Genomic DNA, 62,405 nt, shown 5'->3' with positions numbered 1-62,405 from the left:
TAAGGCAGCGCTACAAAGTGAAATCTAGTTTAAAAATCAACAACACAAAAAAAAAACTACCTAGGTGGAGCCACGGGACTGTGTTTAAGGTAAAAGTCCGAGCTCACTTCCAGCTTTTGAAAACCCGCCAATCCCTAACTTCAAAAATCTACCAATCCCTGGGCTCACACCAAGCTCTGGACTTGAAATTCCACTAATATCCACCCTGAAAACCTCCGCCCTGAAAAACACCACTCCCAAGAAACCCTATACAGGCCTGCTTCCAGCTCAGTCTCCTGATGCTTCTCACTGAGCAGAGCCAACCAGCCAGCCTTTGTGTCTTTCCCAGTAAATCCCTTGAGTGAGGTTTGTGGTGCAGCGTGACTGTGTCTTCCTCGGCTTCTGACTGCCAGGATACCTTTCCCCTCAGAGCTGTGGCACTTACACCGGGACCACATTTGATGAAGGGTAACTAACCTAAAAGCCTTAGGTGGACTGAGAAGCTCCAGACAGGAAATTTGGCTTGATTGATAAGACCTGCGGGAGCTTCTGATAAGGAGATTCACATATCAAAACCCACTGAGATCTACCATGTTGAGACTGCAGGGGAACTGACCTACGGCTGGAATCTGCCATCTACCCTATAAATTGCCCACGCCCCCTGTGCCGCGTGTGCACACAATCTCTGCATGAGGGTCCTTCACTGTCCTGATTAAAGAGCTATCCATTTCTGGAGCTGCCTATTGCTTTATTTTATTTTCAGATCACTCTGTCAATCCCACCTAACATTTGGGAACTGCTGGTTTATATACAAAAATGTTTTCTCTTTTCCTATCTTCTTTTAAAAATACATTTACTTATTTATTATGTATAGTGTTCTGCCTGTATGTCTGCCTGCAGGCCAGAAGAGGGCACCAGATCTCACTACAGATGGTTGTGAGCCACCATGTGGGTGCTGGGAATTGAACTCAGGACCTCTGGAAGAGCAGCCAGTGCTCTCAACCTCTGAGCCCATCTCTCTGGCCCCCAAGCCATCTCTCCAGCCTCCCTCTTTTCCTATCTTTATTCCACAATTTCATACATGTCTATAACGACCTTTAGTCGTTTTCACCCTCTGTTCCTCTCTCATCCTGTTGGGAACTATTCCTTTACACTGTGAAGATGTCTCACTGTGATTGGTTTAATAAAGAGCTGAATAGCTAGACAGGAAGAAGTTAGGCAGGACTTCTGGAGACGATGAGGTCCAGGGGAAGAAGAAAGGAGGAGTCACTAGCTGAACACAGAGCAATCATGTAGGAGGAGAGGTAAAAGCCACGAGCCATGCAACGGCACATAGATTAATAGAAATGGGTTAATTTAAATTTTAGGAGTTAGTCAGAAACAAGCCTAAGCTAAGGCTGAGCTTTCAAGATTAATAAGAAGTCTCAATATCATTATTTGGGAGCTGGCAATACAGAGAGAAAGACTCGCTACATCATCCCCCTACTCTAATGAAAACTTTTTTCTTGCCTGGGAGTCCTGCTCCATTCCCCATGTCTTCTCTCTGTGTGACCCATTGAGTTTAATTAGAGTTGCCTGCAATGTGTTCACAGGAGGTTATTTGCCAGCATATGGGCACTATATCAATACCTACATCATGGAATAGAATAGAAAATGCCTTTGTGCCTAGCTTCTAGCTAGCATGAATTTTCAAGATTCATCTATGTTGTAGCTTTTGTCCAAACTCCACTCCATCTTGGGGTGGCCTTGGCAGTCCCCATCACATTGTTCTGAGCCTCTGCCATCTCTGTGCAACCTGTTGTCTTCATTGCTTCTCTCTTCACGTTACCAGCTCACCCATGTTAACAGAAGCAGGCAAGAAAATCTGTAATATGGGAAAGTTACAAGACAACTCCATCTCTTCAACAAATTGCAATATGGGATTTTTTTTTCTATCTAAAGTAGTTAGCTCAACAAGGGCACCTATTGCCTGGACCCCCCTTTCCCCTTTGCTCTGATTAGCCAGCTGTGTCAGATTGTGAAATCGAGTTCTCGCCAGTGGTATGAGACATAGTCACTACCTGTGGTAGAGATAAAAGACAGATGCCATCTTGGCCAGCATGTTTCCTAGTCCTGTTTGGGTTCTGGTGCACCTTTCTTTGCAAAAAGAAATTGGCAAGTTACATTTGTTTTGTTTGAGTATTCCTTTGTGGGACACTCAGATTATTCTTTCCCCACAAAACAAAAATCAAAAGATAAGGGGGTGGAATAGTGGCTGGAGAGAGGCCTCAGCAGTTGAGAGCACTGACTGCTCTTGCCGAGGACCCGCATTCAATTCCCAGAACTCACACGGTGGCTAACAACCTTCAAAACTCCAGTTCTCGGGGATCCGATGCCCTCTTCCGGCCACTGTGGATGCCAAGCACATATGTGGTACACAGACACACACGCACGCAAAACATCCATACACATAAAGATAATTAAAGACTAAAGATGAGTGTAAAGAGGGAAGGGGAGAGAGTACAGCAGAGGGAGGGAGGATAGAGAAGACTTGCATATCAGACAAGACTGCGGAAAGATGTTGTCTAATTAACAAATATGAGCTCCGCTCAGATTCCGAGGTATAAAATACAAATTTATACCTCAAGAGAGAGTTTTAAACATGAATGACATTTAAAGGTCTTAGGGAATAGTTGCTCGTTTTTGTAGTTATGCCTTGGTAATGAGTTCTGCATTATGTTTTGAGACAGGAGCTCACTATGTAGCTCAGGATAGCCTAAAACTCATAACATCCCTGCCTCAGTCTCCTGAATGCTGGGACTATATGCATGCCTGCCATGTTCACCTTCTGAGAGACTTTCATTTTGGATTCTATATAATATTTTATGGAAATAAACAAGGTTGTTTTGAGCCTACCATCTTTTTAACTTTTATTTTTTTATCCACTCATTCCTTCATTCATTCATGTGTGTGTGTGTGTGTGTGTGTGTGTGTGTGTGTGTGTGTGTGTGGTGTCTGTGGAAGCTGAGGAGGTGTCTCACCAAATCTGGAACAAGAAGGTAGTCAGCAAGCCCCAGGGAACCTCCCGTCTCCACTCCCCCGTGTTGGGGTAGAGGGTGTGTGTGTGTGTGTGTGTGGCCACACCCAGGTTTTATGAGTGCTGGGATCAGAACCCCGGTCCTCATGCTTCTGCAGCCAAGTGTTCTCACCCACTGAGCCATCTCTTCAACCCCAAGTCTACCATTTTGCAAGCTATATTTGTTGCAGTTGAGTGAAAAGCACACGAGGGATCGCCATTTTTTTCTGTTTTTCCTAAAGTAAAAATTTCCCTCTAGCAGAAGACCCTCCCTGACCGCCCTCCCTGACCGCCCTCCCTGACCGCCCTCCCTGACCACCCTCCCTGACCACCCTCCCTGACCGCCCTCCCTGACCGCCCTCCCTGACCACCCTCCCTGACCGCCCTCCCTGACCACCCTCCCTGACCGCCCTCCCTGACTGCCCTCTCTCAGGCCACCCTTCCTGACCACCCTCCCAGATCACCCTTCCTAAAGGTTGCTTGGTTCTCCCCATTACCAACAATGTCCTCTATCCTTTCACCTTCCTTCCTTTCCTTCTCTTCTTGCCGCGGGTGTCGAAGTGTGTTCCTCCAGAGCCTGGCAGCAGGTGTCCTCAACTGTGAGAACCTCACTTTTTGAGACAGGATCTCTCGCTGAACCTGAATCTCACCAATTCAGCAAGACTGGCTGACTGCTGAGGTCGGGGATCCACCTGCCTCTCCTCTCATCCCCCCAACCCCAGTACTCTGATTACAGAAACTCCTGGGCCTGGTCTTCCTGATCTGAACTCATTACCAACCCAACTGCCTCCAGCATCCACTCCCACTCTGATCCTCACAGAACTCAGGCTACTGTCACTTCATGCACTCATTAGTGTGTTTTTCTCTACCAGAATCTGTTCCAACGATAACAAAACTTGTTTTCCTTGTTTGCTGCTACTCTTTGGGGTTATGGCTGGCACCCAAAGGTGCAATTTAATAAACCTCTATTGCCTGGAAGGACACATGGATAGAGGGGACAGCTAAAAGGTCAAAGCACACACTGGGAAAGCCAACCAAGAAATACCGGCATCGTCACCTTCCCCAGAGGTGCCAGAAAAGGAAGAGAGACTCAACTTTTCGCTCTGGGGGCTGTGGAACCGGCCACCTTGGCGTTTAGCTGTTTATTCCAACTGGCTGAAAAAAATAAACTAGATTCATGATCGTTTAAAACAATTCCTTTGATTGGAATCTCATCAAGAGCCCAGTATGTAAAACCTGATAGCCAAAAGCAGATTTATTATTATAGCTTAGTCTCAAAAAAATAAAAGTTAAAAACTTATCCAGTGGTTATGAGGAGTCTAGGAAAACCTGGCCTAGCAATGCTAGTTTAGAGGTGAAGGGCTGGCTGGGGCAGCTGAGAAGTGGGGTTCTCTGCTTAGCAGGCTGCTTCCCTCTGGGCTGGTCATGGTTTTCAGGTGAGGAGAGCGTGCCTGGCTCTGCTGGGGGCTCCCAGGGTCCTGAGCGCATTGTCTTTCTCCGAGCTCTCGACCGGCTCTCTTTGAGAGAGTAGAACTCCCTCATCAAGTCCTCCACTTCCCACTGCTCCTCCTTCAGCCGCCGGCAACAGTGCAAGGCGGCAGGGTCAATGGGGTGAGCTTCGGTGTTGAAGATGTAGCCCCCAGCCCCCAGGATGCATTCCCCATGGGGGGTCATCACAGAGTCAAAGGTGGAGCCGTTGTTATGGATGAAATTGTTTGGGTGGAACAGAAGGTAGAGGTATTTCACAGTCTCGGCCAGGAAGAATGACTCCATGCGGTTGTCCAGCTTGTGGTCCCGGAGGTCCTTGATCTGCCACAGGAGAGGAAAGAAGCAAGTCTGAACAGACCATGGTTTGGGAGTCAGGGTCAGGCAGCCCCCTTCAGAAACTGCTCAGCCACTAAATAGCTGAGGGCCTTTGGGTGAATCACGTCTTTGAGCTTCACCCTTCCCAAGCCACCACCACCTCTCACCTGAATAATGACACACTGCTTCTGCGTCTGTCCTTCCCCTATGGCACACTTAGACTGCAGGTCTTATGTGTCACTTCTCTTAACTCTGGGACACCTCATTGCACACAGGCTGAGATCTGAGTCTGTCGGATCCTCCAGGACCTAGTCCCTGCTCCCTCTCTGCCCTCGTTTCTTCCTACCTGGATCCTTTACTTGCAGCTCCAGGCTCAAATCACTCTCACCTGAGGGTCTTTGTGAAGGTTTTTAAACACGTATCTAAGGAAGTAAGGGAGCAGCTATGAGGCTGATAGGGGAACAAAAAAAGACGTGCCTCTGCCTCCGTCCCTGCCTCTGCCTCCGTCCCTGCCTCTCTGCTCCTCACATCCTCTTTGAACTCTCTGAACTCTTGTGTGGTCTCTTTAGCCCTTTGTAGCCATTCTACCACCGATTCACATTTATACAGACACATGGATGATAGACAGAGATAGATGTAAGTCCTGCATGATGTATAATGCATAATCCGAGGATTAATATCATTGTTAAAGACTGGAATGGAGTCTGGAAAGACTGGAAAGACAAAGAACTTGTGTTTGCCAATGGACAGCTATCAGGGGAAACTGGGACTACTTGGCAAACCGCAACAACAAACCAATGTAGCTTATGAATTTATTATTAGATAAATCCTGATGCTGTGGAAAGGTATCAGTGTGCCCATCTGTTTCCAACACAGTCCTTACGACAAAAGTGACACACCCTCCTGACCTGACCCTTCCTCACGAGTGTCAGGTTTGGACTACTGTGCATAGCTAAGGGTTGGCTGTAGAAACAGAAGCTCCCAGGCCGAGAGGAGTGGGATAATCCACTACAGATGCTTACTTTTAGCTTCTTAGATTTTCCAGTACATTTAACCAAAAGGAATTCTCAGTGGACATTTGGATTACACAACACTATGACTCAAGTATGGACTCAATCAAAGACCAAGTCAGGTTTTCTTCCCTGTTTGACACAGATTGAAGGGCTGTTCCCATCATGCACCTTGAGAGACTTCCCAGTGGCCTCCTTTTCATGGAAATGAGCTTAGCTTTCTCAGTGGACTTATTGCTTTGGTTTTTCAGAGAACTGAACACACTGGAAGCCAAAACAAACCACCGCTTTACTACCCCGTTCACTACAGGTCTTCTCCAGCACAGCTGTGTGAGTGTCCAGGGCACATCAGGCCCTACGCTCAATCTTCAGCACAAGAAAGGAAAAGGGTCTATCCATACCTTACTTATAAAGTACCAACACATCCCAAAATTGTGCAGAACTTTTGCTTTGAATTCCACATCCCAATACAAACTCTGTAACTCTTAGGAAACACACAGCTCATTCTCTTAGCCGTCTGCCTCTGTGTTGAAGGGGCTGTCTGCACCTTGCCTGTTGGGTCTATGAGGATGTCGGCTTCTGTCATGGAGCAGTTAGTATGCTATTTCTACTGTACCAATCAGATCATGGCATCGCTCTGCTGCAGACCCCACCCCAAATCCCACTCTCTCCTGAGCCTACAAAGGCCCCGCATCATCCACCTCTGCCCTTTCTGTGTCCTCTCTACCCTTCCTCCTTGCTCGCTCTCCTTACTCCAACCACACTGGTTTTCTTTCTATCTCTCATACACATTTTTATTATTTTTCCAACTAAAATGTAAGCTCCTGAGAGCAAGGGTCCGGGTCTGCCTGTCTCTACCTGGCCTGGAACAGGGCCTGGCACACGCCAGTCACATGTAAATACCCATGGGGACGTAGAACTGCTTACTAAGGAGGCCATGCTTGATGAACACAGGACTACGGGACTCCAGATTTCATCTCTTAAAATTTATTTTAAAAGCCCTCAGACAAAATTTTCTACAAACCCCACTTTGCAAAGCATATATTCTGAGAGATGAGGACCACTGGTGCTGAGAGCTTAGGGTCTAATCCACCTTGGCAGCTAGTCCCACGGCATTTGTGAGACTCCATTTCGGTTAACTGTGACAATCCCAGTAACTATAATAATGTGGACTTGCTTTATAAACTGGGCCGCCCTGCCCTGAGGCCCACAGAAAGGCCACAGTTAGGATGTTTATCAGTCACTCAACATTTTCGGACTGTGTGCTCACTGCTTACCCCTAGCAATGACAAGCTACAGGCCAAAAAGAAACTTTTCAGCCTTCTTCCATGCTCCCGCCCTTGTGCCCTATAACTACACCAGCCTGTAAGAGGATGCTGGACTCTTAACTCTTGCAGAGCCTGCAGTTCTTTCCCCAGAAGGCCTTTCTGCCTGCCTGAGTCACTCTACCCTGGCCTGTCTTTCCTGACCTTTCACCCTTCAGTAGAGGCCTTCGGCAAGCCTCTCTGTTCACAGTGTACAGCCGCTCCCCTCTGGTGCTAACACTCCAGTGCTCCCAGCCACCACCATAGCTTGTGAGTGGCAAGAGGCCCCCAAACACTCACGGTTGCAAATCCGCACTCCACCTTGCTGATTTTCTCAATGGACTCCACCGCGTCTCTCCCGAGTTCTAGGAGAGTGGGATCCCCTGTGGCACGGTAGAGGTACATTGCACTCTCGATGAGCTCTGTAAAGACAAGCAGACCTCAGTGGCTGAGCAGGCATGGCATGGGGCCCACTCAGGAAAAGGACTTCCCCTCCACTGCCGGTCTGCAGAGCCCCGCTGGAGAGAATCATAGCACAGCTTTTGGGACTACTTGGCAAACTGCAACCAACAAAACCATTGTAGCTTATGGATTTATTATTAAATAAGTTCTGGCATGGTGGAGAGACTGGCGGTGTCCATGGTGAGTTTTCAGAGCCACAATGCACAAACCCTGAAGCTCCGCTGAACCCAGCAGACTCCCATCCCCCAGAGAAAGAGGCAGCCGGCTCTGGGGCAGAAAAGGTAGCGGAGGTTGTGGCCTGATCTGCAACATCTGTTCTCTCCCTGATGTCTGCAGCGTCCGTGGCTGTCTGACTCGCAACTATTCCCAGAAAGCATGTGATAAGAACAACCATGGAACACAATACTATGAAGGAGGACGTGTCCAACACATGCAGGGTCCTGGCTACGATTCCCAGCACCACAAGAAAAGAAAAAAATATTAATTAAAAAAAGCTGGGTGTGGTGGCACACACCTAAAAATCCCAGCTCCTGGAAAATGAGGCAGGAGGATCAAAAGTTCTAAGTCACCCTCATCAGTACAGTGAGTTCAAAGCTAGCCTGGGCTACATGAGAAGGTGCTTCAGATGCTCTGAAGGGCCCTATTCTCCACCACAGCTGGATGTTCAGCCAGGGGCTCTTTCCTAAGCCAGATATTGGCCAACAGGAGTGGGCCCAGGTGAGATTATTTACCATTAAAAAGAAGAAAATATGTATTGCTTTTAAATACACGAATTTTTATCGGGAAAAATGATTCTGTGCTGTTGATGGCCTTGGTGGGCAGAAGTGACAGCTCATCATTTTTTCTTTTTCTTTTCTTTAAATTATTCTGGGATAGGTTCTCTCTATGCAGTTCTAGCTGTTCTTGAACTCACTTTGTAGATCAGGCTGGCCCTTAACTTACAGAGATTCACCTGCCTCTGCCTCCTGAGTGCTGGGATTAAAGGTGTGTGCCACCACCGCCCAGCTTCATTATGTTTTCTACTTCAGCACCAACTGCTTCTCAAATCAAAGAATTTCTCTCTTCCCTGACATCTCTCCTGAGCTTCTTTCCTGGCTCTCTCCCTTCCGGTGGGAACTCTAGCTCCGACTTCTTTACTCATCTACCCATTTCTGTAGTGTGGGGAGCAGAGCCAGGGCCTTGCACATGCTAGGTCCCCACACAGAGCCACAGGCACCCCACCAGAGCTGTGTCCACAGGCACCCCACCAGAGCTGTGTCCACAGACACCCCACGAGAGCTGTGTCTGTAGGCACACCCCCTACCACTGAGCCTCATTTACTCTTATTTTGGAGAACAAGTCTCCGCCCATCTCCTCAGATCTCTCTCCCTTCCCTCCCCTCATCCCACAGGCCTCTAAACAAGTGCTAACCCAACTGCTCGCATTCTAGGGTGCATTCCAGGGCAGACAACACACGCAGAAAAGACAGTGTTCTCGTGGGAGGCCTCCCTCAGCTGTCAGCCGCTGGCTGGGTCAAGGCCAACTTTTTCTTTTCCACACGTGGGCTTAGTGTGTGAGCCAGTGCTTTGCTTTATGCCCCTCCCCCTCAACTCTGAAGGACAGTCCAGGGAGGTAAAGGCCCTTATAAAGGACTTTAGGCTAGGTTCTGTAACTGTCATCAACGGCTCAGACCAGCTGAGAGGTAGTGGCACACGCCTTTAATCTCAGCACTCAGAAGGGAGAGGCAGGTGGATCTCTGTAAGTTAAGGGCCAGCCTGGTCTACAGAGTGAGTTCCAGGATGACTGACTCCATAGTTACTGGGAAACCCTGTTTTGGACAAAAAAAAAAAAAAAAAAAAAAAAAAAAAAAGACTCCCACCAGACCCATGCACTAGCAAGTGTAGCTACAGAATAGCATCTTATCTCTCCTACCTATTGTGTGGGGGGAAGGAAGGGTGACTGAACTCGGCACTCCTAGAATTCCTGGCAGTGATGTGTTTCTCTCTAGAACCTTCCTGCCAGCCAGCCCTGCAGATAGAGCAGGTTGCCTTCAGCAGCAGCAGCTCTCTCTGGTTATAACCAGAAAACCAGTGGCTGTAGGAGGATTTCAATAAGAAGGGCCTCTCTGAAGCCCCAGTGTAGAAAATGCATCTAAATGTTTGGCGTGTAGTCCCAAACTTGAGTTTTATTTTATCTCCTGGTAACAATAAATATGACTGATATTTCCCAGGAGTCTGATATTTCCCAGGAATTTTCTTTAAAAAAAAAAAAAAACAACAACAACAACAAACAAAAGCCATGAGAACAACTGTGTGAGAAACACCACGAGCAGCAGCTCCTGCGGTCCTGGCGTGTGACTGCCGTTTCTCCCCGCCCACGGTCCTACACGCACTAGGGTTAGAAGCACCAATGACTGGGGCAGAGAACACAGAGTGTGGAGGAGTCACTAGGAAGGCCAGGGGGGATGGGCAGAGATTACCATGCTGAGACAACCATAAATACAAACTGACCTACACTAGGCTGTGAGCCCACCTGCCGACTAAGTTCAGCCTCTGACTCCCTTGCCCTTCTAGCCTCACTTTTTAACAACCCTGCAATGAATCAGAAGACATCAGAGCTGAGAAGAAACGTAAGACAGTGGCCAGTTTGTGGCACTCTCCTTGATGCTGAGCTGCCAAGAACAAGTGAATGAAACCTGATGATAGCTTAAGAGCCAAGGTTCTGTCAGTCCGTCCTATAGAAGTGTGCTTTGTCCCTACCACTCACAGAAGGGCCTACAGTCTGTGATGTTCTGGTGGCAGAAGTCCCCAGGACTCAGCCTAGCTGGCATCTCCCTTTTTTGCTCATTTCTCAAGTTGAAAGAACACAGGACTTAGATAGGAAACTTGGGTTCTGGTTCCAGCTCCTAGCTTGGTCAAGCCACTCCAACTACCAGAACTCAGTTCCCATCTTTAGCAGGAAAACCACTAGAAAAGAGAGAAAAGTGGCCTGGGGAGCACCCGTGAAGGGTCAGGTTGTGAAGACTCAGAGCCTGCAGATTGGCCACGGACCAAACACACCGCTTACCTGGTCGAAGTGGATAGCCTTCCCGCTTCTCCACTGTGTATCCCTGAGGAATGTTGTAGAATTCTGGCAGCCCCCCAAATTGCTTCCATACAGTGTAGTAATTGAGGAAGGTCCTCATGGCATTGTCAATGTCCCCAATAAGGCTCTGTGGAAAAGAAATGGTCACCGGGTCAGCAGACTCAGGCATGAGTCCACGGGCAAAACATCACAATCAATCAATCTCAAGCAAGCCTTGGAAGCCAAACGTGCTATTATCGATCCTGAGGTTGATCACCGACTCTGTGCCATCCTGAGCCACTGAGCAAAAGTCTCTGGGACTTATCTGCAAGACAAAGACTCAACACCTATTCATACCTTGTTAAGGACCTGATATTAGGAGAAAGGCTGGCTGTACTAAGGCTCAGAAGGCTCCCACACCTCCAACAGAGAGCCATGCCCACCTCTTCAAGTTTCTTTATGCAGACTTAAGAAAATGCATATGCTGTTTTTTGTTTTGTTTTGTTTTGTTTTATACAGCCTCTTAAACATGCTGCTCTGGCTCTGCACTCTCTGTTTTCATTCAATAATCTGCTGTCTTGGTTTTCTTTCACGTGTACTGAGAACCCTTCTGTTTACACAGCTGCACAGTATCGGTCACCTAGACCAGAACTGAATCCATTCTACAAGAAGACATTTGGCTTGGTTCCAGTCTTTTGCCATTTGCTAAAACAATTAATGCTGCACTAAATAATGCCTATACATCACTTCAAAAATATGAAATGTACCTGTAAGACAAATCTCCAGGAACAGGCTTTGTGGGTCAGAGGATATGCCTACTTAAAGAATCCTTTACTTTCCTTCTTTTCCATCAAGACAGTCTCACCACATGACTCTGTCTATCCTGGAGCTTGCTGTGTAGACGAGGCTGATCTCAGACTCATAGAGAGTCACTCACTTCTACCTCCTAAGTGCTGGATGAAAGTATGCTACCACAGCCAGGTCACTTACTTTTATTTTAAAATCCTACTTATTATTTCTTCTACTGGTTTACTGTAGTACAATAGCAACCTTTATTTCTTTGTGTTTCCTTGACTTTTTATGTGTGTATGTGTGCACAGGTGTGTGTTCCTGTGCCTGTGTGTGTATGTGCATGTGGAAGCCAGCAGACAGAATCAAGTGTTGATTCTTAGAAGATGTCCCCTTGTTTTTTGAGATAGGGTCCCTCACTGGCCTGGAGCTCTTACCAAGTAGGCTAAGTGTAGTAAGTTCCAGGCCAGACAGGACTACATAGTGAGGCTCTCTCAAACAACAAAACAAAACAACAACAGAAATACATTTCCAAAACTCAACTTCCTCAACAGTGTTGTGGGATATTTTATCACACTGTGTAATTGTGATTGGTTTAATAAAAAGCTGAACAGCCAAAAGCTAGGCAGGAGAGGTTAGGTGGGACTTCCAGGCAGAGAGAGGAATCCAGAGGGATGAATCTAGGGGTGCAGGAGATGCCAGCAAGACACCGAGGAAGTCGGATGTTCATTATGGAGGACAGGTAACAATCACATGAAAGAACTTAGATTAATAGAAATGAATAAATTTAAATTCTAAGAGCTAGTGGGATAAGTCTAAGCTAAGGCCAAGTAATCATAATTAATAGAAGTCTCTGTGCTGTTATTTGGGAGCTGCTAGATCAAAAGATAGTTCAACTACACAACACTGTTTCCTGAAAACAGGTTTTGTGTTTATAACACAAAGGTAGACTGTCCGTTCTCACAGCTTCTTAAGTGTCTTTCTCAACACTTGGGTGGCAGAGGCAGAGGGAATCAGAAGTTCAAGGTCATCCCCCATTATGGTAGTGAATTCAAGGCCAGTCTGGGATATGTGAGATCCTGTCTCAAAACAAAACAAAGGCTAACTGCAGGCATCATTTAGATTACAAACTATTTTGGTACAAGAAATATTATGGTACAGGTAAGGGAGAATAGATGAGCTCCAATGCCTCTCCTAAGTATAATTCTACCAGACTGGATCAGGGGGGGAAAAATCAGCACAGTGTAAAGGAGGGAACTTGAAAGAAACACCCAGCGGAAAAGCAGCTCTTGCCAGTGGCCGTTCACTTGGCCGGGAGCACGCCACACATTGCTACAGGCGGCACTTCACCCACAGCCAGCTGGGAGCTCGGTTCCTTAAGGCTCCCTTGGAAGACTTGGTTAGGGAGAACGCACATCTGCCTATCTCACTAAGTTCTTTCTTCTTCCTCACACTGCCTCAGAGCACTCAAACAGGAACTTTTTGATACATTAGAATACACTTGCTTACATCACCACACCACAGAAAAGTGATCGCTCTCCGACAAATCCTACCTGAAGACCAGGCCAGTAGGCCTCCAAGGACTGGAAGACGGGCATGGACACGGTGCCCTTGTACATCTGCACCCACAGGTACCAGTCATCGAAGTGGGTGTAATTCCGAATGGCTTTGTTGTACTCTGCATCATGGGAGAAGAGATAATGGGCACAGGTGACTGAGAGACAGACAAGCCTTGACGACAAAAGTGTACCCTTATACTATGACATGCAGCATGGCCTAGCGTTGTTTGGAACAGACTAGGACACAACGAGGTAAGCACACTAAAAAGGAACAGGGGTTCAAAACTCCATGCTCAGATTCTTTTCTACGAGCTAGCTATGACCTGGGGCAAACTTTCCCCTCTTCAGCCTCAGGTCTATTATATGTTAAACTGGGGAAGTAATATTATAGACCTTGTGAGATTATTCAGTCATTTACTCAGCTAACAAACTGGTATTCAGATATCCATAAGACAAAGCCTCCCCGACAAGGAGCTGGCATAGCAGTGGGAAGCTGAGCTGACATTTATCCTCTAGGATGTGCGTCCAAGATGACTTTAGTTCTGCGTTCACTGCAGAATCTCTGCTGCTAGCACTGTGCGTAATAAATAAACATAATAATAAATGAAGAACCAAATGCAGACACGAATTCATAAGCTATGTCAAAACCTGTAGTGAAGTGAAACAACCCGTGCTCAGAGGTTGGCCCGGGGTTTGTACATCAGTGCCACCCAGCAAAGATGTGCCAAATAAGCCAACAGCAGCTGAGTAACTATTGCTGGGAGCTCAACAGCTGTATGGTAATTATTACCAGGGACCCAAAAGGGTGGTTTTTACTAATCTGGTAACTGTGACCTACTGATATAAAGCACTGGAAGAAGCCAGAGATGAGAAGGCAGAGGGCACACGCCGCCGGTTCTATGCTGAGGAGGAGCACACTACTTCCTGGGCAGGGCATGCAAAGTAGGCTCTGAAGGGAGGATAGAACGTGGTCATATGTAGACAGGCAATAAAAATACTCTAGGAGAAGCGAACACCATGTGAAGTGGCCAAGAAGTAAGGAGTCCAGACCGGAGGGACGCTCATTAAGACACAAGAGGCTAGAAAGCAGGTGAAGCGAAACAATGGGGAAACTCAGAAACCTCAGGAAGTAAACAACTGTGAGGCTTCAAGAAATCCCTGAAATCAACCAGATACACTGGGCCCCTCCCTCACCAAGAATACATAAGCTGTGAGGGCTGCTCAGTGGATTTCTCTCACAAGCTAAGTTGCCTGGAAGGAGTTGCGACTAGCTCCAAGTCACCTGGAAGAAGTAGGGAGCAGCCTAATAGATGCAGAGATCGGCCAAGCTACCTGGAGGGGCTCAGATCTCTCAAGCTGTCTGGAAGAGACTCTCCAATCTGTTTAACTGCTTGTAAATTGTGCAGTATGCTCTAGGTTTCCACGTCACCCACGCTGATTCATTTGGTGATACAGCTATCTTTGAGTCATTTCTGCCTGCACCTCTCACTTATTTCTGCAAGGAACCCCAATAAAACTCTCTGGTTCACTGAACCGGATCTTGATGGTATCTGTACTTTAGTCTGGTATTGGTTCTCTATCTGGGGTGAGGTGTTTGTTCATGTCTCCTCAGGAATGAATGGTGTCACACAACGAAGGTGGTGGGGGAGATAAAGACTTTAACGTTATCCTTGGCTACAGAGAATTTCAGACAAGCCTAGGCTACATGAGACCTTGATCCAAAACCAAAAATAAATAAATAACAAAAACAAATAGAACAAAACCTAAACCAAACAAGACCAAAAAACAGAAAAAAAAATCTGAAGAGATACAGTGGGAATCAAGGGCCTCCAGTGGCTCTGAATGCAGAATGGACAGCTTCTGTAGGCACTTGATGTACACAAGAAAACACAATCAGCAGGAGAGTCATAGGAAAACCCCCTTACCCACCCCTTTTACCTAGAAACATAGCCATGAGCTTCTTATCCTGAAGAAGGATGGCTCCTTTCACCAGGTACTCAAAATAGGAGTCCACGCCAGCCCCAATGCCTGCATCCTGGGCCACCCATTTGCCAGTGAGCACGTCGATGTGATTGCCAACCTAAAAGAGAAACATAATCCCTAGGAAGGACCAAGGCCAAAGGGTGATCTATCTACCTGGTGCTCTAACTGCCCAGTGACATGCCAGCATTTCCTGAAAACATGAGGGCTATGGAGAAAGCCATGAGCCTGGGCCACAGCCATCCTACTGTGAAGACACAGCTCATGTTCATTTGAAAGAACTGACTTAGCATACTATACCAAAAGGAAAGGGGAAAGAGAATGATCTGAAGTATCCACTCCTTGCTTAGGGAGAGATGAGAGAGGAGAACTTGTTTCTGGAATCTGTCACGGACTCAAGGCACGAGTCTGTGACTCCAGTGTCTAAAAATCCAATACAGCGGGGCATGAGGCACAGTAGGAGGTATCTGCTCAGCGTTCACAAGGCCTTGGGTTCAAACCCCAGTATCAAAGAATCAAAAACAAAACAGCTCATACACACACACACACACACACACACACACACACACACACACGCTGAGTTCCCAGTCACAGTCCACATCTCACCATAGCTAACAGGTTTTTTATTATTTTTAAAATTTAATATTACTATTTTTATTCTTTCTATCTATCTATCTATCTATCTGTCTATCTATCTATCTATCTATCTATCTATCTATCTATCTATCTATCTATCTATCTATCTATCTCGGTGTGTGTTTGTCACACATGAATGTCAACAGGCCAGGATGCACAGGAATGGTCAAGGAGAGAAGGGTACAGACAGGGCACCAACCAAGTCCACACAGTTCCAAGGCTAGAGCAAAACCTGCCTACATTGGACTATAGATGTTACCGCGGGCCTCCAGAGTGGCACCTGAAGGGATTTTATGAATCTGCAGACAAACTCCACTCTCGGAGCTGACTTTGCACCAAACTTTTATCTTTCAAAAACAAGAAGCTGTAGTGTCTCAGCATAGTTTGTTTTATTTTGTGGATTTTCCAGCCAGGGTTTCTCTGTGTAACCGTCCTGGCTGTTCTATAATTCATTCTGTACACCAGACTGGCCTCGAACTCTTACAGCTCTGCCTGTCCCCACCTCCCAAGTGCCGGGATTAAGAGCATGCGCCACCACCACCCAGCCAGCATAGTTTTTAGTACATTAACATCACTGCTGGTATATGAGAACCAGAAAGGCTAAACAGCCCTGAAGCAGGGCCAGGACTTGACTCTTGCACTGAAGTGCTGCTGTCCTGACTGTGGTGGACTAATGACCCCTCGTGTCACCGGTTTGTCCCTTCTGGGATGTGACATTAGCTTTGAGGATTAGCTGGTCCGGAATAGGTTAAATATCCATTTATTAATAGGAACTGAAGGGAAAATGAAGCCCTAGGGTCAGATATGCTTGGGAAATGTTAAGCAAAGCTAAAGAGATTCCGTTACCATTGCATTTAATAACTTTTATTCTGTTCGAGTTCTTTGTGACTCTTAAAAAAAAAAAGAAAAAGAAAGAAAAAAGTAAAAAAGAACAACAACAAAAACTCTGGTGCCATATGCAAGAATTCTCTAATTTAACTGTTCTGGAATTATTTTTTTTATAGACCAGCCACTCAACATGTCTTGGTACTGGTGTTCTGGAAAACAGTTTCGCAATGCCGATAGTCACCAGAGGGCCAGGTGAACTGGTAATCTATGGTCAGTGAGTCAGGGGTGTGAAGTGTCTGACTCCTGCCTAGAAGTGAGAAAGGCTCAAAACGTAACATAACTTTGTTCCCGCCAAGGATGAGCAGTCTGGCTCTCTTCCCTCCTGTGCTAGCTGGTTTTAAGTCAACTTGACACAGATAGAGTCACTTTGGAAGAGAGAACCTTAACTGAGAAAATGCCTCCACTAGACTGGCCTGTGAGCAAGTCTGTGGCACATCCTCTTGAAGACTGAAGGAGACAGGCCCAGCTCACTGCGGGTGGTCTAACAAAACCGGTTGAGCAAGCCAGTCAGTAGCACTCTTCCATGGCCCCTGCATCAGTTCCTGCCTTCAGGTTCCTGCCTTGAATTCCTGCCCTGATTTCCCTGATTATGGACTACAAGATGTAATAAACACTTCTCTCCCCGCTGCTCTTGGTCATGGTATTTTATCACGGCAACAGAAACCATAACTAATGCAGCTCTGTGGCAAAAAGCAAATGGCTCCGTCTACTTTTGGTATCCTGGGCCACTCCTATAATCACTGTAAGACTCCCTTCCTTGGTTGAACTCTTAATTCATTCCTTAGACCTCTGGGTCTCATTGGGTGGGGGGCACACAGAAGCCTTAGCTTACACAAGGAAGGCAACAGCTGACTTACCAGCCCAATATCTGACCGGCTCTCCCAGAGGCGCATCAGGGCCACTCTGGCCACATCTTCAAACACAGGGTCACCGGTGAGGCTGCTCAGGGTGGCAAATTCTACAATGAAGGTCCCAATCCCCGCTGTACAGGTAACAGGGGTCTCTCCAGGGTTCACACCATGAAGCAGGTTCACAGTTCCGTAGGGCATGCCCGTGGGGGTCTGAAACGCTAAAGCATCAGAAACTAAGATCCCAGGTAGAAGGCGAGTAAGGTGGTATGAGGAGAGACCCCAAGCTTTAGGCCTCAATCAGCACTTGTTTCTTTTTTCTCATTAACTGTTTGAGTCCGAGCCAGAGAAAGATATATGCCTCACTGCAGGACCCTTACCTGCCTAACCCAGATGCTGCCAAACACTGTGCTAGGTAACCTTGGGCTCCCGCTGTGATGAGGGGACCTGGAAAGAGGTGAGCCCTAGCTACCACACTCCACACAACTTCATTTATTTTACTACTTTGTTTTCACACTGTGCCTTCCAAAGCCTGCAGGAAACTGAGTGTGAAGCAGGTCGGGCTGATGCTGCAGTGAGCCCGGCTGGCAGTTACTCAAAGACTCTCATCAAATCAAACACATGGGTAGAGGGGTCAATTTTAGATCCTGATTCAGATAAAAAGTTCAGGGAAAAATTATTTTTAAAAGAAAACCTAAAAATAGGACACAAACCAAACCACTAATACAATACAATACAACCCCTACTTAACAGGTAGGGAAAACCATGCCTGTCACAAGTGACTCAGCTAAAGGTCACATAGGAGAGTCACACAGAGAGGGAGTTGGAAATGCCTGCGCTGATCCCACCCCTTCAAATCCAGCCCAGAGCTTTGTCTATCCTACCCCAGGCCTCTGAGCCCAGGGAGGAACTAGATGATGAGCCCAAGATAGAGATTTCCTCTCCACCCCAAAGGCAAACAACGGCAGAGCAGTCACACGTCACCAAATTGTCAACTAATTTGTCAAAACTTATGAGCGCTACAAGGTCCAAACACTGTCTGCAGGAGGAATGAGACCTATCTCTGGCACAGAGCAGGCAGGGAGAAAGCGTCACAAGCAAGAGGGGCTCAAAGGAGTACTTGAGAGACATGCAGGAAATACGCCAAGGAGGGTGTGGTCCGAGAATCCTCTTTCTTGACCTATAGAGGAGATACACCGCTGCTGGCTTCATAATTACTCGGTATGAACTTTAGAATATGTATATTACTCAGTGCAAATAATTTTTTAATGAGAAAAAAATAGAAGGCGCAGTAAGGCAGTTTTCTCCAGGGATGAATCACACAGGACATGATGTTTGTGAGGAGACACGTGGCTGTGAGCCATGAGCTATGAGACCTGAGCCCAGCTCGCTCTCGCCTGGCCCTCCCCAGGGCTGAGAGACAAATAAATGAGATGGCCAAGGAGCCAGTAGAATGCACGCAATGCCAGTCATGTGTTTGGGTGTGAACCACCCTAGACTCCTACCACACCCAGGAGGGAACACAGTGTCCAGCTGATGCTGCTGAGCCCAGCAGTGATGGCCCCACTGGATAAAAACACAGAAGCTTGGCTCATAGAGCAAAACATGGCTTAACCACCAAACCCAATCCCTGTCATCTCAAGTTTGCTAAGCATCTTCTGTCTGACCTCAGCTTAGCCTTCCAAAAGACACATCTATCAGGTACGAATTATGGTTGATAGAGAAACTATGGTTGATAGGAGCAGGAGAATGACATGGCCAAGATGCTGGGTGGCCGAGGAAAGCCTAGAACCTGCAGCCCTAAAGCTCAGACCAAAGCTATTCCCTGGGGCCCTCTCATCCTAGCAGCATGTGGCCTGGAAGGGGACAAGAGGGCTCCCTCAAAATAAATGCAAGGACCACTGAATCTGTGAGACTCCCTTGGCCTACACCCGCAAACAGTAGTAACATCCTGGGCCAACACTCCAGCAAGCCCTTAAAATGCTCAGGACTCTCCTGACTTCAGTAGTGAGAACTCTCCTGGTTTGTATAGTGGATGGTTTTACAGGGGTAGAAATAGAGATTTGAAGTTTTAAAAGACAAAAATCAGGGGAAAATCTCAGCACTGCCATTCTTAGCTCCAGCAAGAGAGGTAGAATTAGAGCCAGAAGTGGTGCACACACTTGCTGACTCAACACTTGGGAGGCAGAGGCAGGACTGCCAAAACCTCAATGTGAGCCTTGACTACACAGTAAGTTACAGGCTAGCTACATAGTGAGACCCTATGTAGAAGGAAGAGAGGAGAAGAGGATCTACTGGGCGTTGTGCCATTGTCACCTTCCAATGCCCCCACTCCACCGTCAGTCCCCACCCCTCACCTCTGCCCCATATCTGCGGGGCTCTTACCCGGGAGCAGTTTTCGGGCTGCTTCCTCAGCCATCCTGAGGAGAGGTCCAGAGCAAGGCCATCCAGCTTCTACTTCCACACCAGCCTTCTTTGACAGCAGGTGAGCAGAAAGGAGTCCGCCTACCACTAAAGATGGCACAAAACACAGTGTCAGCATCCTACCAGTTTCTCTCTTATGCAAACTAGAACTATAACCATGCTACCGGAGTGTCTCACTAGGAAGGAGCTAGTAAAAGCCACCCCTACCCAGGCAGAGTGGCACACACCTCTAATCCCAGTGCCTGGGAAGTAGAGGCAGAGTGGCACACACCTCTAATCCCAGTGCCTGGGAAGTAGAGGCAGAGTGGCACACACCTCTAATCCCAGTGCCTGGGAAGTAGAGGCAGAGTTTGAAGCCATCCTGGACTACACAGTGAGATCCTGTCAGCTTTCATAGCGCCAAAAGGCGCGACGCAATCCGGAGAAAACGAACTTACCCAGCAGAGGACCCTGACTGCTACAATACTGACCAGTCTGCCAAGGCACGCCCACAGGCGCAACAGCGGCGTGACTGTCGAGGAGGAACCACACACTTTCTGACTCTCTGAGACTTGCTCCAAAGGAGGGAATGTATGTCTGGTAATGGAAACCTGACCAAAAGCCCATGGTGAGGGAGGTCAAGGGCTCCTAGGGATAAATCTCCTACGTGGGGCTGATGAACAGACATGTCCAACTGCCTTCCAAATAGCTATTTGTCCACCCATAGATTAATACTTCAAAAGGAGCTTCTCCGAAAGCAGTCAGTATTGTAGTGCTCCACTTATTCCCAATGCAGAGATTCATAGCTGACTACTGAGTGTTGAGCCCTCAGCAGAACAAACGCCCTCCTCGCAGCTCAGGAGGTGTCTCAGAGGAGGGGTGGCACGGATGTAAGGGGCAGAGGATGGAGAGGAGTGCTGGGTCTATGGCACGGCTGTCGCACGCGCTAATTCACAGCAGCTATGGTCTCTGCACAGGGCCAGGCCAGGAAACATTCCAGCATGAATGAGACAGGTGCTCAGGAGGCCCCGTCCCTAGCTGAGGGACCACTGCTAAGTGATGGCTGCTAGCGTCTGGCCGCTGCTAGCTTGCCCATGTTCCAGCGGATGACCACACACTCGTGTGCAGGCCATATGTACTAGGTATGACGGTTGGGAGAGGAAGTATGAGGGGAGTTCTAGAGCAAGTGAGAAGAGGGATTTGAGTTGAATACGACCAAGGTACATTATACACATCTATGAAATCATCAAAAAATCAATTTTAAAAGGGCCATTGAGATAGTTCAGTGAGTTAAAGTACCTACTGTCGAGTCTGATGATGTGAGTTCTATCCCCAGGACTCACACAGCGGAAGGAGAAAATTAATCCCCGCCCCCCCAGGTTGCTCTCTGACCCCATACACATGCTATGTCATTGTGTGTTCACCCACACCCATACAATAAATGAGTCAATGTAATACAACTTTAAAAAATAAATTAAAATACCCTAAAACTGCAGTTCTCAACCTTCCTAATGCTGCAACATTATACAGTTCTTCATGTTGTGATGACCCCCAACCATGAAATTATTTTCTCTGCTCTTGCATAACTGTAATTTTGCTACTGTTATGAATCATAACATAAATATCTGATACCAAGATATCTAATATGCAAACCCAGAGGGGCTGAGAACCACTGTTCTAAAACAAACAAACAAACAAAAGTCATTCCTTACTCCCATCTATTGGACAGCATTAACAGGGTTTTTCCCTTGGTGGTGACAAAAACAGTGGCCACTCCTTGAAGTCGCCAGGAGAGACCAAGGTCCAGGCACTGCTCCTCCTCTGCAGATACCAATTTTAAGGTTCAGAGGAACAAAGTGGCTTGCCCTGGGTCACCTGTCCACCTCTAAAGCGTGGCTCACTTGGGCCCACCACTCTGTCCGTCGGGAGAGGACAGCTGTCACTGCCTCCGCTTTACTTTTCGAGTCACCACACACTTTTCAGGGTGTGTGAGAGAAAGACTCTGTGACTGGAAATACGGCTGGCCAGGCACCAGGAAGTGCCCTCTGGCAAAAAATAACCTGTGACCTTCAGCTTTGGTTTTCCTTCCCTCCTGTCTAAGAGGAACTGAGACAAAGACAGGACTAGGCCAAACAAGTCCTCTGGTAGAAGGTCTCTGCATGAAGTGCATCCTCTAAGAATTGTACATTCTACCTAAGAATGAATTAAGCTGGACCCTGCATACATCCTCAAGTGAACACGAGGACAATTACAAGCCTCAAACGTGGGTACTAAGTAAAAGTAAGGGGGCTACGTGAGAGCCAAAGATATGTTTTTAGTTTTAATTACTGTGCCTAAGAGATCCATGAAATAAACATGCCTCTAACATGCGAGCCCCTTGCCCAGGGACAGACACTTCCTGAAACGCTGGAGGCTATTGCATATGGGAGATCACAAGCCATGTTTTTGCTCCCCTAAACAAGTCTGTTTGTCTCAACTGCACCAGATGTGCTGGATCACATGTAGGTGGGAGGTTCACAGGCAGGAAATACGTCACGATGTACACTTGCCCCTGGTTGGACATAGGTGGGAGGTACAGCAGGCAGGAAGTACTGTAGGCAGGAAGTACGTTCAGGTTCAATCAGGTGCAAGCATATATCCTGATGGGAAGTACGGTGGCCTTTTGGGTTGTCTTTATAAGCCTCTGTAAAATATTACTTAAGTTGCCATTTTCTGGAACCCTGAAAAGGTCCTGGCCAGAGTCCATCATCCAGCCAATATTTAAAGTTTGTTTCAAATTTGGCTCAAAAATCATAGAACTGGTCTTTCTGTCTCAATTCTCAGGTTTAACAGTTAGGGAACAAATCCCAAGAGAGGCCATGACTACAACCAGGAACTCACAAATTTTACGGTCTGAATTCATGTGAACTGAACGGTCTAGGAAGCCTCAAATGGTAGCATAAACACGGGCGCTGTGGGTATCTGAAGGGTTCAGTTTTGCAGTAGTGGAGATCTGACCCGAGACCTCGTCATGCTTGGCAAGTTCTCCACACTAAGCCACATCCCAAGCATTAAGATGGGCTTTGTAGGCAGTGCCTCAAGCCACACAGCAGAAATCCACAAAAATAACCTGGGGAAAAAAAGCACATTCCATCCAGGCCTCTAAGAATCCAATTGGTGGAGTCTAGGAAATGTGCCTACAGTAAATAATACAAATAAAAATTTTAAATCTCAAAACAGCATTGCGGAAAGAAAGCTTCTGATAACAACAGAGGTAATGTGCACCACCATGTCAGACGCTGGGGTTTTCACACAGAGGACAGAAAATAATTATCAGAAATACACGTAAAGAAATGAAAGAGACTGGATATAGAAAGACGTAATAAAAAAAGTGAAAAAAATTGACCAAGCATATTTACAAAAATACCATTTTTCTAAAGATAAAAATACAATAATTATGTGAATTATTGCTAGTACCTAAGATATACGTGACGAAAGACCTAGCGGACTTGAAGACAGCCAAAGTTATCCAGAGTGCAGCATGAAGATACAGAGTGTTCCCTAGATACAAGAGCAACTTAGGGGGCAGGGTGAGAAGTCATGTTGAAACCAAAATAAATAGGTAAATAACAAACAAACAAACAAACAAATAAATAAATGGAAGAAAATAGGGGAGAGGGATTATTTGACCAAGGAAAAACAGCAACTTATAGACCCAAGAAACCTAAGCAAGATAAAAAGAAACGCACATTGATATATACAATGTAAGTGTATACATTGCAAAACATCAAAAAGAGAAAAGATCTGTTTTCCCCACTTTGTTCCCTCAAAGGATTTTAAAAGCACCTACGGTCTGGGTAATAATGGGAGATGGCTGCACTCAGTTCACTGTGCTGTCTTCTCAATGGCCACAGGTACTCACAATTCCCAGAATAAGATGCATTTTAAGAGGACAGAAACATATTTATCTACAAAGAAATGACCGTGAGATTGGTAAACATTCTTAACAAAATGAAAGCAGAAAACAGTAGAAAAATTTCTTTGATAGACTAAGAGAAAATAATCATTAGCAGCGGCCATACATGCAGAAAAAATATCTCCCAAAGACCGAAGGAAGCGAGACAAAGACATTTTCGTGTAAACAAAACCTGGGAAAATTTGCCAAGAACATATCCACGTAAAGGAAAATTCTGAAGTTCTTTAAAAAAAAGACCAATCAAATATAACGAGGCCTGAGACGCTAAAGCAAAGACAGCCAGAGAGGAGGTAACGGGGCTGGGGAGGTGCTCAGTTTGTGAGATGCTTGTCCTGTAAGTATGAGGACCTAAATTCCATCCTTAACATCCACATAAAAGGAGTGTGATGGTTCACACTTGCAATCCCAGTGCCGGGGAAGCGGACGGGAGGATCGCTGGGCTCACAGGCCTGCCAACCCTGCCAAGGCAGCAAGCCCCAGGTCCCAGTGAGGGACCCTGGCTCAGAACACAAGGTGGACAGCTCCCGATGAATACTACCAGGATCTGAACATCTGACCAGGATGGACTTTGCATGAATACGCACGCGTGCACGCACGCAAACACACACACATGCACATGCACACGCGCACGCACACACACACACACAAAATACATGAGTAAACCTAAATTTCAACTATAAAGATCTAAACTACGAACTACAGTACATGTGTTCTCTGTCTTACCACAGACAGTAGAGAGTTTTTACTACTTCTAGACTTTGGTAAGTTATTTGTTTTATTTGCTAAGAAAACTATTTTAGAAGATACCGCACACAACTTCAACATTAATAAGAGGAAAATGGGAGCTGGGTGTGGTGGCTCACGTCTGTGATCTCAGCAAGAAGAAGGCTTTGGCTTTGAGGTCAGTTTGTCCCATGTAGTGAGTTGTAATCCAGCCTTGGCAACAGTGTGAGGACCATGTCTCAAAAAAAAAAAAAAAAAAAAAAAGCCACTGAAACTATCCGGGTGTGGTGTGGTGGTACATGCCTTTAAACCCAGCACTAGGGAGGTAGAGGTGTGGGGAGCATATTGAGTTTAAGGTCAGCCTGGTCTATGCGGTCAGTTTCTGGCCAGCCAGAGTTACAAAGTGAGACTAAGTCTCAAAAAGCAAAAAATAATAAACCAAATCAAAAAACCATTTTCATCATCCACAAAGTTCAACCACATAACAAAAACCTTCAGGAAAGCAGAGATAAACCTTTCCTGTTCCAACACCAAGGAAACAGTATTTACTCTGGGAGGGGGCAGCACTGTCTGTCACTAGTCTAGACCAGTGTCCTGGAAAGGTGACTCCCAGAGACCTCATTTGCCATTTTGGTAGTCAGACAGCGCCTCTCTCACAGGCCCTAGAAGGCAGCGCTCACCTCGGATGTTGGTTTCAAACACAGAGGCATTCACGTCGATATCAAAGTCCACGCTGTCCTGGAGGACCTCCACCACTCTTTGGAATTCAGAGGTATTCCCCAAAATCTGGAATGAAAGAGAACCCTGACCACACAGCTCCCCAAGCATGGACGAAGTTTAGATGCTGGAGTGGCCCTCACTCTTTAGTCAGACTTTGTCGTCGGCTCAGCTACGCCACACCAGCAACCACGCAGAAACCTAGTCTAACTTCCTGGTCCATTTAAACGGATCCTGTACAAACAAAGCAGGGGTCAATAGTGGACATGAGCTGTTTGTAGCTCCCCTGTCCTTTGTACCTTGCGGAAAACAATGCCAGTTCCTTCCCAATGTTCTTTACCCCAAAGCCTCCTGCCAGAGGCCAAGCACTCTGAAGCTATTGGCTTCCTTTGTTTGAGAGGTCACTATGTGAACATACCCTGGTACTTTGTCATATAGCAGAGGCACCTTCGGGAACAAATCTCTTCCTAATAATAGACACGGCTAGCACAGCTTTTACTCTGGGCCTGCTCTTCTGCCTTGAAAACAGACCCAGTTTCTGGAGTGGTGGCAGCTATGCTTCACCGTGGGGAACCAAGCACGAAAAGCCTTACGAGGGGAGAGGAGGAAGCTACAAAGAGCCCTAGTCTCTGGTGCCACATCACTAATGAGACTCATTACTAGAAGAAAAAATGACCTCTTGGCTTCCTTTTTCTTTCCTCATTTTTGAAAGATATATTTTATTTTGTGGGTTTGAGAGCTTTGCCTTCACACAAGTGTGCCACATTCACATTTGGTGCCCTTGGAGGCCAATGTGTGTAGCACTGGAGTTACAGATGGTTGTGAGCCACCATGTGGGTGCTGGGACCCAAACCCAGGCCTTCTACAAGAGCAACAGTGCTCTTAACCACTGAGCCACCTCTCCAGCTCGGAAACTATATGCTTCAAGGATGGGGCACATTTTCATTCAGCTTCGTGGGTCTTATCCATTTGAGGCTGGTAGGGATTGAACCCATAGCCTCATGTATAAGGCAAGTATTCTGTCAACTAAGCCATATTATCCTCTCCTTTCTTTTACTTGGGAAAATGAATCTGTTGAAAGCACCAGTCAAATGCTACATATGTGTGTGTCTACATATATGTGTATATAAATATATGTGTTGTATATGGCTATACATACACGGAGGGAGAGAACATGTAGGAAATAGAGGTGGAGAGAAGAGAGAGAGACTGACAGAGAGAGAGAGAGAGAGAGAACAAACTTGTTTGCCTAGATGGTCTCATACAACCCAGGCTGGCCTCAAACTCACTATACAAGCCAAGAATGGTCTTGGACTTCTGATGTTCCTGGGATTTTGCCGCCATGCCTAGCTTGATATATAATATTAATTTTTCTGCTAATATCACTCCAAATTTTCCTTGAATTACTCTTCCTCCCACAGTCACTCCTATAATTCTGGAGTGGGTGATCCCATGCCCCCAGCTGTGGAGTGGGTGGGTACTTTACTAGGACCAGCCAAGGTACCATATCCCCTCCCCAAGTGATACTATTTGGAAATACATATGTGATCTAAGTCTGATCAGTAAAAACTTACTCCTTGGATTAAAAGGAAAGGATGATACTTTGACCATACTGTTTTTTAAACTGGAGTAACCCGAAAAGCAACAGGCTGACGTACTGCTTATGAAGACTGAGAACACAGCAGGCAAGAAAGCAGAGATAAAAGGTGGAAGGAGACTCCTACTGACGTCATCTTCTCTCTGGATCAGGTCTGAGGCCAGCCTTTGATCTAGACTTTTTAGTTATCTGATTGAGTTTGTCTTCCTGCCTAAGTCAGTTGAACTGAGCCTCTGTTTGCAGTCCAAACAATTCCCGACTATCCCAATGCTCAAGCTCTCTAGGACCGGCAGCCAGCCTACCTGCTGTCCGCTTTCTCTTGCTGTTCACCTTCTGCTAGCTATCTTCTCTGCAGTAAAACTACCCATTCTCCTCCAGTTCCCTTTCCTCCATTCAAAACTCCAGCTCCTCACTGGGGAGTGTCACCTGTTCTACCATGCCTCTGATTCTTCTTCCCTTCAGAACCCCTAAGAACTCCACCCGCTAGCGCCAGGGTCTCTATTCCTGTCTACATTAAACAAGATGAGAAGAGAAGACCTTTGCCACGGCAGAGGCCGCATTCATCCTTGTATTTGCCCAGAGTGCCAGATGCAGCTCAGGAAGCAATTACTTAACAAATGTTTGTTGACTTCACAAACCTTTCTTCACTCGGCAGTCTGTGATCTCAAAGCAGAAAATTTGTCACTTCCTGTCTCATACTTAAGAGATGCCAGTGGCTCTTCCGTACTCTCAGATGAAGGAGCACAGCACAGTGAAGAAGAGATGCAGCCCCCAGGCCCCACCATCCCCCCAGTGTCACTTGTCCCTCCTCTCTCCCGATTCCCAGGGACACTGGCCTCCTTTCCATTCACTCTCCTGCCACAGAGCCTTGCACTAGCTGGCCTGGAACATGCTTCTTCCATCTCTTTCCCGTTACCACCAGCTCCTCCTTCAAATTCCATCTCCACTTTCACATCACTGCCTCCGAGAACTTCTCCCAAGCCTCCTCAGTCTAGGTCAGATCTTTTTTTCTTTTGGGATTTTTTGTTTTGTTTTGTTTTTATTTCCAAGACAGGGTTTCTTTTGTATATTTCTGGCTGTCCTAGAACTCACTCCATAGACAAGGCTAGCCTTGAACTCAGAGATTGGCCTGCCTCTGCCTCTTCCTTTCCTGTGCTGGGACTAAAGGCGTGCACCACCACACCCAGCCAGATCATTTTTGTTAAAAAACTTTCCAATGCAAAGCCCTGGACTCAATGGGTGATTATCATTTTTTATGGCTATTCTTTGATTCTCTGTGTGTTTCCAGTGCTAACATCTCAAACTCCAGGCAAACAGAGGTCATTCCTGTTCAAACTCGCCATTTTGACTCCCAAGTTTAGCTCCATGCTTAGTATTTAGTTGTGTTCAATAACTATTTGATAAATAGATAAGAATATAAAAATTAACAGTAAACAAAAAATTATAAGACAAACCATATTTATATAGTGTTCATAGTCACATAAATATTATAGATGTATAAAAATGAAGAGTGCAGCCGGGCGGCGGTGGCGCACGCCTTTAATCCCAGCACTCGGGAGGCAGAGGCAGGCGGATCTCTGTGAGTTCGAGACCAGCCTGGTCTACAAGAGCTAGTTCCAGGACAGGCTCCAAAGCTACAGAGAAACCCTGTCTCGTAAAACCAAAAAAAAAAAAAAAAAAAAAATGAGGAGTGGCCAGGCAGGGTGGTAAATCTTTATCATCTCGGCACTGGAGAGGCTGAGGCAAGAAGACTGCCAAGCTTGAGGTCTGCCTGGCTAAGCAACAAAACCCTGGGTGGGGTGTGTGAACTGGAGACAGTCACAGATTCAAGTCACGTTAAATTAAGTTTAAGTCCGAGTTCTGCTTTTAATCTTTCTAAGCATCACATTTCTCAGCTATAGGAAGGAATAAAATAATGAAGTCATAAAACCATGAGAATATTGGAAGGATTAAATAGGATGATGCATATGTTGTAATCTGAATAAGAAGTAATCACGGGAAACTGTGTGCAAGTCTATAGGTTCCCAACAGGTAGCACTATTTTGAATGGTTACAGAAATGCTATCAAGTGAGTCTAGCTGGAGGAAGTAAGTAACTGGGAGGGGAGGAGCATGGGGGGAGGACCTTGTCCCTGGTCCATCCTATCTCTTGATCTCTGTTTCCTATTCACCATGAGACAAAGAAGCATCTCTGCCACATTATTGCCCAAGCACACAGAGCTAGACAATCATGTGCTGAAGCCTCTGAAACCGTGAGCCTACATAAATCCTTCCTCCTTTTAAAACTGTTCTCTTGTGTGGTCATACCCATGATAAACACTGACTAATATAGCCCGTAAAGGCCTTAGCACAAGGCATACACATGGCACAGTAAGCAATGCTGTTATCTTACGGTCACTGTACATGGCTACTAGAACGTCTGTGTCCCTCACTGACCTGGGCAAGTCTACCGCAGGTCCTCTATAAATATCTGTTCAATGACTGAACCTGCGTAAGTTGGTTTTCTCTTGGAACTTGGCATTCTCTACTATGCAGTTGGGTAACCAGGGCCTGGTGGCTCAGAATCATGAGATAAAGACCTAGCAGAAGAATTTACTTTTTACCCACGGACAAGCAACCAAAAGAAGAAGGATGTCGGTTAGGCAATGGTAGCGAGGGAAAGAAACAGGATACTTACCAGCAAGGTGTCCAGGGCATCAATCAGTGTCAGAGAGAAACTGTAAAAAGACAAAGTCCCAACTGCTTCATAAGAACATCAAACACCAGATTCCTAACCGCCCAGATCAGATTCGCTCAAAACTCAAATGAGGCACAGTGATGTCCTTAAATATCCCATGTACAGTTACAACTGAGGAACCAGAGGGGAAGCCAGAGCCTTCTGACTACCTGATGTAGCTCAGCTGTAATGAACATTCATTCGCCCATGTTTCCTGGCATCTTCCTTACCATGGAGAGACAGCACAAGCTTGTAACACACTAACAGCTGGAGAATGCTCAAGGCTGTGTCACTTACATCAAAAGCTAGAAATTACTGGCTGCCCACAAGCTGAGGAATGATGAACAAACTATGATACAGACAAATACAAATCTATGACATTATTAAGACGTGGTTATTGGAGTTCTATGTCCTAATGAGAGATCATGCTGTTAAGTGAAAAAACACCATGTATGAAGTAAACTATATAGCATGTTTTCATCTGTACTTCAAATAAAAAAGCCATACGAGGGGCTGGACAGATGGCTCAGGGGTTAAGAGCGCTTATTGCTCTTGCAGAGGACCTGAGTTTGACTCCCACAACATGGGGCTCAGAACTGCTGGCAACTGCAGTTGCAGGGACTCTAGCCAGGAGCCTCCACAGCCTCCTGCACACATATGGTACACCTCAATTCGTGCAAAACAAACACACAAATCATTAATAAAATTTAAAAAGCCACACTGACAGAAAGCAGGTGTGCTGCTGTTAGGGCCAGTAATCTCAGAGGGATAATTTATAGGGCACACGGGAATTTTTAGGGTTAAAGAAGTATTCTAGGGCTGGAGATGGCTAAGAGGTTAAGAACACTGGCTGCTCTTCCAGAGGACCCGGGTTCAATTCTCAGTATCCACATAGAAGCTCACAATGGTCTGTAACTCCACTTACAGGATCTGGCACCCTCACACAGACACACATGCAGGCAAATCATCAATGCACATAAAATGTAAAAAATAATCTATATGCTAGTTGTGTAGTGGTTACTATACATTTAAAATAGGGTATTTTATTATATACAAATTATAACAAGTTCCTTTTTACAAAGTTAAACTTTAATACGCTAATTTTTTTACAGAGATATACAACAGCCAGGTGTGGTATTTGGCTGCAGCCCCAGCACTGGTAAGGCTGATACAGAGGGACTGAGAGTTTAAAACCAGGCTGGGCTACATAGCAAGATCCTGTCTCAATAATAAATAATACATATCTGCACATATACTCTACGGAATGAGAAAGTCATGCATGATTCCGTTCTGCTGCAATTAGCCATTTGTTTGTACTTGCTTTTTGTTCCAACTATAAAATAAAAAATGGCACAAGCTCTTAGCTTGCTTGTCTAGTTCTGGGCACAGAAAGCATGCCATCATTTAAGAATACTTGTTTAAAAAAAAAGATAATAAGCCAGGAGTGATGGTGAACACCTGCAATCTCAGCTTAGGAAGTGGAGGCAGAAGCGCCAGGAGTTTGAGGTCATTCTCAGCTATGTAGTGAGTTTGAAGCCAGCCTGAGCTATGTCGGACCTTATCTGAAAACACACACACACAGCCTGGACTACATGGAACCCTATCTGAAAACATGCACACACACACACACACCTCCTGGACTATATGGGACCCTACTGAAAACACACATACACACACACACACACACCACCTGGACTATATGGGACCCTATTGAAAACACACATACACACATATACACACACACACACAGCCTGGGCTACATGGGACACTATCTGAAAACACACACACACACACACACACACATACACACACCACCTGGGCTATGTGGGACCCTATTGAAAACACACAGACACACACGCACATACACTGCCTGGGCTACACGGAACTCTATTGAAAACACACACACACACACACACACACACACACACAGCCTGGGCTACACGGAACCCTATCTGACAACACACAAACAGCCTGGGCTATGTGGGACCCTACTGAAAATACACAGGCACACACGCACACACACTGCCTGGGCTACGTGGGACTCTATCTGAAAACACACACACACACGCACACATACACACACACCTCCAGATTATAGCCCTAACCCCCCAAGAGTGTTAAGAGAATTAAATGGGACGGCACTGAAAAGCACATGGCAGTGATCAACCCCTGTCCGTTTCTGCTAATGCAATGATTCTTCACTGAGCTGGGTTTTTATTCTAGTGAAATTGAAAAATGTGATAGCACAGGAATTACTAACAGAAAATGAATCAGGTGACTTGTGTGCATGGTGGTGAGGGGAACTGAAACTGGGGATGTGATGAAGATAGCGGTGACATGAAACAGTGCCTTGAAGACGGAGGGGAAATATTTTCCAGTCATACAGAGAACACAACTACAAAGGACCTTACATCTGGGGAGAGTAACACTCCCTCCTGGAGCCGGGGGCCCACCTAAAAAATGAAGAAGTTGAGTTTTCTGACTCTTGAAAGTTCTTTCTGCGACTCCAGAAATGTTCCCAAGTGTTCTTGTGTGGTTCCTGTTCCTACTGAGTCCGGACGTCTAGCCTGCCAGATTAATCCAAGATTAATCCAAGACTCTTTGTACTGTGAAAGCTGTGTAGACTCTGACAGCGTTGGTTTGGATTGAGGGGAAGGGGTTGAGTCAGCCCAGGCCGGAAACGTTCCAGAATCAGTGAGACCTTGAAGCCACCAGCCCTCCTAAGACCCCAGCCAACCCCCTTGGCCCTCAAGCTCGCTCTACCTGCCCCAGGTGTCGTGCCCGTCACAGGTGAGAGGTCTCAGCTCATCGTAGGGAAAGGCATTTTCCAGGTAACTGTCGTAGGCGTGGTAGAACATGGCCTTGACTCGCTCCCTGGTGCGAGGGATGAGAAATAAGGTAGGGGGCCAGAACCCAAAAACCAGGCGGGAGAAAGGAGCAGACACAGGACGGAGAGTGGGAACCACCATGTGATTTCTGCCGAGGGCCCAGCAACGGGACCGATCACGTCAGGGTAGGGGTCCTGGGGCAGAGGGAAGGGAAGGGGCCCGGTGGGCGCTTGCCAGTCCCCAGCGGTGGAGAGCAGGAGCCTGGCCCCTTTCACCTGTAGTGGGCGGGGTCGGGCGCGGTGCCGTCGGGGCCTGGCGCACCATGGTGCAGGGGCAGGAACACGCACACGAGGCCGAGCGGGATGAGCAGCCGGAAAGGCATAGAGCTCGTGTCCTGTCAGTGCCGCCGCAGCAGCTGCAGCCACCGCCACCCGCTCATCCTCCGAGCCGCTGCTGGTTCTTCCGGGGATACGCACCACGACGCCTGCGCAAAGGGCAATAAGCCACTCATTTCCTGACTACAAGACCCAGGATGCAATGGGCAGTGGAACCCAGGCAAAAGAGCATCTCGGGATATCTACTCTACAGAGAGGAGTTCAACGTGTCTTAAGGACAGTGGCTGCTGTGGCTGCTGTTACTGATGTTTTCGCAACCCCAGTTTCCGTTTGCTGAGCCCTTACTGCGTAGTAAAGCGTGAAGGAACACTTTACAGGTGCTGTCTAGATTAGTTTTTTTTTCTTTTTTCCCTAAATACCTTTTTAAGAAGGGCCCAGCAGGGACTCAAGATTTGAGAAGATGTCTATATAAAGATGGATGAAAAGTGTTCAGCTTTGGCCATTATTAAACACAGGGTTTCCCAACCACCTCCCCGATTGTGTAAGTAAACTCTAGAATTATTGTCCCAAAGGCGTCACTCTTGAGGTTTGCAGAAATCCCTTTTGTTCTAGGAATTTGTAAATTTATAACAGTCTTTAATTTTAAGGTGCCATGACATCATGGTCCCTTCAGTCTCTAAATCAACCAGAACTTTGCCCGTCCCAGTACTCGGGACCACCTCAGTGGCTGCCGCCCTTCATTGTCCCCGGCACTACTGCTCTGAGAACATCTGGGCAGTTTTCCCACTTCCTTTCTTGCTAGATTCTGGACTTTGTCAGTGCGTTAGCCACAGCAACACCCATCCTGGTCAGTGCGGTGAGCTTTAGAGACAATCCTGTGTTTGAAGTTAATGCGGCTTCATTACAACTCGGCCATTCACACACAACCGATCTGAGTAACCCTAAAGGAGCTTCTTCCCTCCTCTAAGCCCAGCATCCAAGTTTATAAAAGGAAGGATTTGACCAATCGGATCTTTGAGATCCTTTTAACTTAAGACTTTTCTCTAATTCTAGGGTTGCCCACTCTTTGCTGAAAAAAGCCAGAGGAAAACATCTGCTTGGTTTATTGAGTACAGCGCAGCCAGGCTTGGCCTCCTTTTTAGGATTATTGTTCTTTATGCCGGGCGGCGGTGGAGCATGCCTTTAATCCCAGCACTCGGGAGGCAGAGGCAGGCGGATCTCTGTGAGTTCGAGACCAGCCTGGTCTACAAGAGCTAGTTCCAGGACAGGCTCCAAAGCTACAGAGAAACCCTGTCTCGAAAAAAAAAAAAAAAAAGCTTATTGTTCTTTGACAATTTCGTGTGTGTGTGTGTGTGTGTGTGTGTGTGTGTGTGTGTTCTGGTCAGTGCCCCTCCCCATTGCCCTCCATCCTCCTCTGCTCTGGCTGACTCCTTTTTCCCCAGCAAGCCCCTCCTGCTTCTGTATTTTTTACAGCTATTGTTTGTGACACACTAAGTTTAGTTAGGGCTGCTCATATGAGCGTAGGTGAGGAGTTAAGGACAAGTTTTGGGTTCAGCATAATTTTGTGATTTTATTTACTTATGTATATGAAGGTTTTATCTGCATGCATCTCTATGCATCACATGCATGCCTGGTCCCCTCTGAGACCAGAAAAGGGTATGGGATCCTCTGGATCTGGAATTAAAGATACTGTGACCCTCCATGTGGGTGCTGGGGATTGAACCCAGGTACTCTAGAAGAGCAGCCAGTGATCTTAACCATTGATCCATCTCTCCAACCCCAATCCAGCATTCTTGAAAATATCCCTTAGTAAGTGTCCCAAAGTGCCATTAGTTGACAAGCAAATTGAACACCATATACCTAAAGACACTGAGTGGTGGTGCAGGGTCAAGGGTAAATGTGTGGGTGTTAAATTGGTGCATTAGAAGTGTGAACTCACCCATTTCTCTCTCTCTCTCTCTCTCTCTCTCTCTCTCTCTCTCTCTCTCTCTCCTCTGTAAATTAGGAAGAATATTAATATCTGCTTAAATAGGATTTGAGAATTTAGTAAATTACATAAATGCCTATAATACTGCCAGAGAAAACCCTGAATAACTAGGAGAATATGTTTTTTGAAAATTCCGTAGAGGGCCAGGTAGAAGGGAGACCAAAGGAAACTGAGACCTGGATAACAACACAGAGACACTGTATGAGTTTCCCAAGATACTGTAACACATTATCAACTTGGTAGCTTAAAACAACAGAAATGTATTCTCCCATTTTGTTTTAGTTTTGGTTTTTATTGCTGTGAAGAGACACCGTGACCACTGCAATTCTTTTTTTTTTTTTTTTTTTTTTTTTTTTTGGTTTTTCGAGACAGGGTTTCCCTGTAGTTTCTAGAGCCTGTCCTGGAGCTAGCTCTTGTAGACCAGGCTGGCCTTGAACTCAGAGATCTGCCTGCCTCTGCCTCCCGAGTGCTGGGATTAAAGGCGTGCGCCACCACCGCCCGGCTTACCACTGCAATTCTTATAAAGAAAACATTTAATTGGGATGGCTGGCTTACAGTTTCAGAGGTTCAGTCCGTTATCACCATGATGGGGAGAATGGCAGTGTGCAGGCAGATGCGGGGCTGGAGCTGAGAGTCCTTACCTCTCAACAGAACATCTAGTGTCTGACACACTGAGGGAAGCTTGAGCAAAAGAGACCTCACAGCGCACCCCTACAGAGACACACTTTTTCTAACCTGGCCACACTTCCTAACAGTGCCACTCCCTTTGGGGGCCATTTTCTTTCAAAGCATCGCACATTTCTGAAGTACAGAACTGTGGTAGTTTGAATGAAAATGGCCTCATAGGTTCAGAGGGACTGGCACTATTGAGAGGTGTGGCCTTGTTGGAGCAGGTGTGTTGTAGAATATTTATTTACACTGTCAAGATGTATTTCTGCCTAAGGCACCTTCTGATTGGTTTAATAAAGAGCTAAATGGCCAATAGCTGGGCCAGAGAAATAGGTAAGACTTCCAGGGAAGGAGAGGAAAGGAAAAGGAATCTAGGCCCGTAGATTTCACCAGCAGACTCAGAACAAGTTGGATGTGCCATACAAAGAAGAGGTAACCGAGCCACGTGGCAGAATGTAGATTTAAAAATATGGGTTAATTAACTTATATAGTTGGGGAAAGGCCTAAGCTAAGCCAAGCTTTCATAATTAATAATAAGTCTCTGGGTATTATTTGTGGACTGGCTGTCCAAAGATAGTCTGGCAAAAAAGCTTGGTACACTTGGTACATGGGCGTGGTGGTGTTGGAGGAAGTGTGTCACTGGGGGTGGGCTTTGAGGCCTCAGAAGTTCAAGCCAGGGCTAGTGTATCTCAGTCTCTTCCTGCTGCCTGCAGGTCCAGATGTAGAACTCTCGGCTACCTCTCCAGCACCACGTCTGCCTGCATGCCGCCATGCTTCCTACCATGATGACAATGGAGTAAACCTCTGAGCTCTAAGCCAGCACCAATTAAATGTTTTCCTTTATAAGAGGTGCTGTGGCCATGCGTCTCTTCACAGCACTAGAAACCCTAACTAAGACCAGAAGCCTGAAGTTGGTTTCACTGAGCCTAAACAACATTTTGAAAAAGTCACCCTCCCTTCAAATGCTTAAAGCAAGAATGCTTTATCTTAGGGTTTCTACCGCTGTGAAAAAACACCATGAATAAGAGCAATGTTGCTGGGTGGTGGTGGCGCACGCCTTTAATCCAAGCACTCGGGAGGCAGAGGCAGGCGCATCTCTGTGAGTTCGAGGCCAGCCTGGTCTACAAGAGCTAGTTCCAGGACAGGCTCTAAAAAAGCTACAGAGAAACCCTGTCTCGAAAAACCAAAAAAAGAAAAAAGAAAAGAAAAAGAGCAATGTTGATGGGAAAACTCTATCAACCAATCACATCTAGTTAGGGTGTAGCCACCTGGAGCCCAGGTAGAAAAACCGCGGGGGGGGGGGGGGGCTGTGGAGGTTGGGGGGTTGGGGGTGGAGGTGTGTGCTCTCTTCACGGTGCCCGCCAGACATATTGGATTTTGGAACTCCCATTCTTATAGTGTAAGTTTCCTCTCTTTAACCATTAAAGTATTCCTGTTACTCTTGAGCTAGTCTGATTACTTATTATGCCGACCTAATTCGCGACACAATGTGGGCAGGAAAAGGCTGCTTTGACTGACATCTCCTATATCACCTTTTACTGAAGGAAGCTCAGGGAGGAACTCCAACTGTATGTAGCTGATGCAGAAGTCATGGAGGGGTGCTGCTTACTGGCTTGCTCCTCATAGCTCACTCAGTCTGCTTTCTTATAGAACCCAGGGCCACAAGCCTGGGATGGCACCACCCACAATGGGCTGGACCCTCCCCCATTGCTCACTAATTAAGAGACTATTCTACAGGCTTGCCAGGGCTACACAGAGAAACCTTGTCCTGAAAAAGCAAGAACAAAAACAATGTACACAATCATTATGCCGGGACTTTTCACCTCCACTGTCCTATTTAATCTGCAGGCATCCTTTCTTGCCTTGTCAGTTTCTAGATTTAAAATCTAGAGGTTTAGGGAGGTTAGGTGGTTCACTCTGAGTCTCTTTACATGTAAATATTTTAGTTTATTTCACTGGATCACAACCTCCAAGCTCGATCATAAACAAAGTGAGAGGTGAAGCCAGGATCGAAGAATTATAATCCTTTCCAAGGGGGAGAAAAGAATTTTTTGACTCACCAGAGAACTGTGAAATCAGTCACAAAAGAATCATGAAAATGTAAATCTTGGTTTTGTTTATTCTGTGAGTGTTGAAAGCTATGTTTTACAGAAATAGCAAAAGAAATTAAGAATCTTAACCGTTTCTGTTTTGTTCCTAGAGGCATGTATTTCCAAATCCAGGCAGCCTTGTCCCCTCCCACTCCCAATCCCCTGCAAATACTTCATCTGAATAGGAGACCAAAAAAGCTAAGCTACAGGGCTTGTAATATGGGAAATGGTGTATAGGCTAAGATGACTTTCATAATAAAGAAAGGCCTACACCTGAAAAATACTTTGTGACTATGCTAAGCTAAAAAGTAGCCCTTTAACGTCTACGTCATTGGTCCTGCAACCTGTGTTATCATAATATTTGGAAAGAGTCCTTGAAAGTGTCATTAAAGGTCTTGAAACAGGAGATTACTCAATATTTTCTTTTTCGTTGTTGTTGTTTTGGTTTGGTTTTCTTATGTTTTTTGTTTGTTTGTTTGTTTGTTTGTTGTTTGTTTTTCAAGACAGGGTTTCTCTGTGTATCCCTGGCTGTCCTGGAACTCACTCCGTAAACCAGACTGGCCACAAACTCAGAGATTGACTTGCCTCTGCCTCCTGAGTGTAGAGGGGAATTAAAGGCGTGTGTCACCACTGCTCAGTATATAGATTGTCGTATATATTGTTCTTTATAAATATTAATTCTTTTCCTTGCCTTCCTGTGGGGTAGCTATTTGGTTTTCATTCACTTCTAATAGTGCTAGGGGTCGGAGGCAATAACGCCTGCCCTCAAGAGTTTGAGACTTAGTGCTGAGCACAAAACTATGACTACAGAGCCATCGAGCCATGGCCCTTCCCTTGCAGACCTGGCAATTTTGCTGGAAAGGAAAGATGTTTGTTGGTGAATGCTTGGCGGGTAATTGGAATAGAGAAAAGGCCCATGTTGTCGAGTAGAATATTTGTTTAACTCTGTAAAGATATGTTGCATTCATTTATTTGTTTAACTCTGTAAAGATGTGTTACTGGTTTACCTGATTGGCCTAATAAAAAACTGAATGGCCAATAGCTAGGCAGAAGAGGGACAGGCAGGGTTGGTGGACAGAGAGAAAAGGGGAGTCAGCCAGCCAGACACAGGGGAAGCGGAAATCAGGATGGACAGTATGTAGATGAGGTAAACGAGCCTCGGGGCTGCACACAGATAAATAGAAATGGGTTAATTTAAATTAAGAGAGAGAGAGAGAGAGAGAGAGAGAGAGAGAGAGAAGAAGCTAATTAGAAACAAGCCTAAGACCAACCCTTATAATTAATAAGTCCCTATGTCATGATCTAGGGGCTGGTGATCCAGGAAAACCTGCTACAGTCTTGTCTTCCTGTGGGTAAACAGAGTTTAGAAGGCACTTGGATCATATCGGTAACCAAGAGCAATGACCTTGGACTGTGTATTGATTATAGTAAACCTCACCTTGATAATTAGTGGGTCTTCGTTCTATTACTGGTTTAGCCATTGTCTTTGCGTGATCCTGGGTGAGTCACTTTCCTTTTTAGGGACTCAGTTTCCATATCTGGAAAGCAAATGAATGAGACTACCTCTCAGCATAAAAAATTTAGCAAATTCACTCCGAGTTATTGAAAGAAAAAACAATCAGAAAACAGAACTCAACAGTCTTGGACTACAGAAATCCTCTTAGAAACACTCATGAAGCAAAACACAAGTTGGACACCATTCCAAACGGAATGAACTATTTGTCAGTGGAGGAAGAGAAGTAGGATGAGGTCAGCAGGAGTGGGGAGAGGTAAAGCAGGAGGAAGAGAAGTCTTCATACAACGATTTATGTCTTGCAGATTTACCCCTCTTAGTACTTTCTATGTGCCAATGTCATTAATCCTAACCACTACCTTCCAGCTGTAGTATTATCACCATTTTAGGGATTTTTAAAAATAGAAGACAACTTTTAAAAGATTTAGTGTGTGTGCGCGCGCGCGCGCACGCGCGCGCGCGAGTACATATGCCCACGGAGGCCAGAAGAGGGTATCATAGGCCCTACAGACAGAATTACAGGCAATCACAAACCAAACTCTGGCCCTCTATAAGTGTACAATGTCGCCTTAACCCCTGAGTCATGTTTCCAGCTCCTCAAAGCACAAATTTTCAAAGTCAAAGCGAGGTTTAAATAACCAGCCACTTATCATGCCTAATAAGCCTCAGAGCCAATATCTGGAGCCAGGCAGGCTACATTCTCCCGTACTGATGAGAATAATGAAAGGCCAGTTCAGAAAAGTGGCAGTCTGCTCCACTCCTACAGCATTTGATGTCGTTCCAGCCTCAGCATTCCATTTTGTTGGAAAGCCAGAAAAAGAAGTTGAGTCGCTGAGGTTGGAAGTTAGGTGCCCTTTGGCCCATATGCTGAACTTGCAGCGGAGGACTAGCTGGAAATCCTTTTCCAGGATCTGAAGGTCAGGAGGATCAAGTGGTTTCTCTCTGCTCCCAGCGCAGTTTGTCTACTACATACTTTTTGACTGCCAAGAAATAACTAGTTTGTTCCTAGGAAGCTCGCCATCTGCTGCCTTGTAGAAATGCTTGCATTTCCCCTGTGCCCAGCATGTCCAAACATTGGAACGGTAACTCCCTGGCCAGAGTCCTACACGTTTTCCTAACACGCTCATGTTACATGTGAACTCAGACTTATTACTGAGTCTACAACTGAGCTGCAATCTTAAACACAGTGAAAATGATATGATCTGTTATACACATCTTATCATATTTTTGGTACATGACATGGAACCTGGGGTCTTGAGTATTCTAGGCAAGTGCTCTGCTCTGAGCTGTCTCCTCAGCCCCACAACGTTAAAGGGGAAAACATTTAAAGGGGGTAAATGTGAAGTGACAGAATCAAATGGCAGGACTTCCCGTGGCATCTACTGCCATTGTAGGGAGACCCAGTTCTTTAAGAGAAAATCTGTTCTTACTGATCAGAAAGTGGGCGTGTGAAGGTGTTTCAGTGCGAAGCAGATGCTCTCTCTGCCAGTTTGATGGAATCCACCAAGCCCCATATCACACCAAGCTGAAGAAGGGAGATGATGGTTTTCCCCTTTAGCTTTCTTGTTTTGTGGCTCTGAATTCTGCCAATAATTTGTGCAAGAACAGAAGAAATTTTTGTAGAGAAAAAAAAAAGGTCTAATAAAATTCGAATTCTTTCAACAAAAGCTTGAGCCTTGTAATTAAAACGTTTAGGTGTCTTGTGAGTTAAGCTAAGTAGTGTTAAAGAACGATGAGACAAAGCATGTTTCTAAGGGAAGAACATGACTGTGAGACATTTGGGGGTGGGGGGCATCTAGACAGTGGTACACACAGCCCCATGTGACATTCTGATGTCATGATAAATCATTGACCAGCAAATCTATTTAAGAGTCTCTGAGGCTGGGTGAGGCAATCCCAGCACTCAGGAGACTGAAGCAAAAGACCTGAGTGCGTAAGGCCAGCCTGCGATACCTACTGAAGCTGGGTGTGGTAACATAGGCTGTAATCCCAGCACTTGGGAGGCTGAGGCAAGAGAACTGAGTGCATAAGGCCAGCCTATAATACCTACTGAGTGTAAATGGAGACTGCCCATTCATCTCTCAGCCTCTCACACCCAAATAATCAACATAGAAACTACATTAATTACAACACTGCTTGGCCAATGACTCGGGCGTATTTCTAGCTAGCTCTTACATCTTGAATTAACCCATTTCTACTATTTTATATTTTACCACAAGGATTGTGGTTTGTTATTCCCTGACTCTGCCTAGGCTCTCTATATGTCTCTGCCTGGCTTTATTCTGCCCTGCCATAGGCCGAAGCAGCTTCTTTATTGACCTATGGTAATAAAACATATTCACAACATTCAGAGGGGAACCCCACATCAACTGAGACCCTGTTGAGACAACAAAAAGATTAACAAGGGGCTGGAGAGATGGCTCAGAGGTTAAGAGCACTGGCTGCTCTTCCAGAAGACCTGAGTGTTGGGCCTCATGAGGCCCGGGCATAAGGCCCAGTGTAACTTCCTGAGCCTAACTCAAGTTTGGTGAGGCCCACTGTAACTTCATGATCCTAACTTGAGCTTGGAGAAGATTGACTCCAGCCTGACCTAGGCCCACCTCTGCCCAGTCACTGCTGACGTGGCAGGATACTATTGGCCTTTATTCCTTACTCCACCTCACCCCACCCCAAGACTCCTGCCCCCTATATCAACCCCACATAAGTTCCTGCCCATGCAATAAAGAGAGATCCTGCTTCGGCAGACTCCTGACTCAATGTGTCTTTCTCCTTGGTGGCCAGGGGGGAGGTGTGGGTCATCAACACTCAGGATCCTGCTCAGCCCCAGACATCCCACTGAGCCCCAGGGAGAGACCAGCAGGACCAGTTCTGCCTCAGCCTTATCTGCTGGAGAACCCAACACCTGAGTTAAATTCCCAGCAACCACATGGCGGTTGACAATCATTTATAATAATATATGATGCCTTCTTCTGGTGTGCAGGCAAAACATGGAGACAGGACACTGTATACATCACAAAGAAATCTTTAAAAAAAAAAAAGACTAAGAAACAGTTATCTATCTCTGAAAAAAATTTACTTATGTATCATTAATGAGAACCTGGATGATGTATAATTCCATAAAATAATAATAATGTCTTCTCTTGTCCAGTACAGAAGAGAACCCCAAAGGTTGTGGCTTTGTTACGCTCAGAGTCATTTAACCATCTTGCATATTGTATTTAGCACTCTTACTTCAATGTTTTTCTCTTCTATTGATGGAAACTCTGGTTTTTAAGTCTGTTTTAAGTTGAATTTGTCATCTTCCTGTTCCCTTCCTTGATGAGCTAAATGAACTTGTGACTCATGATTACTTTCTATTTTTATATAAATGTTATTATTAACATGCTAAAGCCTTTCCTTGGTGCCAAGTATCAGACCCTGTTGAGTAATGTACAGACCCATGATATCCCTTTGAAGCAGTTTATTTTATTTTATTTTTAAGTGGATGGGAGTTTTGTCTGCATGTTTGGCTGGGCATCAAATGTGTACAGTGCCTTTGGTGACCGGAAGAGGACATCAGGTCCCCTGGGACTGAGTTAGGAATGGTTGTGAAAGGCCATGTGAATGCTGGGAGTAGAGCCCAGGCTCTCTGGAGAATAGTCAGTGTTCTTAGCCACTGAGCTGTAACTGGAGGTTTCTCTCCTACCCACCAGTTCCCAAATAACCACTCTGAAACTTAATGTTAATTACAAACTGTTTGGCCTGTTAGCTCAGGCTTATTATTAACTAGCTCTTACAGCTTAAATCAACACATTTATTTTATATTTTACCATGAGGCTTGTGACTCCTTGCTTCACATCTTGTTTCTCTGGTGGCTGCTGGCATCTCCCTGACTCTGACATTTTTCTCTTTGTATCTCTGTTTGAGTTTCCCACCTGTCTCTATTCTGTTGGTCTGTTGGCCAAATCAGCTTCTTTATTAACCAATGGTAATAAAACATATTCACAGGGGCTGGAGAGATGGTTCAGTGGTTAAGAGCACTGCCTACTCTTCCAAAGGTCCTAAGTTCAATTCCCAGCAACTACATGGTGACTCAAAACCATCTAAAATGAGATCTGGTGCTCTCTTTTGGCCTTCAGGCATACATGCAGGCAGAACACTATATAATAAACAAACAAACAAATAAATAAATATTTAAAAATATTTATTTTTTATATATAATAAAAGATGAATAAAAGAATGAAGATATGGAGAGTGAAAGATCATGTGCTGTCTGCCTGCTGTAGCTTCGGCATCTCGGCAGGGACTGCAGTAGAAGAGGCAGTCTCTTCTCTCTCCTTCCTCTTGTTTCAGCTTTGTGAGAAACCTTATCAACAAAGGAGATGGCTAGCAATGTTACCAACAAGACAGATCCTTGATCCATGAATTCCCATGTATTCATCAGGAATCTCAATACTCTTGTGGTCAAGAGGTCTGATGTAGAGGCAATCTTTTCAAAGTATGGCAAAATTGTGGGTTGTTCTGTGCATAGGGCTTTGCCTTCATCCAATATGTTAATGAAAGAAATGCCCAGGCGGCTATAGCTGGAGAGGATGGCAGAATAATTGCTGGCCAGGTTTTAGATATTAATCTGCTGCAGAGCCAAAAGCGAACCAAGGAAGAGCAGGTGTGAAATGATCTGCAGTGGAGATGTACGGTTCCTCATTTGATCTCGACTATGACTTTCAAGGGGATTATTATGACGAGACGCCCAGTTACCCAGCATGTGTTCCTCCTCCTCCTCCTCCTCCTCCTCCTCCCTTCTCCTCTTCCTCCTCCTCCTCTTCCTCCTCTTCTTGTTCTTCTTGTTCTTCTTCCTTTTCCTCCTCCTCCTCCTCTTCCTCCTCCTCCTCTTCTCCTCCTCCTATTGCTCTAGCTGTTGTGCCTTCTAAACGCCAATGTGTTCCTGGAAACAACTCTCGAAGGGACAATTCCAAGAGTGGACAATGGAACTTTTCCAAATCTGGAAAAGTTGAAAGGTGATGACCTTCAGGCCATTAAGAAGGAGCTGACTCCGATAAAACAAAAAGTGGATTCTCTGCTGGAAAGCCTGGAAAGAAATTGAAAAGGAACAAAGCAAACAAGCAGTAGAGATGAAGAACGAAATGTCGGAGGAAGAGCAGAGCAGGGCCTCTGTGAGAAAAGACGAGACTAATGCGAAGATGGAGCCTGAGGCGGGCACAGGTGACGCTGCTGAGGAGGGAGGCCCTGCTGGATGACGACAACAGTGACGAGCGAGAGGTGACCAGCTGGAGCTGAACAATGATGATGGGAAAGAGGCTGAGGAAGCAGAGGATGACAGAGGCAGCGCCAATGGGGAGGGTGACTCTTACGCGGAGTTTAGAAATCTTATCCTGTTATTCACTTACCTAGGCGCTTGCGAGAGATGGAAGTAACACCAGGTCCTCTCCCCTAGTGTCTTCAGCATAGTCTCACTGTTCGCCCTCTCCCTCTCCTGTGTTCATTGATTCATATTTGCCTTGCGCCTAGTTCCATTCTCACTTCCTTTGATGCTCCTTAGTAGTTTTGTTAAGTTTTACCCTGTAAATTTTGCTTTTAATTTTGATACCTCTTTGATTTAACAATAAAAAAATGTATGTTTGGTTTTTTTTTTAATATGCATAGCATACAGAAAGGCATCCCACATCACTGAGCCATCTCTCCAGCCCCGAGATAGTTTCCATTTAATCCTCACTTTCTAGATAAGAAATCAGAATCTCAGAAAAATAAAATGAAGCTTTTAGTGCCAAGAGGTTGACTAATCACATTTTTGTAATTCTTCTCTAGGAGTCTTATTTGCTTATTGACTTAGGAAACATCTCTTGGGCACTTACTGTGAAGCTGATACTCTGCCACCCTGGTGATACAGACACATCCAGGCACAGCCGCTGCCCCTGTTGCATCTTTTGGTATGGAAGACAGATGCATTTAAAAATAAATGTCATGTAAGAAAGTTAAAGAAAAAAAGCTGGTTTCTGGGAGAAAAACAACTGATTTAACAGAAATGGTCCACACCCAGAAGAGCTCTTCAAGCTAAAGGAAGAACAGGTGCATAGCCCTGTGCAGCAGTAAGTGTAATCCACTTAGAGGGAAAGTGGTGGTCAACTTGCTGGAAGATGGTGGATTTTAAGATGTAACAGTTAGCTAAAAATATGCCTAAGCTATTGGCCAAATAGTGATGTATTAATATAGTTTCTGTGTTATTATTTGGGTCTAGATGGTCAAGAAACAAACAAAAAGTCTCTGTCTACAAAATGACATGCCAGGGGCTGGAGAGATGGCTCAGTGGTTAAGAGCACTGCCTGCTCTTCCAAAGGTCCTGAGTTCAATTCCCAGCAACCACATGGTGGCTCACAACCATCTGTAATGAGATCTGGTGTCCTCTTCTGGCCTGCAGGCAGACACAATACTGTATACAATAAATAAATAAATCTTTTAAAAAAATGACATGCCAACATGGGGCAATTACATCTACATAAAACCGGAGAGAACTTGGTAAGGAATTCTAGACTCAAAAGAACAGAGTTAATCATGGCTTCTTGGTAGCAGCATTTTCTCAGGTGGGCTCTGTTTGCTGGCAGTGAGCAGAGGCACAACTCCTTTTAAGAGAAGGTTTCCTGACTCAGCATTAGCAGTAAAAAATGTGCAGGTTCTTTAAGAGTCAGCTTCCTGGTTTGTGCCAGCGTAAATGGCTCTGACCTTTTCAAGAGATCTTGCTACGGAGTGCTTGGGATCTGTGAGCAGAGTGCTACAACTTGCTTAGTGGTGACATAGACCTGCTGTGTCTCTGAGCTGGGGTGGTGATCATGGCTCATAGAGCTGGTGGTGAACGTACCTCCACCATGTTGGACTGGACAGAGCCAAAGGCAAAGCACCCTTAGTCCTAGCCACACCGCTTAGCATTTTAAGAAGCACTCCTGGTCAGAAAATGATTACAGATTCAGACACAAAAACCTCTAAATGATACACAGTGTGTTTAAAAATATACATAGGCTTGGGAGAGATAGGAAAAAGTATAAAAAATAAAGTCTTTAAAGACTTTATATATTAAAATAATATAAAAGAACACAGACAGTCATAGATTAAAGAAGTAAAGAAAAATAAGTCATGTAAAGATGGAATATACACAGAGAGTCTGGATTTTGTATATTATTGTGTTATCTTTGGATTTTTTAACTGCAGAGAGACATTTGATTCTGGGGGCTGCTAAGCTAAACCAATATAAAGGCATCTTGACTTCAAAATCTGAATTTAAGGATATGTTGCTTTGAAAAGAGATTTTGCTTCTGTTTCCACAGAAGATAAGAATCTGTGGATTCCTTCCAGGCTAACGTGGTTTGATGGACCAAGACTTCCCAAAAGTTCTCTGTGAACCCTAAAAACACTGCCCAATGAAAAGAAGAAAGCAGTTTGGTGAAAACTATGCCAAAATCCTGAAAATGAGTTTTTATAAATGTTTGATTTAATTTAAAGATGTATATGATATAGAAATAAATACTTTGCATTGGTACAGACTTTGGTTTATTGATACAAATTTAAGGTAAATTTTGTTATATGTATATTTCTACTCTTGTTTAAGGTATTGTGTTTGTTCAGCTCATTAAAAAATGTAATGCATAGTTAAGAAATACAGATTAATAGATATTCTTCTATAATAGTCAAACTTGTAGTTGTGTTAGTTAGGTTTTCTAGATATACAGCAATATATTTCAGATGCATAGGTATTCTTCAAATCTTTAAAAGACCTACAGAATATGACATTTTAAATGTTTTAAGAACTTAGACTTTTCTCAACAGTGAAACATGTCTGCTTCTGGCAGCACCAAGTACTTCAGAGATGTTGATGGGCATTAAAGAAACTCATTATGGAATTTGCCTTTTATATGTCAAGGCTAGGTGACTGTTCAGGCAACAAGATGTTTCTGTCAATTCTAGAGTTTTGAAAGTTGGTTACAATGCACTTTCTGTTAACTTAGATAAATAGCCTTTTGGGGTCTTTGATGAAGTTGAAGACTAGATAGTTATAATTATAGTTTTCCTTAGTTATGATAAAAATAACATAGATATAAATATTGTAACTGTAATTCTTACTTAATATCTGTTTTGTTATATGTAATTTTACTATGTTAAAGACAAAACTTTTCTTTTATGTAGACAGAAAAAGGGAGATGATGTAGGATTCCCCTCTGTAAGTTATGAATATGTTTTATTACCATTGTTTATTAAAGAAGCTGTTTTGACCAATGCTTAGTAAATTAAAGCCAGGCAGGAAATCCAAACAGAGATATAGAGAGAAAGTAGGCAGAGTCAGAGAGATGCCATTTAGCTGCAGAAAAAGTATCCAGCTGCCAGACAGAACCTCACTGGTAGGTCACACCACATATTAATAAAAATGGGTTAATTTAAGATGTAAGAGTTAGCTAAAAATATACCTAAGTTATTGGCCAAACCGTGTTGTAATTAATATAGTTTCTGTGTCATTATTCAGGTCTGGGTGGTGGGGAAACAAGCAAGCAGTCTCTGTCTACAGTGGCGAACACTGTAAGCAATGAGAAACAATGGTGGCAAGGAGAGGGATGACTAGATGATACAAACCTTTGTAAAGACAAGCAGGGAACTTGGATATTGTTCTAAGTGGTATCAATAGGTTTAAAGGAATAGAGAAAAAAACAGAAAAGCAAAAAAGGGGAAAGGGGCAGACGACTAGGAAGTCACCAAGGTGGTGCATGGCTGTACCCCCAGCATGTGAACGATCAAGGCAACAGGATAAGGAGTTCCAGTTAAACGGGGCTGTGGAGATGCTCAGTCAAGTGCTTGTCTTACAAGCAAGGAAACCTGAATTCACTCCCCAGAATCCACATAAAAATACGCTAAATGTGAGGGCTGGCAAACAGGCTCCGCAGATAAAAGCGCCTGTTGCCAAGCCTGACAGCCCGAGTACTGTCTGTTCCTGGCCTCACACAGTGGAAAGAGAAATGGCTCCCAAAAGTTGTCCTCTGACCTCCACATATATGTTGTGTGCATGTGTGCACACACAGTAGGTAAATAAATCTTATAATCAAATTCCTTTTTTAAATGCTGGGTATGGTGGCAAGTGCCTGTAATTCCAGCAGAGAGGTGAAAGGTTCGAGGAGACAGATGCAGGAGAATTCCTGGGCCTCTCTAGCCAGTTGCCTTTGCCAAGCTCCAGGCCTGTAAGAAACTCTGTCTCCAAAAAAAAATGTAGACAGCATCCCTGAAGAACAATGCCCGAGGTTGTCTTCTGGCCTCCATCCATGCTACTGGCATGAATGTATACATAAGCATGAGAGAGAGAGAGAGAGAGAGAGAGAGAGAGAGAGAGAGAGAGAGAGAGAGAGAGAGAGAGAGAGAGAGAGAGAGAAATAAGCAGTCAGAATATAAGATTTTTCTCAAATACTGCTTTCAATAACATTTTTTTTTTCTCACAGGGCTGACACAGGAGGGTCACTTGAGTCCATGAGTTTGAGACCAGCCTTGGCAAAATACAAGACTCTATATGAAAAATAAGTAAATAGTATGAGCTAGAGAGTTGGCTCTGTGGCTAAGAGCACTTACTCTCTTGTAGAGGACCTGTATTCAGTTCCCAGCGCCCACAATGTGGCTCGCAACCATCTCTAACTTTACCTAGTTACTCATACATACCCAATGGTGTTAGGGTTAGGGTTAGTGTGAGGGCTAGGGACAGTTACACAGAGAAACCCTGTCTTGAAAAACCAAATAAGAAAAGAAAAGAAAGAAAGAAAGAAAGAAAGAAAGAAAGAAAGAAAGAAAGAAAAAAGAAACCATTTCCTAGCCTTAAGTCTCCTGCTTATCCCCCAAAACTGTACAGTTTTTTCTTTCCCCTTAGACACGTGCTGTGTAGCAGAGGTCAAGATTAGCTTCTTTTCCATCCACAGCGGTGCACACCTGTGGGCCAACGCTCCACAAACAAAGACAGGAGGGTCCTGAGCTGGGGGCCAGCCGGGGCTACATAGCAAGACAGCACCGACACAAAGACCAGCTTCTCTCGCCTGTTGCTCCTTGTCCAGGTGCTGCTCACGCCAAGTTTGCTTTTCCTCGCCAATCTGCAGTGCCGTCTCTGGCTGACTTGGAGTGACATATCCATTCTATATGGCACGCCCCTCTCCTTCCGCCAGTGACCTGCTAGCTTGCTCCGTTAATATAGTTTTAGAATTAGTCTTCACAGCTTAGGGGCCACTTTGTACTTCAAGAGCTCTTCAGGTTGGTACAGTAAGTTTGGAGTCATTTCATCAGGCTGGTGGGCTTTTGAGTGCATTACATGGAGTTTGTCAATTATCTTGGCATTATAAGTAGTGGCTTTGGGGAGAATAGATATCTTCATAGTATTAAACCATCCAATCACAGGATAGTGTGTGTCTGTCTTTTTTTTTTCCTACAAAATCTTTGGCATCTCTCAGAATTCTATAATTTTATTTCTAAACCTTAACCAAATTTTGTTAGATTTTTTTTCCTTAGGTAGCTCATATCTTTATTGTATTTAATTATTTATTAAATTTGTACTTATTTTAAAAGTTGGGAGTATGTGTGTGGCTGTTGAAGTTTATGCGACATGAACTAATCAGGAATATAGAGTTAGGGACGTCCAGCTATCTAAAAATATGATTAAAGAGAGTAAGAAGGTAACATGCCTGCATTCTGTGTTCAGGAAACCAGGGGGAGTGAGTTTGGCTGACAGGAATCTGAGGAAAGATAAGGCTGGAAAGGATGGCGGAAGTCACATCGACACCGTCAGGTACCTGCCAGTCACTGGGGCTGGCAGAGCCGGAGTTACCCTGACCTCCGGGTGTCTGTTCACGTGTCCGCGAGAGCTGTGCTGAAACGTGTTGGGTTGGGAATGGTGCCTACACAGAACGTCCTGACTAAGACTTCCCATCTATTTCTCTGCCTTCCCTTCAGGAAATCACACTTCATTCACAACTAACTTCCACTCTTTTCCAGCCACAGTTCCCCTGGCTGCCTGCAAAGCCTGGCTCCTGTCTCGTCGCCCTGTGTGGACTGGCAGGTTTGGGAGTCCGGCTGGCTCACCTGCTCCGCAGCTCAGGCCTGTGTCATTATCTGTAAAATGGGAGTTCCCCAGCTGCTTCTCCAGCCTTTTTTGCAGGGGTGAGGGGAGGTGGGGGTGTTTGGTGAGACTCAGCACAAATGCTGTCCTCACTCACAGCTTCTGGGCATTGCAAACTTCGTGTTGTTGGTGGTCCTGGGGCCCGGGGAAGTGGGGTGGGCATTGTCTCTGTAGAGAGGTCACACTCTTGTTGTGGAGTTGAGACAGGTCGGGTCCCGTCTATCTTCAGGTCACAGGGAAGGGGGAGTGGATTCTCTGAAGTATAGCTGGGCACACAGCCCAGCCTTGGCAGGGGCTCTCCTCACCCACTGGGGCTACACCAGAACTGGCCCCAGCCCGTTTCCTGTTTCCCTTATCTTTCCCCAACATGTGTTCTCCGGGGTGAGAAACACTACCACTTGCTTCCTTCCCTTCCCTTCGCTCATTGAGACCCCTATGTTCCAGATTCCAGGCAAATCTGGCTGCTGGCCCAGAGCCCACTACGGTTGCAGTTCTTCAGCCACTCTGCTCCGAAGGCAGCATTTCTGAATTAAATGGAAAACTTCTCAATTGAGTCCTCTCAGATCGCCAGCTCTCTACCCTACTCGTCCACTTTCTCCTCCCTCAGCCCCATGCTCATCGTCTTTGAGTTCAAATTCTGCTTTTAGTTCCCAAGTAGTGTGACCTTCTGCGCCAGTCGTCCGGTCTGTAAATAAAGGACAGTGACCTTGGCTTCCCCAGAGGAAGTGAGCACAGGCTAAGCTAGAAACCGAAGCGTCCATTAAACACTGAAGAATGTCAGAGGCAGGTGAGTATGTACTTAGAAATGTACGAACTGATATCTTTTTGAGGGCTGTATGTGTGTATGTGTAGGGGTGTGCGTGTGTTGGGTGTGTGTGAGGGCTGTATGTGTGTATGTGTAGGGGTGTGCGTGTGTTGGGTGTGTGTGAGGGCTGTATGTGTGTATGTGTAGGGGTGTGCGTGTGTTGGGTGTGTGTGAGGGCTGTATGTGTGTGTATGTAGGGGTGTGCGTGTGTTGGGTGTGTGTGAGGGCTGTATGTGTGTATGTGTAGGGGTGTGCGTGTGTTGGGTGTGTGTGAGGGCTGTATGTGTGTGTATGTAGGGGTGTGCGTGTGTTGGGTGTGTGTGAGGGCTGTATGTGTGTGTGTGTAGGGGTGTGCGTGTGTTGGGTGTGTGTGAGGGCTGTATGTGTGTGTGTGTAGGGGTGTGCGTGTGTTGGGTGTGTGTGAGGGCTGTATGTGTGTGTGTGTAGGGGTGTGTGTGTGTTGGGTGTGTGTGAGAGCTGGGAAAGTGTTTGCCTTTCGAGCATGAGGAACTGAGCTCAATGTCCAGCACCCATACAAAAATGTCATGGCACTGGGGGCAGAAACAGGAGGGTCCCTCCGAACCAATGATAGGCCCTGTTTCAAAGGAGGTAGACAGGGGCTGATGAGCAAGAGATAGCCAGGCATACCTGATGGCCTGCATTTGATAGCATATCCCACAGTGGAAACATAAAACCAGCTTTGAAAGTTGTCCTCTGACTTCCACACACATGTCGCAGCATGCATGTGCCTGCACTTTCATGCATACCATACACACACACACACACACACACACACCACAGACACAATAAAAATAACTGATTTTAAAAAAAAATAAAAAAATAAGGGAGGTTACCTTTGTAGTGGTCTGTCCTGTCCCTTTAAGAGGTAAGCCCCACACACTCCCCTCTATCCTAACCCATCCCATCCCTCACCCCACCCCACCCCTGTCCACCACCTAAGCAGGTAGAATCTTCCTTCTGCTTCCAGTCTGAGCCCCTCTCTCTCTCTCTCTCTCTCTCTCTCTCTCTCTCTCTCTCTCTCTCTCTCTCTCTCTCTCTGCTTCTGTCTCACTCCCTTCTCCCCCCTCTTTCTCTCTCTCTCTCTCTCTCTGCCTCTCTGCCTCTCTGCTCTTCCCCCTTCCCTCTTTTCCCCTCCATAACCCTCTAAATAAATATCCAACCTCACTCTGCATGGCGTGCCTATCCATGTCTCTGTCTCTCGCCCACGGAGTGGCTCCCTGCCCGGGACCAGCTGCCTTCAGAGACCTGCAGTGTGGTCTCATCCGAGCCTATCCGTCTGTCTCTCACCTGCTGGGGCTGCAGCTCCTCATGGGACTGGTTGCTCAGTCTTGGTCTCTCACCCACCACACAGCTCCCTGCCTGGGACCGGCTGCCTTCATGGCCCGCCATGATCTCGTGCCCACTGTCCACTGCTGCCACTCAGGGAACAGCGCCATTTTATTTTTACCATAACAGCCTTAGTTAGTATTTCTGTAGGGTTGTGAAGGTTCCATAGGTTGTGTATTGCTGTGAAGAGACACCATGACCACTGCAGCTCATAAAGGAAAACTTTTAATTGGGGCAGGCTTACAGTTTCAGACATTCGGTCCGTTATTGTCATGGCAGGTGGCACGCAGACAGACATGGTGCTGGAGAAGGGGCCGATAGTTCTACATCTTGATCAACAGTCTGTATTCCACCCTGGGTGTAGCTTGAGCAGAGGAGACCTCAAAGCCCACTCCCACGGTGACACACTTCTTCCAACATGGCCATACCTCCTGGTAGTGTCACTCCCTTTGGGGGCCATTTCCTTCCAACCACTGCAAAGGTAGACAGTATTCCTGAGGACACACATGTGTGTAGATGGAATGCGCACAGACACACAAGTACATGCACACCCCAGACACACATACAAGCACATGCACTAAAAACGTTTCAGATTACTGTATGGAGATTAAATTAATAAGCTTTGGCATTAAAAAGAAAGAAGTTCCGATGTTAATTTTTGCTGTGTAACCTGAGGTAAGTCATTTAACTCTTCTGAACCTGATTCTTTTAGCAAATTGCTAGCGTTGATGAAACCTACCTCTTAAAACTGGCATTCGGATAGAGTTATTTACGTAGACTGGACACTGCTTGTGGATAGCGATAAATGGATGCTAGCAATGAGAATTTCTAGCGCAGTCTCACTGCTTCCCTTCCAGGGCTCTGGTGCGTAAGGATGGTGCTTGGAAAACAGCCATTGCTCTGCCACTGGTATCTGTGACAAGTCTGAGTTTGGTGGGACAGCCCTCTGTGTACTGCGGAAGACGTGCCTCCGGCTGAACCCCAGTTGCTTACATAAAAGGCAGGGGAAATTTGGGGGGCACGAGGGGAGAGGAGCCCCTCATCTAGTCATTGGTTGAAGCAAGAGCTGAAGCCCAGCCCACAGCTGCTCAAGGCCTTTCTCCCTCCCCAGCTTGAAACCTGCGATTTTCTAGGCCTCTCACCAGAAACCCTATTTTCTGGGAAGGACAAGTACTAAACGCCTTGCGCAACACTAGTGGCTCCTGGCTTTACCTTATCAGATTCTAATTCCGTCAGTAGCACTCCAAAGCCAGTATGATCTCACTTACAAAAGAGGGTGGGGTGGTGGGGGTTGGAGAGATGACTCTGTGGCTACTGACTGTTTTTCCAGGGGACCTGGGTTTGGTTCCCAGAACCTACAGGGTGACTTACAACCTTTCTTAACTCCAGTTCCAGGGGATCCAGTGCCCTCTTCTGGCCTCCACAGGCATCGGCCAAGCACACAGCATAAATACATACAGGCAGGCAAAGCGTTCATACACGTGAAATAATAAATAAAATGTTTGAGAGAAAAAGAGAGAGGAGGGAAGAGCCTTCAGCAATTTTAAATTATTTATTTACTAGCATGTGTGCGTGTGGTGCACGTGCATGTGTGCATGTATGCGTGTATGTGTGTGCACACACATGTGCATGTGCGTGTGCGTGTGTGTGTGTGTGTGTGTGTGTTCTGTGTTCTAACTCAGACCAGGAGGCCTGTGTGAAAGGATTTCTACTAGCTGAGCAATCTCACTTACCAATTTTTCAAGATGTAACTTGAGAGAGCCTCCAAAACCATGTACATAGTTAACACTGAGACAGATTAACTGTGAGTCTCCAGTGAGGAGCCCAGAGCCACGTGCGTATACTTTCCCTTCTGCTGCTCTCGGAGAAGCCTGTGCCTATTTTCTGGGCTGTGTCTTACTTTCCTCTGAGCACCTCTCTTTTTCCTGATCCTCTCACTTAAGCCTACATTATGAGCCATTGCATAAAATCTCCATTTCATCACACACCTGCCTGTCCTGAAATTCTTTTCAGTGTCAAAGCCACGAAGCCTGTTTTCGCCCAAGTCAAGAGCTCTAAAATCTAGGGAACCCCAGGCTGCGGAGGGTGACGATGTGGAACTGGGCCTCCATCCCGCTGACATCCGTGCTCATCCCAAATTGGCTCCCGAGTGAGGATAGTGGTTGAGGTGTGACGTTCATTTCCTTCCACCTCAAAACACTGTTCCAGCCCTCAAAGGACGAAAAGTAAAGCAGAGAGACTCACGAGCTCATTAGGAATCAGCGAAACAAACGTAAAGCCAAACCAAACTGAAGCGCCGGTTTACACCACCCACCTGGTGCTACCAAGGGCTGGCACGGATGTGAAGCAGGGAACTCCGCACTGCTGGGAATGCAAATTAGCACACATCTTTGTAAAAGATTTTGGCAGTATCTACCCAAATTGGAAACCACATACCGTGTGACTCAGCAAGTCCACGCCTAGGTGCGCAGCTGCTCAAACTCTCCCATCGAGACACAAGGGATCATGAACATGAATGTACATGCTAGCACCTTTCATAACACGCAATAAACATAGATGTCAGGATGGGGAGATGGGTCCGTCAAAACCCTCTCTGCCTTTCAATCATGGGGACCTGAGTCCGGTCTCCAGTGCCGACATAAAAAGCCCAGCCTAGCATGGGGCACCTGACATCCCACCACCGGAGACAGAGGCAGGAGGCATCATGGGCTTGCTGGCCTGCCAGTCAGTAAGCTCCGGGTTCAGTGAGAGACCCTGTCTCAGCAAATAAGATGAAAAGCTGGGGAAATGGCTCAGCGGTTAAAATGCAGAAGCCTGGAACCCAGGTAAATGAAGGTGGGCATCGTGGCCCGCCTGTAACTCCAGCCTCTGAAGGCAGAGACAGTGACTCCCACAGCAAGATGGCTAGTGAGACTAGCTTTATTCAAACTCTGGGTCCAAAAGAAATTAAGTACATTTAGTGACGAGGAGGCTCGTGCACGCCAGTCGGGTCTCATCTTTTACCACGTGGGTCCTGGGAGCAAACTCAGGTGGCCAGGCTTCTGGCAAGGGTGCTAACACACTGAGCCAGCTCACTGGCCTAAAGTTCTCCGTGACTGAGTGACCCTGACTCAAAGAATAAGGTGGAAGGGTGATCAAAGTAGACCCCTGACGTCAACCTTGTGCTTCTGCATACATGTGTACACACGTGCTCCCTTTCGTTCTCTTTTGTGTTACATATGTGTGAACATGAATGCACATATGCACACATACATACACATTAAAAGGAAAAGAATAAGACAGAGAGCAGTTAAGGAAGACACCCAGTCATCTACCTCTGGCCTCCACACATGTGTGCGTGTGTACACACAGAAACACGTACACATGTGAGCAAACACACAAGAAACGGAATGTCTAAAAATGGAATGTACCTTTATGCAAGCAAGAGGTGCAGGTTGCAGAGGACTAATGGATGCCAATGTCGTTTCTACACTGTATCATTTAAGATGCATGCAGATATGGTGTAAGTGTGCAGAAATGCAAAGAAATGGGGAAATAGTCAATTTTCATCTTCAGTCAATGTTGTTAATTCAGGGATGAACACAGCGGAGAGAGCTGTAAGTGAGGATAAGTGAATGTCGTTTTAGGTACACTTGCTATATCTCTTCTAGGGGATGGGGATAGATGTGTTTAGAATATAATTCTTCAGACATGAAGTAATAGTTCTTCAAATACAAGACAGTTTGTGATCATTTTTAAAAATTCATGACAATGTAACTGGCCACAATTTAAGTCATTTCACTTGGAAGCCCCTGTTCTTCCATCTGGAGGAAGATGACGAGCTGGAGAATCTGCATCAAGAGAGAGGTGAGCATGGGAGTGCCCACAAGCACTGAGTTCAGAGAAAAGGAGCCTGTACATAGCATGGTTTGTCCCAGACTCCACTGTGACACCAAGAAGGATATAAAAATACAAAGTTAAAATCCCTCTATTGGCCCTTGACCCAATCTTGTTCCCCAGAGGCAACCTAGAGCCACAGCCAGCCTCCAGACATTCTCCCATGCATTCGAACAGACAGACAGACACGTAGTTAGGGGATGAGGACAGAATCAGAAGTGCATTACCTGCATAGCAGTGCTTTAAAATAAAAACAACATGGGAAACGCATTTGGCTTGCAATTTCTACTGCACCATCAATGTCTCATTGATTCCTCCATGTCACCTGTTCTGCTACCCTTTCCCACGCCACAGATTATTCTAGTGTAGGGATGTGCCTTAACCTATTACTTAAAATTCTTGTTTTTAATTAAGCAAGAAATATATGATCATATTCTAGATGTAAAATAACCATTTAAAACAATTATATTTATAATATAAATAGACAGTAGTAATCTTTTTCACAAGGATTTCCCACTCCTATTGCTCTCTCTCTCTCTCTCTCTCTCTCTCTCTTTCTTTCCTTCTCTTCCTCCCTCCCTCTCCTCCCCTCCCATCCCTGGAAATAAACCACTGTTCTACCCAATACATATCCCTCCAGATTCATTTGCTCCTATACAGAAACAGGTGTGCTTGGCTGTTGTGTGGCTGACAGCTCAACAAATGGCTCTAAGCTGCATATAGTGGTCTATAGCTTATTTCTAGAGCTGTGTATCATGACGACCTCATTCTGTCATTCCTTTAGCTGATGTTTCTGTGTGATATGAATCATTGGATCAGCATGGAGCAAGATGGACAGCCTCTCTTCCCAAGGAGCTTACATTTTGGTAGGAAATTCAGACAACAAACATACGAATAAGTAATACAACTTCAAATGATTCTAAGCAATATAAAAATTAAGTGGGCATTTTGAAGAGAAGATTTCAGATTTTGTTTTTACTTCTGAGTCATATTTCACCATAGAGACTTTCCTAATGTGGGGGACTGACTTTTAAGTCCATCTACTTGCTTCCCAAAATAAGATCTGCATTTCATACTGCTGTCCAAAACCTATCACAGAAACATACCTGCACGCACACCATCAACACATGAATAGAAAAAGAAAATTCTAAGTAAAATAGAATTCTCTTTAGCCAAAGGGGGAAATTAAATTGTAATATTTACAGGAAAAATGGAATTGCAAGTCATTCGTCCTGTTAAGTGAAATCACTAGATTTGGAAAGACAAATCCCACATGTTTTCTCTCATATGTGGAGCATGTGTGTGTGCATGTGTGCACGCATGTGTGCACAAATATGTGTGTGTATGTCTGTGTGCATGTGTGTGCATACACACTGAACTTATAAAGGAGATGAAAGGGATGGGCAATGGAAGGGGACCAAACAGAGGAGGGCGGGGAGATGAGGGGGGACATTGGAGGGGGAAGACAGCTAAGAACAAAGTTTACCTTCATATATATATATATATAGTGTATTTATACATACATATGTATGTGTGTATATGAAAACGCCATAATGAAACCCATTACTGCGCATGCTAACTTAAAAAAATGCATGCGAGGCCAGGCACAGAGGCTCATGTCTTTAATCCCAGCACTCAAGGAGGTAGGGACAACTGAATCTCTGTGAGTTCAAAACCAACTTGATACAGATAGTGAGACTCTGTTTTAGAAAAAAAGAAGAAGAAAATGCACAAACCCAAAATGCCCTTACATAAGTGAACACTGTTTCAGGAAATATTGCTTACTAAGAATGATACGCAAAATTTCTTATTCTGTTCTATTTCATAAAAAAAAAAACACCAAACATGCTAACTGTGATGTCATTGTCCATTAAATGACTATGACCAGTTTGATGCTGAGGTTTGTCTGGATCATTCGCAAATCTCTGTTACAAGCAATGAGCTCCTATATACTCACTGTGACTATTTCTGAGAGCCAACCTCTCGATTGTGTAATTCCCATACTTAAACTTCTGATAAAAATATAGGCAGTTATCCTGGAAAGCTAAATTCCAATCCCGAATCTGTCGTCATCACGACGTACAAACTTTGGGCAAGTCCCTACATTTCTTCGGATCTCAGTTTCCCCATCAGTAACCTAATGATCTGTACATGCTTGGAATAGGCAACTTCGAAGCAGACGCCCCACCCCCTGACTCAGCGGCCGCCGGACTTCTCACCAAGCCCTTCTCCCCCTTTTCCGCTTGTCCGCAAGCCTCGGAAGCAAGCAACCAGAGGAGAAGGGAACAGGCAGGTCCAGGCAGGAGGGCCCAAGGCTGGGAGGGGCCGAAACGAGCCGGCCCCCTAGTAGGAAATGAGGTAGATAGAAGTAACACTTTAAAAGCTTGACTCCCTCTTCCTCCACGCATTCCCCGATCTCTTTCCATCCTCGGCTCAGCTCCCGCCCCTCCGGGACAGCCTCTCTTCTCTTTCCTAATCTGCTGCCTGCGGAGCCCGAGCCTGCCCCGGCCCAGGTGGGACACAGAACTGCTCCAGGATGTTGACGAACTTGCTGTCCCTGCTGCTGCTGCTGCTGCTGCTGCCTGGCTGCGCCTTTTGTAACCAGGAAGATGGTGAGTTAGGGACGCAGCTCCTGCCTGGGGTTGTGCTGGGGATTTGGTGTATTTGGGAACTTTGACAAGATTGTAGGACAACAAAGCGCGCTGCATGAATGTCTTCAGTTGCTAGGATCCTGGGCATCGCTCTATGTTCCAAAGGCAGGCGAGGAAGTAGTTAATTCTCTGGACAGGACTTGGGAAGTCTGGTGGAAGGGACCGGTAGAGAAGGTGAGAAGATGGGGAGAGAAGAGTGTCAGTTTGGGGGCGATAGGAAGAGAACCAGTGACAGATGAGATGCAGAGAAAACGCTAGGAGGACTGAGACAAGTTTGGGGGGTTACGTGGAGAGGTAGGAAAGCTACACACGGGGTGGGGGGTGTAGCTGGTGAGATGGGCCAGGGGAGGGAGAAGAGTCCAGGGCCAGAAGGCTCCGGCTGCTGGAAGTTCTTAAACAGAAAAAGTTGCCGGCCCCTCCCCCTGTGCCTGTAGCTTCAGTCTCCCCCTCGGAGGAGCTACTAACTAGCACTATTCAGAATACTTACTGTATTCAATACACACATTGACTCGTCTATCCACCGTGGTGAGCAATGCTATCACACTGATCTTCCAGAGGGGAAAATAGAACAATTCAGGATCGCTGCTAAGGGTACTCACAGCAGCATCTCCACACTTGCGAACACAGAAAGAACTCAAATGCAACACAGGGGTGGTAGTGATTTGCAAAGTCATTTAGCCATTCCTCTGCCACCAATATTGCTGAGGCCCCTTTCAGGCTATCGAAGGCAGAAATGACCAAACCCAGGAGGCGTCCCATGTGTTTGGACGCTAACACTAGGAATCCCATGAAATCTATGCTGATGCAACACACTCTGCCCAGACCCAAGTGAAAAAGAGGGAAGCCGGCAACATTGGAAAAGGCAAGGAGAAGGCAATGGAGCTGCGACATGAAACTCAGGTAGAAATTTGTCAGGCAGAACAAGGGCAGCAGAGCTACCCTGACCAGCTCTGCACACAGTGGCCAAAAGTCGGCGCGAGGAACTCCAAGCCATTTAATAAAACTCAACACTGAGATTGGCCAGAAAATGTAGCTGGGGCCAGTTCCCTTGCTGTGGATCTCAAATTGGGACCAGACTTTAAGATCTATCCTGTGGACGGGTGACGGGTGTTCTGCGCAGGAAGCAATGACTCCAGACAGAGGCCAGGAGGCTGCAGCTGCTAGTAGTCAAACCTTGGCTTGCTTCTCCATCTTAGCCTCAGATTCCCAAACACATGGGTTAATAATAGTAGCTACCATGTTAAGCCATTAGGAGGAAGGCATGCATAAGTTAATGATGTGTGTAAAACAGCGCCCAGGGCATAACAAGCACCTGATGGACATTAGCTATTATTATTTGGGACAGGCAGGGCATGCCACTGGAGGGCTTTAAAGGGTCAGGAAGAGATCCAGTAAGAAGGGAGGAAACTGAGCCCAGTGTGGTGGTACATACATGTTTTAATCCCAGCACAGGGAGACAGAGACAGGTGGATCCCTGAGCTGGAGGCCAGCCTGATCTAAAAAACCAGCCCCAGGATAGCCCAGGCTACCCAGAGAAATCCTGTCTCGAAAAACAAAACACAAGGATGAAACTGAGAAATTAGTCTCCGTGGTGCCCGAGCCTAGATGACAGAGGCCCGGGAGATCGGGGACTGGGGCTAGAATTGAATTTTTTCTCATAGGCCAGAGTGTGGTAGGCTGGACATGTGAGGGAGGAGGCAAAGTCACAGAGGGATGCCTTCTCGAACTGAGGCCTCAGTTTCCTCATCTGTAAAGCGAAGATAATAATCCCTGTCCGCTCCTAGCAAGGTTATTGTAAGCATCAAATAGGAGGGCAGGTGGGAGAAGGCTTTATAGGATTGAGAAATGGGCGCCAGGCCTCTGGGTAAGGGGTTATTATCTCTGCTGTCAGCCACCCCTTCCCTCGCTGGCGGTCCTGACGCTGCGCTGACTCTTCCCCCAGGCTCCCAAGGCCTGCATATGCTCCAGATCTCCTACTTCCGAGACCCCGAACACGTGAGACATCAGGGCAACGCCTCGCTGGGGAAACTCCTGACACACACACTGGAAGGCCCGGCCAACAATGTCACCATCCTCCAGCTGCAACCCTGGCAGGATCCCGAGAGCTGGGCTAACACAGAGAAGGGGCTGCAGAACTACCTGTCTCAGTTCCACAGCCTGGTGCAGCTGGTGTATCGCGAGCGCAAGAGCAGCGTAGTCTGTGAGTGGGGGTGCTAGGGAGAGGGTGATGCGAGCCCTGGAGGGTGAGAGGGTCTGAGGGGGCTTGTGGTGGAGCGCGGGTGGTAAGGCTAAGGTTCTAGGGAGCCGGATCTTTGTGAATGGGAGGGGAGGATGGGCGTGGTCTTTGGGTGGGGCTTCTCTGAAGAGCCCCGGCCCTTGGAAATGGTTCTGTGGGGCCAGGAGAAGAGCGAAGGTCCTAACTATAAGAAACCTCTATGCGATAGATATAGGTAGACAGACACAGTCTATCAGGTTCTCCTGATAGGTCGGTGTAATCTATCAGAGCAGACTTTCCGGGGGACTCTGCCTCTGATTCTCTCTGACCCCCAAAGTTTCTCTGAAGATGCCGCCAACTCCTCTTACAGTGGGCTGTACTTTTCTTCATACACCCTGAAGCACTTTGCCCCCAGCCTCCAGCCACCTCTTGTCATTGGTGCTGATGGTCTCTACCCACCGCTTCCTCACAGCCCCAACGCCTCTCAGAGACTCAATGGCTTGTCTGGGAAGCCATCACTTCCCTTCTCCGTCCCTTTTTCTCAGGGTCTCGCTTTTTTCTTCGTTGCTCCTGGTTCCTCTTTAGACAGGCTCCAACAATCTAATCCCAGCACTTCCCTTGTGTCCTCAAACCCACAATCCCTTCTTCCTTCCATGTTCCCTTTGCCCGGGGTGAACATCCCCCGTGCCTGGCACCTTCTCAAGGAAGCACACAACTGACCCTCCCCCTCTCCATAGTTCCTCTCACAGTCACTTGCTCCCTGGGCTGCGAGCTGCCAGAGGAGAGCTCTGAAGCCCGCCTCTTCTTCGATGTGGCCGTGAATGGGAGCTCCTTTGTAAGTTTCCAGCCCAAAGCCGCCCTGTGGGTGTCAAGCTCCAAGGAGCCCTCCGAAGCAATCGCCTTCACCCTGAAGCAGCTTAACGCCTACAATCGAACTCGGTACGAAATGCAGGAATTTCTTCAGGACACATGTGTGCGATATGTGGAGAACCATATCAACACACAAAACATGAAAGGTATGAGGGGGGTTGGGCCCGGCCTGCCTGTGTGTTGGGGGAGGGGGCAACTTCCAGGCAAGTGGATTGGATGGACATGAGAGACCCCTTGTGCAGCCAAAGGAGGGGGTTGGAGACTGGGAGAGGGTCCCAGCACATAGCTTAAGTCACTGGGTGACTTCCTTTTGAAGTATGGATGTTTTGGGGTTCAACTCAAACGTTGGGGTTCTTGAGAATATTCTCTTAAACTCAGCTTCTGCCCATTCTGCAGGAAGCCAAACAGGCCGCTCTTACACTTCGCTTGTCCTGGGTATCCTGGTGGGCTGTTTCATAATTGCTGGTGTGGCCGTGGGCATCTTCCTGTGCACAGGTGGACGGCGCTGCTGATCACTGTCCAGTCCCCTCGGAGAAAGAGGTGGACCGATGGGGGGCTGGTAAGGGAAGGTCACATCTCATATGAACCCAAACAGACTCCCCCAGTGGGCCACCGCATCTCAGGAGGTTTAG

The 62,405-nt window shown here is 46.1% G+C and overlaps 2 protein-coding genes and 1 pseudogene across 2 annotated transcripts; 2 read left to right on the top strand and 1 right to left on the bottom strand.

Moving 5' to 3' along the window:
- Positions 1-4,264: 4,264 nt before the first annotated feature.
- Edem2 (ER degradation enhancing alpha-mannosidase like protein 2) lies at positions 4,265-32,775 on the bottom strand. The gene is made up of 11 exons (XM_038330130.1): positions 32,569-32,775; positions 32,229-32,339; positions 29,427-29,466; positions 25,117-25,222; positions 19,741-19,866; positions 17,365-17,576; positions 14,942-15,083; positions 12,998-13,122; positions 10,659-10,803; positions 7,452-7,573; positions 4,265-4,843 (listed from the first exon to the last, which is right to left on the bottom strand). The coding sequence occupies exons 1-11, from the start codon at positions 32,673-32,675 to the stop codon at positions 4,343-4,345; spliced, it is 1,737 nt and encodes a 578-aa protein (XP_038186058.1). The 5' UTR covers positions 32,676-32,775; the 3' UTR covers positions 4,265-4,342.
- Positions 32,776-43,233: 10,458 nt separating this feature from the next.
- On the top strand, positions 43,234-44,301 carry LOC119815139 (annotated as a pseudogene).
- Positions 44,302-58,459: 14,158 nt separating this feature from the next.
- Positions 58,460-62,318, top strand: Procr (protein C receptor). Its single transcript, XM_038332138.1, has 4 exons — positions 58,460-58,649; positions 60,631-60,888; positions 61,641-61,919; positions 62,170-62,318. The coding sequence occupies exons 1-4, from the start codon at positions 58,574-58,576 to the stop codon at positions 62,283-62,285; spliced, it is 729 nt and encodes a 242-aa protein (XP_038188066.1). The 5' UTR covers positions 58,460-58,573; the 3' UTR covers positions 62,286-62,318.
- Positions 62,319-62,405: the final 87 nt, after the last annotated feature.

This window comes from Arvicola amphibius, chromosome 5, assembly GCF_903992535.2.
Source record: "Arvicola amphibius chromosome 5, mArvAmp1.2, whole genome shotgun sequence".
In the NCBI taxonomy this organism is placed as follows: Eukaryota; Metazoa; Chordata; class Mammalia; order Rodentia; family Cricetidae; genus Arvicola; species Arvicola amphibius.
This window is presented reverse-complemented; position numbering and strand designations above follow the sequence as displayed.

Coding starts and splice junctions, on each gene's coding strand:
- Edem2 (XM_038330130.1), bottom strand. CDS start 32,675: ATGCCTTTCCGGCTGCTCATCCCGCTCGGCCTCGTGTGCGTGTTCCTG. Junction 29,467..32,228: donor GGGCACGACACCTGGGGCAG/GTAGAGCGAGCT, acceptor GTCTTTTTACAG/TTTCTCTCTGACACTGATTG. Junction 10,804..12,997: donor CCTACTGGCCTGGTCTTCAG/GTAGGATTTGTC, acceptor TCTTTTCCACAG/AGCCTTATTGGGGACATTGA.
- Procr (XM_038332138.1), top strand. CDS start 58,574: ATGTTGACGAACTTGCTGTCCCTGCTGCTGCTGCTGCTGCTGCTGCCT. Junction 58,650..60,630: donor CTTTTGTAACCAGGAAGATG/GTGAGTTAGGGA, acceptor CTCTTCCCCCAG/GCTCCCAAGGCCTGCATATG. Junction 60,889..61,640: donor GCGCAAGAGCAGCGTAGTCT/GTGAGTGGGGGT, acceptor CCCTCTCCATAG/TTCCTCTCACAGTCACTTGC.